Source organism: Aegilops tauschii, chromosome 2, assembly GCF_002575655.3.
Source record: "Aegilops tauschii subsp. strangulata cultivar AL8/78 chromosome 2, Aet v6.0, whole genome shotgun sequence".
In the NCBI taxonomy this organism is placed as follows: Eukaryota; Viridiplantae; Streptophyta; class Magnoliopsida; order Poales; family Poaceae; genus Aegilops; species Aegilops tauschii.
This window is the reverse complement of record NC_053036.3, coordinates 600,767,106-600,839,194: the sequence shown is the minus strand read 5'-3', so window position 1 is coordinate 600,839,194 and position 72,089 is coordinate 600,767,106. Positions and strand designations below refer to the sequence as shown.

Sequence of the window (72,089 nt, the reverse complement as noted above, 5' to 3'; positions counted from 1 at the left end):
CGTCACCTCGTCCTTCGCCAGTCTCCGCTTATTCCGCAGCTCCTGTTTTGAGTTACAAATATGAGCAACCGCATCGGTATCAAATACCCAGGAGCTACTACGAGTACTGGTAAGGTACACATCATTTACATGTATATCACATATACCTTTGGTGTTGCCGGCCTTCTTGTCCGCTAAGTATTTGGGGCAGTTCCGCTTCCAGTGACCACTTCCCTTGCAATAAAAGCACTCAGTCTCAGGCTTGGGTCCATTCTTTGACTTCTTCCCGGCAACTGGCTTACCGGGCGCGGCAACTCCCTTGCCGTCCTTCTTGAAGTTCTTCTTACCCTTGCCCTTCTTGAACTTAGTGGTTTTATTCACCATCAACACTTGATGTTCCTTTCTGATCTCCACCTCCGCTGATTTCAGCATTGAATGTACCTCAGGAATGGTCGTTTCCATCCCTTACATATTGAAGTTCATCACAAAGCTCTTGTGGCTCGGTGGAAGCGACTGAAGGATTCTGTCAATGACCGCGTCATCCGGGAGATTATGTCCCAGCTGAGACAAGCGGTTGTGTAACCCAGACATTCTGAGTATGTGCTCACTAACAGAACTGTTTTCCTCCATTTTACAGCTGAAGAACTTGTCGGAGACTTCATATCTCTCGACCCGGGCATGAGCTTGGAAAACCATTTTCAGCTCTTCGAACATCTCATATGCTCCATTTTCTCAAAACGCTTTTGGAGCCCCGGTTCTAAGCTGTAAAGCATGCCGCATTGAACGAGGGAGTAATCATCAGCACGTGATTGCCAAGCGTTCATAACGTCTTGGTTCTCTGGGATGGGTGCTTCACCTAGCGGTGCTTCTAGGACATAATCTTTCTTGGCAGCTATGAGGATGATCCTCAGGTTCCGGACCCAGTCCGTATAGTTGCTGCCATCATCTTTCAGCTTGGTTTTCTCTAGGAACGCGTTGAAGTTGAGGACAACGTGGGCCATTTGATCTACAAGACATATTGTAAAGATTTTAGACTAAGTTCATGATAATTAAGTTCATCTAATCAAATTATTCAATGAACTCCCACTCAGATAGACATCCCTCTAGTCATCTAAGTGAAACATGATCCGAGTTAACTAGGCCGTGTCTGATCATCACGTGAGACGGACTAGTCAAGATCGGTGAACATCTCCATGTTGATCGTATCTTCTATACGACTCATGCTCGACCTTTCGGTCTTCCGTGTTCCGAGGCCATGTCTGTACATGCTAGGCTCGTCAAGTCAACCTAAGTGTATTGCGTGTGTTCCGAGGCCATGTCTGTACATGCTAGGCTCGTCAACACCCGTTGTATGCGAACGTTAGAATCTATCACACCCGATCATCACGTGGTGCTTCAAAACAACGAACCTTCGCAACGGTGCACAGTTAGGGGGAACACTTTCTTGAAATTATTATAAGGGATCATCTTACTTACTACCGTCGTTCTAAGCAAATAAGATGCAAAACATGATAAACATCACATGCAATCAAATAGTGACATGATATGGCCAATATCATTTTGCTCCTTTGATCTCCATCTTCGGGGCGCCATGATCATCTTCGTCACCGGCATGACACCATGATCTCCATCATCCTGTCTTCATGAAGTTGTCACGCCAACGATTACTTCTACTTCTATGGCTAACGCGTTTAGCAATAAAGTAAAGTAATTTACATGGCGTTATTCAATGACACGCAGGTCATGCAAAATAATAAAGACAACTCCTATGGCTCCTGCCGGTTGTCATACTCATCGACATGCAAGTCGTGATTGCTATTACAAGAATATGATCAATCTCATACATCACATATATCATTCATCACATCTTCTAGCCATATCACATCACAAGGCACATGCTGCAAAAACAAGTTAGACGTCCTCTAATTGTTGTTGCAAGTTTTTTACGTGGCTTCTATAGGTTTCTAGCAAGAACGTTTCTTACCTACGTAAAACCACAACATGATATGCCATTTTCTATTTACCCTTCATAAGGACCCTTTTCATCGAATCCGTTCCGACTAAACTGGGAGAGACAGACACCCGCTAGCCACCTTATGCAACTAGTGCATGTCAGTCGGTGGAACCTGTCTCACGTAAGCGTACGTGTAAGGTCGGTCCGGGCCGCTTCATCCCACAATACCGCCGAAACAAGATAAGACTAGTAGTGGCAAGAAAAATTGACAACATCTACGCCCACAACTGCTTTGTGTTCTACTCGTGCATAGTAACTACGCATAGGCCTGGCTCATGATGCCACTGTTGGGGATCGTAGCAGAATTTTAAAATTTCCTACGCATCACCAAGATCCATCTATGGAGTATACTAGCAACGAGGGGAAAGGACTGCATCTACATACCCTTGTAGATCGCGAGCGGAAGCGTTCAAATGAACGGGGTTGATGGAGTCGTACTCGCCGTGATCCAAATCACCGATGACCGAGTGCCGAACGGACGGCACCTCCGCGTTCAACACACGTACGGAGCAGCGACGTCTCCTCCTTCTTGATCCAGCAAGGGGGAAGGAGAGGTTGATGGAGATCCAGCAGCACGACGGCGTGGTGGTGGAAGTAGCGGGGATCTCGGCAGGGCTTCGCCAAGCTTCTGCGAGCGGGAGAGGTGTTGCAGGGGGAGAGGGAGGTGCCAGGGGCTGTTGTGCTGCTGCCCTCCCTCCCCCCCACTATATATAGGCCCCCTGGGAGGGGGGCGCCGGCCCTGGATCCCATCTACAAGGGGGGGGGCAGCGGCCAGGGGGAAGCTTGCCCCCCAAGGCAAGTGGGGCGCCCCCCACCCCTAGGGTTTCCAACCCTAGGCGCAGGGGGAGGCCCAAGGGGGGCGCCCCAGCCCACTAAGGGCTGGTTGCCTTCCCACTTCAGCCCATGGGGCCCTCCGGGATAGGTGGCCCCATCCGGTGGACCCCCGGGACCCTTCCGGTGGTCCCGGTACAATACCGATAACCCCCGAAACTTTCCCGGTGGCCGAAACTGGACTTCCTATATATAATTCTTCACCTCCGGACCATTCCAGAACTCCTCATGACGTCCGGGATCTCATCCGGGACTCCAAACAACTTTCGGGTTTCCGCATACTAATATCTCTACAACCCTAGCGTCACCGAACCTTAAGTGTGTAGACCCTACGGGTTCGGGAGACATGCAGACATGACCGAGACGCCTCTCCGGTCAATAACCAACAGCGGGATCTGGATACCCATGTTGGCTCCCACATGTTCCACGATGATCTCATCGGATGAACCACGATGTCGAGGATTCAATCAATCCCGTATACAATTCCCTTTGTCAATCGGTATGTTACTTGCCCGAGATTCGATCGTCGGTATCCCAATACCTTGTTCAATCTCGTTACCGGCAAGTCTCTTTACTCGTACCGTAATGCATGATCCCGTGGCTAACTCCTTAGTCACACTGAGCTCATTATGATGATGCATTACCGAGTGGGCCCAGAGATACCTCTCCGTCACACGGAGTGACAAATCCCAGTCTCGATCCGTGCCAACCCAACAGACACTTTCGGAGATACCCGTAGTGCACCTTTATAGTCACCCAGTTACGTTGTGACGTTTGGCACACCCAAAGCACTCCTACGGCATCCGGGAGTTGCACGATCTCATGGTCTAAGGAAATGATACTTGACATTGGAAAAGCTCTAGCAAACGAACTACACGATCTTTTGTGTTATGCTTTGGATTGGGTCTTGTCCATCACATCATTCTCCTAATGATGTGATCCCGTTATCAATGACATCCAATGTCCATAGTCAGGAAACCATGACTATCTGTTGATCAACGAGCTAGTCAACTAGAGGCTTACTAGGGACACGTTATGGTCTATGTATTCACACATGTATTACGATTTCCGGATAATACAATTATAGCATGAACAATAGACAATTATCATGAACAAAGAAATATAATAATAACCATTTATTATTGCCTCTAGGGCATATTTCCAACATCATAATCATTGGTAAACTCCACATCAACGCCGATGATGTGGGGGTACGAGCCGCGGGCGCTCCTCCTGATCCTAAAGATCATCTCGTCGGCCTTGTCTGGTTCGCTGGTGCAGATGACCTCCAGCGTCTCCTTACTGTGGAGCTCAGCCGCTTTGGTTACGGTGTACTCATGCTTCTGACCGGGAACGTGAACGACGTCGAGGTTGCCGCTCTGGTCGGACGTCTGGCCACAATGATGCTTGGCAGGCGCTTCCTCCGCCATTGCCCTCCTCCTGCGACTGCGGGCTTCGAAGAGAGATGTTTGTGGGTTGTTTGTAGAAGAGATGGAAGCGGCAATGGAGGTTCTTGGAATGAGGCAGTGATGTAGTCGATTTGGGGCTTTTCCACGCCTGGGATGGGGACGTGGGGGAGGCGGTTCGTCTAGGACGTGGGGGTAGTGGTGGTGGGGCGCAGTTGCAGTCCGTCGTGGCAACCGCGCTTTGTGCACTGTTGGGTGCGCGTGCGTCTGAGTTTAGTCCCACCACGGGCCTGCATCCTGGCCCATATCACTGGGTTTGTAGTCGTATGCGAGCTGTGGTGTGTGAAATATCATGTTAGGTAGGTGGGCATTTTTTTCTATAAAATCTTTTTTTGCTTATATGAAATGTTGACTTATACTAAAATAACACTTCCTTTTTTAGGTACACGTGTCTTATGTGACAAGTTTAAGTTTGATAACAATGAAAAACATGTAAAACCTTGCCACATTGCCTTTCTTGGACATGTGTAAAAAGTTTAAGTTTGAAAACAATTGAAAAACATGTAAAACCTTGCATCATTGAATTTTAATTATAAAATAAATTTGAAATATTGCAGTGAAATTGTAGACCATCTCCAAATCAACCATCTTCAACAAATTTTGGAAGTTTCGTCACATGCGTGATTTTTTCGGTCATTAGTACAATGTGGACCATTTTCAACATGTATTGCAAGTTTTGTCACGTATGGCATTTTTCGGGCATATGCGACACAAAGAAACCATTGTTAATACTTAAAAAGCAAGGACAATATTTTCTAGATCTTTTGGGATATCATTGTGATATTATTCAAATCTCACATAACTCACGCGGCCCACCCCTCCCTGAATCCCGCGATTACAGCGCCTCATTCTAACCACCCGGTCGTGCCATCCACAGCTCCCACGACCGCTGCAAGATCAGATCGGAGACGCCGGGCTCACACGGATTACAGGAGTTGCCGGCCACCGCCCACCGCCATGAGGGGTCGGACTTCAGTGTTCTTCTCGCCGCCCCCTCCTCGCGTGGACGCGCCGTTTATCCTTGCTGCCGTCTACCGCGCTATAGAGTCACTTGTAGTTTGCCATGCACTATCCGCGGCCATCAACTCGGCGCCACTGTCTCCGAGAGAAGGTATTTCCTGATCATAGCTTTTTTTAATCGTTGTCGGCCGCTCTTTTAGTAGTTGAACCCTCGTAGGGTTTGCACAACTTCACGTGGTTAAGCAATTGGATACCCTTGTTAAACTGCGCTTATTTTATGCACGACCAAATAGGTTGTGTGCTTAAAGTCATAAGTGGATCATATGTTAGATGATCCACTTAATTTTTTAATATTAGTTGACTGCTAATTTTGTTATACATCTTTGAATTGTTGTCTTCAGATTAATTGACCCGGTTTGCATCATTGCATACGAGCTAGCAATGTCAGTTTCAGATAAAAGTCTTCGTAACGGAGAAAAGCCTCGTAGAACTCAAACTTAAATTTGACAGCAAGACCATAGCCAAACAAATGTTGAGCCCATTCAAACACAAATAGGTGGCATCAATTGATACATGATCTTGCTCATGCTCTACTTTTAGCATCATTTGATACATGTTCAGTTCTTATCATAAAGTGGATATATGTACTTTTGGCAATCATGAGCATCCTCTACCTACTGCTATAACTAATGCATCCTCAGTACAAAAATTGAATTGGCAATACGGTTGTATTGGCAATCATTTGCATGCTTTACTTTTGGCAAGAACTAATGCATAGTTGAGTTATAACTGGTCATAGATATGGCTGGAACATCTTGAGTTATCATCACGGTCATGTAGAGACCCTAAACCATCACCAGATATGTTGAGGCCATTCAAACACAAATAGGAAGCAGCAATTGATACATGTTCATGCCCATGGTCTACTTTTAGCATAATTTGATACATGTTCAGTTCTTACCAGAAAGTGGAAACAGGCACTTCTGGGAAACATGAGCATCCTCTACTTATTGCAATAACTAATGCATCCTCAGTACAAAGCTTCAATTGGCAATAGGTAGAATTGGCAATCATTTGCATGCTTTACTTTTGGAAAAAATTAATGCATAGTTCAGTTGTAACTGGTCATAGATATGGCTGGAACATCCCGAGTTATAAACTAAACATAATCATGCCAAGCTATAACTACCATAGTCATAGTAGTAGAGTTCCTAGCATGCATCACCGTACGATTCTAGAACGGAAGAATAACACAGCAAACATAACATAGACCACCGTACGATACTTGAGTTGCTATGGCCTTGTACAATGCAAGGTGATTAGGCGAGGTGTTTAGAGAGATAAACCAGGCTTTTCTTAAGCACCGGTGCTTATTGGTACAAGGTAGACGCTTAACTAGGCGTCTGTCCTGTAGAAATAGGCAATGGTGCTTCAGAAAAACCCGGTTTATTTTTCTAAGCACCACCCTTAGCATCTACCATTGTACAATGCCTAACATGCATCAGCAAAATAGTACTAATAACAACTTAGACCACTTAAGCAGATTAGCAGCAAACACTTAGTTAAACGGCAGACCGCACACCATAAGTTCACACCCACCATAGACCATAGGACATAAGTTCTTACACACCATAGACCATAAGTTTTGGAGTCGACCAGCGAATACCAATAACATAAAAGGACACGGCGGTCCTGGGGCAGCAGCAGCAGTCTAGCAGCACATCACTTGTCTCCCTTGTTTAGCAGCGGCGCGGCGGGATGTAGTAGGGCTCATTGACTTTGACAATCTTGAGGAAGCGCCCGTAGGCCGTATGTTTTGCCAGAGTACTGGCCTTTTGCTTCCTACTGTAGGAGTTGCCAGTGGAGACGGCATGCTGCATCAAGCCATCTATGCCTCCCTTGATCGCCTTGCCACAGAAGGGGCAGCCAAGCTTTCCATAGAAACGGTACTTGAATTTTCCAGCAATCAGCTGCCTCATGATGTAGCGGCTCTTGTTGTGCCTGCTGTCCATGTCATACCCCACATCATCATCATCCTCCTGTGAATTAGTACACAAAGAAGAACTCAGTTAATCTATTCTGCTACATTGCTCTTAATTAGAATGTTTGAAAAGTACAGATGTGTAACATGACAACTATCTATTTGCTTGAAATAAGGCGTATATGCACATACATAATTGACCCAAATAATTTGACATGCATAAATATGGACGGTGGAATAGTTGCATTGATAGATTAGTGCACAAGAAGTACATAATTAACACATGAAAGAATTCATGCTGTGGCTTGGTTTAATGATACTTGATACTTGTTACAGGTATAATTCTGATTGGAATCAGAAAAAAAGGCTTCATTATACTCCTCCATGTTACACACAAGGGGGCTTTCTTCTATCTACTGGAATCAAGAAACCATTATTCTTTCTGAGTACTAATTCTCCAACACTGTTAGCCCCTGATAAGTTTTAGAAGGAAATTGATAAAGGAGCTATGGGCTACTATCTTTATCCCTTATCTTGTGACTCTGATGATACCGGTGAGGAAAATACTTTGGAGCAACTTAACTTGGAAAAGGAAATGTTGTCATGCAAAACAAAGTGTTTTTTGTCTATTTATTGGAATCAGAAATTGAATTCTAGTTTTACAAATATATGCAAAAAAAAGATTCATTCCAGTGCTCTAAAAAAGATTCAGAAATTGAATTCTAGTTTTACAAATACAAGTTGAGTATTTAGGGTATGTTGTCTAAAAAAAGATTCATTCCAGTGGTCAGATGCTCAAATTGAGGCCTTCACAACATTGAAGAATTGTCTGATCACTTCTCTTGTTATGGCTTTGCCATATTTGACCCTACCATTTACTTTCTAAACAGATGCATCAGGTCAAGGTATTGGTTCTGTCCTCATGCAACAAGGCAGACCAATTGCCAAAACAGGAAATGGTGTCAAAGAAATAATCAAGTGGTCAGAACAGGATTCTTACCAATTAAAACTGAATGTAGATGCATCATATGATAGTTAAGAAGGAGAGAGTTGACGGGTGGTGTTTTAAGAGATCAGTATGGCAACTCTGTGTCAATTCAGTAAATTGCCATTATATTGCAAATGCATCATCTGCCTGCTTGATGGAGTTTTAGCTACACTAGTGGTTTTTTTTCTTCTATCTATTCGAAACAGAAAATGAATCAGATTCTAAAATCACCATCCAACAAGAAAATCTATGCTAGATCCCTACAATCCTACATGTACGCAAACATTATGGCTGGGCCAGTACATGAGTAGAAATACCTCATCAATACTTTAAGAAAATGATTCAGATTCAAAAACCACCATTCATTATGTAAGAAAATCTATGCTATATCCTTTCAACTAGCACGCCCATATGAATTTGATGCTCATGTACTTAACAAGAAAAACCCCAATGCCATGAAAAAACAGAGTACTTGAAGGAAAAATAAATCTGAAAAAACCAGTGTAGTACCTCCGAGAGCTCGTCGATGACATCCTCGTCGAAGTCGCTGCCCTTCCTGGGATCCACACCCATCTCGAACTCTATCTCGTCCACGTCGCCCCTCCCCTCCCCCCCCCCCCCCCCGTAGAACTCCTCCTCGATTCTCTCATGGAGCCTCGCCATCTCCTCGTCCAGATCTTCCCCCACCTTCTCATGCACACGCTCTCCGACTGGTAGCTCGACGGCTGGGATGGCAGCGGGAGGGGGCACAACAGTTGCTGCACCACCAGTCGTCGCCGCTACGGCGGACTCAGCCGCTGCAACCGCAGCGGCAGGCACGGCAGCAGACTGCTCTCCACCGATGGTTGCCTCCGGCTCGTCCGCCGCATCTTCACGGCCGCGCTTCATCGGCGGTCGACGAGAGGAGGAGGGACGTGTTGGAAGGGAGGAGAGGAGTGGAGTGGTGAGGAACGGAGGAGGGTTTGGGAGAGGATGAGGTGGTATGGCTGGAGTGGGAGAGGACGAGGGTTTTCTACCCGATTTGGGGAAGAAAATGAATGCGGCTGCCTCTTGGAGTTACCGAGGGGTCGAGGGGGGTGATTTGTCTCACCTACCAGGGCCTTCCACAGTGAGGACGCGTGGGGTTTGCCCCACGTCGTGTACCTCACGTGCGGTTTGCCCCGCGCCGCCCTTCAAACTGCTGACACGTGCACACCAGCAGTGGTTACACATGATAGATATGGTAAATGAATTTCTTAAATCTGAGGGCACGTAATTTGTATGAAAATGCATCATCAGCCCAGCGGTAACACCCTCCCGATCACAAACTAATGCCCTTGGTTCGAAACTCCGTCGGGCAGTTTGGTTGGGCCTCTTTTTTGCCTATGGGGTTTTTACATGTGGATCCCACATGTCATTCACACACACGGAGAACACGTACAAACAAACTTGCCGGACATGATGTAAATGGACCCAAAAAAATTCTACTTCTTTGCATCAACATGAGAAGGAAGCATGACTAGTTTGGTAAGGTTGTCGGCATTTGTATGATTTTCTAATACGATTAAACTTAAAATACTTCTCAGAGGTGACGCGAGAAGCGCACGTTGTCGATCCACTGGGGTGGCCATGCCCACAACAAGGAAAAATTATTCTTAACATGGCCAAAAATTCACCTCCTTCACCAGCGGCCGTTTGGGTTGGAGGTAAGGGTCCGTGTGGAAGGACGGGTTTTTCTCGACTTGCTTCAAATGGACCTATATTCTTTCTACACCCTTGTACCAACATGAGAAGCATCCATGACTAGTTCCATTGATTTTTGAGTAAGGAAGACCAACGCTTGTAATAATCAAATAGATCAAGGGATTTAAGCAGGTCTATACCTCTAGACTGACTGATCAAAACATCGGTCTATACCTCTAGGGGGCATTGTAAAATATATATTTTCCAAATTTTCTTTTCATAGACATGTTTGGCACATGTGGGTGGCCGTGTAAAAGAAAATGTGGGTGATTTGGAGGTGGTGGAAAAAATCACCTTTGTTCAAAAAATTGCTCAATTTAGAAGACCAAATGGTCCCTCCGGAATGCGGTGATTTTTTCAACCACCTCCAAATCACCCAAATTTTGGCACACATGATCTCTTGCACAAACATAGCTAGGTTTCCAAGGTTTTATATTTTTTTTTGAATTTTTTGAATTTATACTGCCCTCTAGACTGACTGATCAAAACATCGGTCTATACCTCTAGGGGGCATTGTAAAATATATATTTTCCAAATTTTCTTTCATAGACATGTTTGGCACATGTGGGTCACCGTGTAAAATAAAATGTGGGTGATTTGGAGGTGGTGGAAAAAATCACCTTTGTTCAAAAAATGACTTAAGTTAGACCAAATGGTCCCTCCGGAATGCGGTTCCATTGATTTTCGGCGTTTTTATTAATTTTCTAGGGTTATCACGACGATAAAACCCTAAAATATTTCCCACCAGCGCCACCCTTCCCTCCAATCACTCTGACCAGCATGTACTTAACTTAGCATCAAGGCCATGAAAACAGGAATCAGAACCGTATTAGATTTTGATCCCACACATACAAAACAGATAACACATAGACTGGAGGTACTACGATTATCAGATTGAACTTGTCATGCATAACAACTTCTGGTATTCAAATACATCACATGAAATACTGAGACAACTAGAAATGCAAAACAGCTTCTGATGTTGAGGTTGAGCAAGGGACTTTTATTGTGAGGCGCAGCATCTTCAGCAACCTATCCATGATTCCACATGTAGCATATAAGTAACTGAAAGTTTTAGATTGAATACAGTTGGTATTGGAAAAATGACAGTACGGTAATTTGAAGATGCCAAGGAAATCTGTCACAACAACTGTAGGAGGATACGAATTTGAATACAAAGTTCATAGAAGTCAATGTTTAATTAATAAGACCTTTGCAAGATGCAAAATCACTGCTGTGATGAGAGTAAACAGCATGTAGGCCATAGCACATACAAGAAGCGCTTACAGGAAGTGAAGCAAAAGGTTGTACAGCACGGCAACATGAGTAAGCCAACATCCCTACTAAAATTATTTCACTGCTTATGTCTATTTTTTTGTTGAATCATTAGCAAGCCTTAAATATTTTTATGCAAGATCACCGATAGGGCACTACTGAAATATTTCAGTGTCTACATCTCTCTACTGAAAGTGCATTACTGAAATATTTCAGTGGCTACGTGTGTGTGTACTGAAACAGCACCACTGAAATATTTCAGTTGCTACATGCGTGTACTGAAACAGCACCACTGAAATATTTCAGTTGGTACGTGCGTGTACTGAAAGTGAACCACTGAAATATTTCAGTGGGTACGTGTGTGTACTGAAAGTGCACCACCAAAATATTTCAGCGGCTACGTGCTTGTACTGAAACAACACCCCAGAAATATTTCAGTGGCTACGCGCGTGTACTTAAACTGCTACACCAAAATATTTCAGGGGTTGCGTGCGTGTACCGAAACTGCAATACTGAAATATTTTAGGGGTTGCGTGCGTGTACTGAAACTGCAGTACTGAAATATTTCAGTGTCTACCCGTGTGTACTGAAATTGCATTGCACTACTGAAATATTTCAGTGTGTACCCGTGTGTACTGCAATTGCACTACTCAAATATTTCAATGTGAACCGGTCAGTACTGAAATATTTCAATGCCTACAACTATCTACTGAACTTGCAGTATTGAAATATTTCAGTGTCAACCAAGAGTCTATCACTCTAAAACTGTGTACTGAACTTGTCTCGAGGCACTTCTTGCAGCCAAAATATTGCAAGTTCAATTTACACAGATTGCATCACGTAATTTGAACACAACTCTTGAGGTGACGGACAAAATTTCCTATCATGGATACCACTCCAGCACATCAAAACATAGCAATGCTATATGCCTAGACTCATTCCAGCCTCATCGATCAAACTAAGCTGCCATCCAGAGGCTACGGATTCAAGTACACAGGCAGCAAGAACATATTGCAGAGAATCAAATTAAGCAAGTGGCAAGTAATGATGAATGAAATTCAGCAATCTTACCCTAAACATAGCTACGGCCGCCGTTCAGACGAGGAGAGCGGCGAGGGAAGCGTGGAGAACGGCGGGGAAGCGATGTCACGACCACTGTCCTCCTCCTCTTGCGCTTCGGAGTCATCTCCGACTCGGTTGGAGGCTCCACAATCTGCAACGGCACCTCGTGCACCGTGGGTTCCTGATCCAGTGGATGCTCTACCCTGGATCTGAACGCCCACCACCTCCGCCTGGTCCACGGGCTGGACGAATCGGCCTGCTCCATCGCCCAGAGGAGGATCTCGACCTTGTGCATCGGTTGTGCGGGTGGGGGGGGAAGCTTTGCCCTCTCCCTCCTCGTCATTTGCTTCAAAGTGGCCATTGCCGTCCAGTTCATCTGCAATATGTTGTGAAACCAAGAACGGATCTCCGTTAACCTGGCCATCTTGACCTGGACGCCGCCGGCGATCTCCATGAAGTCGGCGTTCTCGCCGCCGCCGATGTGCTCGATCAGCTGCTCCATCGAGCATCTTGCGTGGATGGAAGAGGGGGTGGATGTGGAAGATGAGAAGAGCAAAGTTGCGGCCGCGAGAAGGAGGAGAAGGCTAGGATATGGCCGCGGTTGTAATGGTGATGGAAGAGGGGAAGGACCACGGCGGCGGCTTTGCATTGGACGAGAGGGGCGGCGGTTTTGCATTGGAGGAGAGGGGCGGCGGTTTTGCATTGGACGAGAGGGCCCCACCTTGTCATATATTTCCCTGGACTAAAATGCCCCTAGATTAAAAGACGTCCCCACCTTGTCATTAGTACTTTCGAGTACTTTCATCCGCGTACTTTCGAGTACTACGTATGTATGCGCCGTTAGATCGAGACAAACGAACGGCTTCAAAAAATGCCAACTACTGTAAAAGTTGTATTAATTGTTATAGAAAGAAATATGTTCACCACTTCAACGTTTATTTCGTTCTCTAGGTTTACTATATGCTGAAAATGATGGTAATTTGGACTCCCCTAATTCAATCCCCATGGCGGGTATGTGAGAATGTTGCCGGTGACAGTGAGACTTGGAGGTTCAGGATGACAAGCATCCAGGCACGGGCAAAGGTTCCTTTTGAGAAGGGCTTAAGCTGACTCGTACACATCCAGATGTAGCAGGTAGATTATGAAAGACATTAGCTGGGATTGTTTTTTTAAGGAGGTTAAAATAACCCAACTCAGCATCAATCGATGCATACAACCATCTTTATTAATTATTCAATAAAGGTCTGACAAGAACATACATCAAGCCACCAGAAACTACTACTCACACATACAAAATCGATAATGTGCAATGCTCTCACTCCCCATATCTAAAACCGGTGTTGTCACCGATCCATCAGCATAATGTATCAAAACCTACAACTGGTGCAGCAAACCTAAGGCGTACACCACATGCACACGTTTTAGAAGCCGCCATCATCATCGAAGTGCTGACACATCTTCAAAAAAGAGATCCGCATCATTTTTGCCAGTCTGACCATCCGTCGACGCCACCACGACGCCCAAGGGCACCACCTCCCTGCGCGCAAACTGCTAAGCACGCGCGGTCACCATCGGTACAACGCAGCACCATGCCGCCAAGTACCACCAGCCGACGCAGCTTGAAGTCTCTGGAAGATTGTCATGCGTAGCACCTGCCGAATAGACATGACACAGCGTAGTACCTGTCGGCTAGGCATGACTTGACATCTCCACTGAAACTCCGTGCAAGGCGAAGCCGCTCCACCTCCTGCCGCTGTCTTCTAGCCCTGCTCCACAAAATGATACTCCCAAGAGAGAAACGGCACCGCAGTGTCGCCATCATCCGGTCTGGAAGACCAGATCCTAGGGTTTCCCCTAGAGCAACATGAGTGGGTCGACAGTAGTTACATGACGAAGCCTTCATCAAGGAAACGGCGCCGAGACTAGATGACGGATCTCGAGATCCGACCACCCAGCCTAGGACGACCACCTCCGACAGAGGAGATGACGAGCACAGCCAAGCCCAAGGTCACCGCCCCGGGTGCCCACGTGATGCAGATCAAGACCAGGAGTGGCACTGCGATCTGAAGCCGAACCGGAGGTTGAGCGGCTGCAAAATGGAGGTCGAGATCGGAACCGCCGCAACGATCTTAAGCAGCTGACACGAGAGAAGAAGGCCTTTGCCGCCGAGCCGCTCGGGCTTTTCCCTGGCGTCGTCGCCGGCGGCGGCGGAGAGGAGAGCGGTGGCGAGGGGACCGGAGGAGGGAGGCGGGGACACCCCGGTGGCGCGGCGGCGCCGTACGGGAGCGGAGTAGGGTCGGATGAGATGGCAGCGGAGAAAGGATGAGATGGCTGGGATTGTTTGATGATGATTGATGTCTTATATTTTTATTGGGAGGTTTGATGCTACTCATGACTAATGATTAATAAAGTTGAGAAGCAGACTGAGACTGTAGTTGCCTGATATAATCACCATTTCCTATGTGCCAGCTGAGACTTGTTTTGGGTTCCTTGCCAGTAGCTGTCCTGTGTGGCATTGTCACCGTGCGATATATGTTGTAAGTTAGATCGTTGCAAACTTTGAATTTCACTGCTCAATGTAGCTTTATTCAAGCAAGTTGAGACGTGCCTCTAACACGGTGGTAATGACTTCCTGGATTGGGGCTAGCTTGAGTAAAAAAGGGTCCCTTACTGCGTATACTTGTGTCATGCAAGCCAGAGTGTGTTCGCTGCGTATACCTGTGTTGCGCAAGCTGGCGTTCGGAGCCTTTTATCGACCTTACAATGCAATGCCTTCGGGACTAAAGGGGCACCCGCATCGTGTAGATGAAGTGATGCTTTTGGGGACTACGTCCACAGGAAGGGACCCTGCACGCGGAATTCTGAGCATATGGCATCAGTGTGCGATTACGAGCATAGAGCATTTATCGACGATTTGGTTTGAACGGTTGCCTAAGGTTGGCAGCTGGGCATGCGGTCCTCACGGAACGAAAGGGCAACAGAATGTGTCCCTTTATGTTCGAAAGAGAATGGGGCATTTCATTCCTCTTGGACCATTAGCAAGAGCTAAAAGCCTAACGATTAAGAAATGGCCGCGTAGCAGAGAAGATGGTCGATCAGGAGGCTGGTAACATTAATCTTGTAGTGGAGAACAACAGATATACCGATCAAGAGGCTGGAATTGCGGAGCTACAATATCTGTTGTGACTTTATTAATCTTGTAGCTCCGGGTCCAAGCATACATAAAAATTATCTTGATTATCCAAGTGCCAAAATCACTCTTCCGGAGATTTCGTTCTCTCATTAAACACGTTCACCACTACAATAGCGAATCTTAATTAACATTGCTTCTAGAAATGTTCTCTCACACATTCAAAGGTGCACATTCCACTGGTCGATGACAGTACGTATCATATGCAAGCATCCTTACAGTAGTCATGCATTTAAGAAACCAAGTAGTGATTTCCCTCTTGAGCAGTAATCATCATAGGCCTACACCAATAATCTTAGACATACGGGCTTGTCACACGCAGTTTACGGGGCCCTTCGTTAAATTTCTTTGCCCCCCCCCCCCCCCCCCCCCCCCCCCCCCATTTCTCACCGGGGCGGCCCGCCTCACTCCCTTCTTTCCGATCCCACTTTGCCATGTCAGCGTGTGACTAAATTCAGCCTGTATGCCTGTACGTCTAGCATTACTGGGCCTACACACGATCCACCATGCGCATGCATGTGCATCCTGAAGCGACGCCCAAATTAGCCTGTTGGAGATGATCTTAGAGCAACTCTACCAGACCCCGCAAAAATACGACCCGCAAAACGCGTTTGCGGGTTGATGAAAATCGTTTTTGCGGGTTAAAATCATACGCGGCCGAGCAGAACCCGTATCTAAACCTGCATAATTTGGAAAAAATGTTTCGCGGCAGAAATTGCACGAACATAGTTCATCACATACTACATTGTTCATGACATACTACATAGTTCATCACAACTAGAAGCATAGTTATACTACATACTACGTTAAACTAGTACTAGGGGCTCGGATCTGACGGCGGCGAGGTCGCGGCAACTGGACGACGCCGGAGAGAAGCCGGACGCTCAATCCTCCTCGCCGGAGCTGCAGAGATCGACGTACTTCTCCGACTGCTCCTTGCGGATGCGGCGCCACTCGTCCACCTTCTCGTTGGCGGCGACGTTGTCGGCGACCGCCTGCCGCCACTCGAGGGCTTCGAGCTCCTCGGCGTGGCGCCGGCGCTCCTCCTCCTCGCGCACGCTCCGCTCGGCGATGGCGGCGGCGACGGCGTCGAAGTCCGCGACGTAGTCCTCGGCCCCGATGACTCCGCGGCGGCCGGGCGGAGCGGGCTCCTCGGGCTCCTCCTTCACCGGGACGAAGGCGAACGGCCCCGGCGGCTCGTCCTCCTCGTCCGACAACTCCCTCTTCACGGGGAGGAAGCCCGCGGAGGAGGAGGAGGATCAGGCGTACGAAGAACGCGCGGAGGAGAACGACGCGCGCCGGCGGTCGTACTCCACCGTCTCGCGGCGGTTGAAGCTCGCCGGCGGCGAAAGCCCACGGTTGGTCCACTTCAGCGCGCCTCGCTTCCGCGCGCCGTCGGACCGGACGCGCCGCTCGCGCTCCGGGTCCCTCTCCCGGCCGGATCTGCTGCCGGAGCCGCGTCCGGAGCTCCACATTCGCCCCCACATGGCGGCTGGAGGCGGGGCGGAGGGTCGCCGGCGGCGAGAAATTGGGAGAGGAGAAAGGGGAATCGGGTGGCTCGCGGCGGCGGGGGATCGGGTTTGGACCCGCAAAAGGGTCGCGGAACCGCACTTATAGCGGTCGGGGTGGGCGGTTTGCGGGCTGCGGCAAAAGTTTTTGCGGGCCGGGCGAGTATGCGGGGTTTGGTCTGGCCGCAAAATTGGCCCGAGCCCGCATACTCGCCGGGATTTTTGCGGACCGGGCGTTTTGCGGGGTCTGCTAGAGTTGCTCTTAGCTGCCTAGCAAAATCCACTACCCATGTGCGCTGACCCAAAGATCGCAAAATATATACAGTGTTCTTATTCGAAAAGGAAAAAGATCACAAAATAAGCTGGTGAGTGCAAAAGAGATCGCTAAGGAGAGGCCAACAAGACGTTCGAATCTAGGACGGTTGCTCCTCGGTTGTACTTCGACGGCAGCCATCTTTTCCATAGGCAGGCACAAAGTGCATGACCTTCCTTTATATCTGCGGACAAAAATGGGCGACCAAGTTGCAACGGCTCACATTGCATTCGGCACACCACTTGCATGCAATCGACCGCACTCGTGGCGTCACGTGAGGCAAAATATTACCACCATTTTTTTGGCGGGAAGGCAAAATATTACTCCCTCCGTTCCTAAATATTTATTTTTTTAAAGATTTTAACAAATGACTACATACGAAGCAAAATGAGTTAAACCAAATCTCTAAAAAGCCAAATATTTAGCAACAGAGAGGATACCATGAATGCATGTCGTTCTGCAAAGTGAAGCATGAAGACTTTGGTGACCAGCCGGCCGGAGACACTGACCCTTCCAGCCAACGGCGAATCTATGTGTAAGCTGTGGCGTCAGCCGACCGCACAGCTTTCTTGAAAATAGCCTAAAATTACTGCTCATTTACTATTCGTCGTGAAGAAAAAAAATCTAAAAAATTCCATTGACCCCACATATTTCTAAGGCTGGCACCGCCACTGCTTCCAGCCTGTTGACCACACGGGAAGAGACGAGCGCCACACATTGAGCTGCATTTGTTGACACACTCGGTTAATTTCAATCATGTTGCTCTCAGTCGCATGCACTATCCGGCGAGTGGACAAATCACAAATGCTATAGTAGCACCTCACAGCTGAGCAGCTTGGTCATTTTTTTTATTTTTTTGGTGGAGCAGAAATGCAATGGCCGTGTTCACACCCGGTTGCTGTAACGACTAGGTTTAGCATCGTGTGGCAAAGCTGGACATCGATCTGCCCCGTTGATGGAGAGGTTCTTCCCCAACCAAGCTGGACAATAAGTAGTATAGTATGCTAATGAAGTTGTCATTCAGCAATGCGTCGTATAATATCAGTATATGGTACGTCTACAGCTAGAGCTCAATGCAGCGATCGAGTAGCTTGCTATCCTCCCCAACCAATACTTTCGCCTCGGCTCACTTTGGAACAAGAACCCGAAAGGTGATGGCAACTGGAGCGGTCGCCCGCCGTTTAGGACCCGAAACGAAGCGCTTCCCACGGGTTTGCCGTTTGCTGTTTCCTCTTCCGCCGCGCTCACAGTGTCGACACTCTATCGACATTCGACCAGAGGCCGGCTGGGACTTTTCTTTTTTCCTTTTTCCTTTTGAGCCCGGTTTGTGTGCATTTGAGTACAGGAAAACAATGACCCGTAACGTTTATTTATTTATTTTCCCGAAAAAAAACACATGTAACTACCTTGTAGTCTTTTTTTATGAAAAGGATTTAGATCTATTATATTAGTGTAAAACAATTCACTGGAAGTACAAGTCGCCACAACCATAATGAAAATTATATTGAGATTCTGGACCACAGGACAACTACTATCACCGTCAGAACGAGTCGCAAACGCACTGCTGTTGCCGCTTCCCTACCGCAGCGGCTTGAATTTGTCGATGAAAGCTCTTCGTGCATGTGCCCCTAAGAAAAAGTGCATTGGGGTGCAGTTGTCACTATTGAACCCTTGAGTTTCAAGATTTGAAACACCTGACATCAAATCTCGTCATCATGCACGCATGGTGAGAAACTATAATCTCGATGCCTCATTGGGTGCTTCGTCGACTACTCCAGACGAACGAACTTGAGGAGGATCAGAGTGCGAAAGACAAACTTGAATAAGAAAAACCGCCATCCGCAGGAACATCACACCTATGCTGGCTGAAAAAACCTAACCTAAACTACTGGTCAGAGCGAATGCACCGGAAAATAAATAACACTTGCAACAACAATGTTTTTAAATTATTATTTTTAGTAGAAGGCTACCATCATATATTTAAATTGCCTAATTCTTCTAAAACCTCTTTACAAAAGCACTCATGCACCCGCGACGACACGCAATGAGCAACGATGCCACTTCCAGCATTTTCGGAACCCCTCGGGCCATTGTAATGTTGATGATGCATCGACCAGGAAGTCGTCGGTCGGAGCCAGAAGAAACTGGCAACAACGAACTGAGGATCAGATCGTCGTCGTGAAGAAAAAGACACGATGGGGCTGAAGAACCATCCCTAATCCAACTAACAAGAACCGAAGAGACCCGACCGCATTAGCTTGTTGAGGAGGCCAAACCTGGTCACACATCGTCGAACGAAGAAGTAGTCAGAAGTACCAAGGTATGAATTGGCACCATCCACTCCATTGAGCTATGCAGCCCAGACTCACCAAACGTAAGATAGAAAAAAGGGCCCGACTTGGCTTTGGTCGAAGCTCTAGACAGCCTTCACTTATGTGAATAAGCATCGCTGAAACGACGATAACGGGGATAATATTACTCCACATCATTGATGAAGCCATCTTCTCACCAACGTCAACTGAAAACCTAGACTGAACCCTAGTAAGAGCTAAGGCGACACACACCACACGCAGAAAGCCCAACCCGAGTTGCCCTCACCTCGCCGGCACCGGAAGGCACCCGAAAACAAGGGGAACCAGCGCCGGCAATCCTTACGTGGAAAACTTATGCGAGGACAACTTAAGTTAAGTGTTATAACTTCATTATACAATGCGCACCCTCACGAGCGTTGTTATGGTAATGGGCCGCCTCATTTAAGCGCATTATTTCTCAGGACCTTCCACCCGGTTTTGGGAAGGTTTAAGACGGCCCCATGTCAGATTTTCATTTTTCCTCCCTTTTCTATTTTTGTATCGGGTTTTCCATTTTTTATTTCCTTTATTTATCTTCTTTTTTATATACAATTTTTTCCCTTTTCCATTTTTCAACTAATGAATAGTAAAAAAACCATGAACACTTTTTTAAAATTCATGAACATGTACAAAAATCATGAACAGTTTGAAATACACAAATATATTTAAATTCACAAGCATATTTTAAAATTCATGTATATTTTTTCCAATTTGCAAACAATTTTGAATTTTATGGACTTTTTTAAAATTTATATTTTTTTAAAGGGTATGTATAGGGCACATCTAGATGTGGCCTAATTATTACACATATAAGTGACTCAATCAAGTATAAAAAAAGGAAAGGAAAAGAACGAAAAAAATTGCCACACGGATCTCCGACTAATATCAATGACATAGGAATTAGATGTGCAATACTTAGAGCACATCTATATATGTTGTAGCAAAAACGTTTTTTAGATCGTGAACACTTTTTTGAGAGTCTTCCCTCGCGCACGTACGGCAGACAACTACATACCGCGCTTGTATGCCAGCAATTATTATTTTTGTGTGGGAAAGGAACTTTCATTAATCAATCACGGTGATTACATTTAGTTTCAACTATGCTAGCTATCTCCATATATAGGAGAATTACGAGGCCAGCAGGCAGTACGTTGTTGCGTGCCAGCAAAATTGCCTCCTCATTGGACGATAAAGTGTCGTCATTGTGAGTAATTTCCCCCTAAACACCGAAATAAATCAGGAAGACAATCTGATTCGCTAATTAACACATCATCCGTTGGTTATGTCGAGCGCGCTTACAACGCTGCTGATAACCTGTGCTACGCCGTGTATTCTCATGCATGTCGTCACCTTGCGACACATAGTCGTTTTCAACTGAAGGGATCGCCTAATTCCGCAGGTAATTGACTCTATAAACCCTAATTAACAGCGACATGATGTCTGCAGCAGAGCTGTTTCCTCCATCCATCTATATATAAACCCGGCAGCCAGCGTCGCTAAGCTGCCAAGAAGCTCTCCCAGTTCCTGATCTCCCTCGCGTCGTCGCCCTCTCAAGTGCATCACGATAGTCTAAGTCTAGACATGAAACCGATATCGAGCGCCGCCATCCTCCTCGCCGCCGTCGTGGCGCTGCTCTTGGTGGCCGCCGTGCGGGGCGATGACGACTGCGGGTCGCCGGAGTCGGCGGCGCAGGACCGCGCGCGGGCAAAGCCTCTCAAAATCGCGGCCTTCTTCTCCATCCTGGTCTGCGGGGCGCTGGGCTGCTCCCTGCCCGTGCTGGGGCGGCGGGTGCCCGCGCTCCGGCCCGAGGGCGACGTCTTCTTCCTGGTCAAGGCGTTCGCGGCGGGGGTCATCCTGGCGACGGGGTTCATCCACATCCTTCCCGACGCGTTCGAGAACCTCACGTCGGACTGCCTGCCTTCCGACGGGCCGTGGAAGGACTTCCCGTTCGCCGGGTTAGGAGCCATGGTCGGCGCCATCGGCACGCTCGTCGTCGACACTGTCGCCACGGGGTACTTCACGCGCGCCCACCTGAACAAGGACAGAGCGCACGGCCACGGGGCGATAAGCAGCAGCGCCGCCGTTGTGGACGAGGAGAAACAGGCCGCTGCCGCCGCCATCGAAGGAGCGCGCCGTCACGACGGTGGGGAGCACGACGTACACGTGCACACGCACGCCACCCATGGCCACGCCCACGGGTCGGCGGCGCTCGTTGCGGCTGTTGGCGGCGCCGAGGACGAAAAAGACACGATCCGGCATCGCGTAATCTCTCAGGTTGGTACGACTCGAACTTGACAGTTTATAGTTAAAGTTCGTTGCAGTTTGATTGGCAAAAAAACCTATAAATGGTGATCTATTTGCTGACAAAATATTATCCACGGACTTTGTTTTCCGATGGAAGCACGAACTAGTTTGTGAGAAATATGAGTGTGGCTAGATTTCAGTCAAAGTAGAGCTTAACAAAGTCTCAATTGGGTGACATGACATATGAGAATGAATAAGTTTTTTTTAAATGCATGAGTCTTCATGCATGATCTCACGAATATATCATCGACAGAGACAATCTACTGAGATTTAACAACACTTATAATGATAATTAGTTCTAGGAAAAAGAGGAAGAGGAAATATTTGCCGTCAGTTTGATTGGTGTGAGAAATATTGTTTTCCTCTATAGGAAGAGGATAATGATTTGGCCGTCCGTTTTCAATCTAACGGCTAGAGCTAATCGACTAACACTAATCGGTTTTTCAGTCAGTAGGTGCTCCCTAAATTTAACCGGACCAATCCCGTCATCTTTTTTTAACCTTGCCCACATCTGCCATGGACGCCCAGAAAGTTTTGTTTGAAAGAATAAATATCCGGTTTTCAATCTTTTATAACAATAATGATGGTCTATAGGTACTCGAGTTGGGTATTGTGGTGCACTCGGTGATCATCGGCATCTCCCTCGGCGCCTCTCAGGACCCGGATACAATCAAACCTCTCGTGGTCGCCTTGAGCTTCCACCAGATGTTCGAGGGAATGGGCCTTGGTGGCTGCATAGTTCAGGTATAACCATAGACGTTATGGGCTTTGTCACAATTTTTCAAAAGTTATTATTACAAGTACAACAGGAGCATTCATGCATAGAGATTTTTTTGCTGGTAATACCAAATTATATATGTTGATCAAAACCAAGCATGTTTGACCAGTCACTTGTGGAGTGCATGTTATGCAAACCACTACTTGACTTGCCTGTCATTTTTCCGGAAAAAACAAAACAATACGAGTCTTTCCATGTAGGAACTTTTTGAAATGAAATGATGGATATACATGCCTAACTGGAACTTTGTATGTGTGGTCTCCATCAGAAGTGGTAACGCCCATCTAAATAAACAAGAGGACTTCTGCTTCGGAAAGGGGAGAATTCTATGATACTTCTCCGTGTAAAGTTCTAAAGAACCACATATACATATCTAGAGAATATATGTGTGCTAGTCTTTCTTTTCGACAACGATGTCTAGCAATAACGAGAGAGAAGAAAGTGCAGCAGAGCACTTCGGGTGGCCTGGAGAATAAAGCAAATGAATCAGTAACTACGTAACTACAGTCTACATATAACACGAGATGTTCGAGAACAAAAAAAAAGTGATCCACTTTAACAAATCCAAGGGAATCTCCTCCTAGTTTTTCTTTTCTTTCTTTTTTTGCGGGCGAATCTCCTCCTAGTTTTGACCCACTCTTTTTAACCAAGAATATCCTCACAAGACCATGACTATTAGCACCATTCTGCATATAACCCCATACAACTGAATTTAGTCCTGATTAGTTTGTGACAATGATGCAGGCAAAGTTCAAGGCTAGGTCCATCGTGACAATGATCCTCTTCTTCTGCCTGACAACGCCGGTGGGCATCGCCGTCGGCTTTGGCATATCGCGGGTGTACAACGAGAACAGCCCAACGGCGCTGGTGGTGGAGGGCAGCCTCAACTCCGTGGCAGCGGGGATCCTCGTCTACATGGCCCTCGTCGACCTCCTCGCCGAGGACTTCATGAACCCCAAGGTGCAGAGTAGGGGGAAGCTGCAACTCGGCATCAACGTCTCCATGCTGGTCGGTGCTGGCCTCATGTCCATGCTCGCCAAATGGGCCTAGCCGGAAGCCTACAACATGAAACAGTTTTGTTCCATGACATATGAGTTCAGGATATACGCAGATATATTTGATCGTCGATGTTGAAACGACATAATCTTCGTGCATATGCTTTATCTCCCAAACTGGTAATGGCAACCGTAGCGTAGGCATCTAAAGAAAACCAATAGTGTAGGTTTTGCACCGAGAGTTTGGAAGGTGTGGAAAGTGTGAGTGCTTCTCACAAGGAATGTCGACATTATCTCGTCAACTTTGACAAGGCTCTCAAATTAAAGTATTGAAAAGAAATTCTTCATATAAATGATACCAGATCCGCCAAATGTTGGTTCGGGTGCAATTGGAATCAATGTGAGGGTCAATTGAAGGGGACCAGATGAGCAAGCGGGCGACTCCGCGGGCGAGCGGGTCGGCGGCCGCCGGGGTCCTGCCCTCGGCATCGGCGACACGTCCGCGCATCGGTAGCCGCTTTTGGGCGTTGGCCGGATCAGATGAGGAGGACGCGGACGGCGACGGTGATGACCCGGCGGCCTCGCCGCCAACGCCGACCCCGTCCGACCTGGTTTGTGAGTTTTTCAATTCTGGCTATGACGACGACGAAGTTGCCTTGACGGTGGACAAGATCCTGCCTGTGGACGATCCGGCGAGGGTTGGGCTGCACGCGGGCGAGAGGAAGGAGATGGTCCGTCGCGTCGTTCACCGGAGATCGGCGGCGACGACAATCAGACCATGGAAGGGACCTCTTCCGAAGGTTTGTCTACCTAATCTTACTCTTTTCGATTTGATTAAACCAGATTCTTGGATTACGGTTCAGAGGAAGAAGAGAACGGGGCGCCGTGCAAATGTTTCTCGGATGCCGGTGATGGCCGCGGCGGCATCGCCGGCTGGGCGAGCGCCCGAGATCTCGCTGGTGCGGGAGCTGCGTTTGAACTCGCTCCTGGGCCGCGAGCTGGGTGCGTCTGGGGATGGGCCGGCTCTGGGTGAGCCGGGACTGCGCGTTGTTGGGCCGGAGTTAGATGGGTATGAGGCCCAGTCAAACCCGACCAATACCTCGTTACCTCCTGTCGCCCCATGCACGTCCGAAGAACGAGTTCTATCGTCACGATCTAGGGTTTTCCGACGAGGGCGGTCGAGTTTCTGTGATCGTGGAGCGGGGCGGGCGCGGCGCATTCCCCCACTACGGGCCATGGCTGCTCGTGGAGCTCCGGCGACAACTGGCTTGACCTCCGCCTCTGGTGGTGCAGGCCGCGGCGGAAACAGCCGCCCGCAGGGGACCGGCCGCGGTGGGAACGGCCCGCCGCTGGGGTCTGGCCGCGGCGGGAATGGACCGCCGCCGGGTATTGGCCGCGGTGGGGATGCTCCGTTGCCGGGCACTGGAGCCAGTGGCGCTGTTTCTGCGGTGATTGGCTCTAGGCCGCCGGCACCGGCCGGGACTACTGGTGCTGCCGCTGCTCGACCGCCTTCTCCGGCACTTGCCGCCGTGGGTAGGGGTGGTGCCATCCGTCCGCCTCGACCTGCTACTTTGGCGCCCGTGAGCCGGGGGGTGGTCCTAGTGCCCAGCGTCCGCCGGCGCCGACTGGACCCTTGTCAACTGCTGGGCGTGGTGGTTTTCGGCCTCCCAAGCCGGGCTTTGCGGGGATCGATGTCCCTCCTCCAAGACCTCCGGCTCCCGTGGGGCGGGGTGTTGCGCCGGCTGTGCCCAACGCTGCGCCACCACCTCACTATGTGGCGAGACCGGCGCTGAAACGCTCGGGTCCTTCGCCGACTAGTACTGGGCCGCCTAGAGGACAGTGGGGAGATGATGGTGTTGATGCTTACGGGGTTGGCCAGCACCGTGGATCGTCGTCTACGGGAGGTGGACGCGGATATGCTTGGCAGAGTGATGGCTCTGCTGAAAGGCCTTTCCTCGGTCCGGCAGGTGGTTTTGTCGAGGGGGCGACTGGCCCGAATAACCGGCATAGAGGTGGATTCCGTGGCTATCGTGGTGGCCGTGGTGGTGGACGTGGTCGGGCCCGCAAGCCGCCTCCGGTGACGGCCGTGGTTGACCAGCAGGTTTCGAACATGGCGGTGGATCCCGTGCGGTCGACTGAGTTGGCTAGCCAGGCTTTGGAAGTTGTGACGGCTCTGGCTAACGTGGATGTTCCTGCACCTGGAGCCACTGTGGAGGCTAGAGACAGGGATGAGGCTGAGAGGGCGTCCAAATGGGCGCGTAAGAAAGAAAAGATGCTTTGTTATCGATGTGCTGAGAAGGGCCACTTTATTGCTGAGTGCATGGCGGAACTCTGTAACTCCTGTGGTAAGATGGCTCATATCACGGGGGAATGCCCAGCTGTGCGTGATCAGGCTCCTGCTCTCATGATGTACGGAGTGTACTGTGCTGAGCTGACTTTCTTTGAGTCTCCGGTGGCGAGGGAGAATCTAGCTGAGACTCAGAGCTTGACGACGGGGCTTGTGAAAGCAACCCGCGAGTTGGTGTCTGAGGATCAAATAGTGCAGAGACTTCAGCAATTGGTTCCAGGTGATTTTCAGTGGGAGCTCATCCCGATTGAGGACAATGTGTTTAGGGTTGAGTTTCCGACGGTGGAAGACTTGCAGAGGTTGTTGAGTTTTGGGTTGTGCAAGGTGCCGGGTACTCAGTGCGTCCTGGAGTTTCACGAGTGGAGGAAGGTAGAGCCTAAGGGCAAACCGCTCACTCAGGTGTGGTTGCGGTTTTCAGGGGCCCCATCTGAGGCCTTGACAGATGCTCGAGTCGTGGCGAGTTTGGGTATGATGGTTGGTAAGACTGAGGATGTGGACATGGCTTTTACTCGCTCTCATGGGGTGGCCCGTCTTTTAGTGGGTGTTTTGGACATCGACTTTGTCCCCGATATGGTTAACTGGTTTTACCGGGGAGAGGTGTTTCCGCTTCAGATTGAGTTCGAGGACTCGACGCTGTTTGCCGATGTGGTTTCCGGGGATGCTATGGATATGCACGAGGGGGATGATGATGCCGGGGCTCGTGGGGACCCGCATAATGAGGCGGGACAAGAGAGGGCTAATGGATCGAGTCCTGATGCTCAGTTGCCCGGTGATGGTTCTGGAGTAGAATCTCCCTCGACCCCGGCGGTACCTATGAACACATTGCGGTTTGGTTCTTTCGAGCCAGCCTCGGCTCCTCCCCGCCTATGGAGTGACAGGGTGGAGTCTGAGGATAGCTGTGAGTGTCTGCTTCCGCCGTTGGAGTTTGGTGATGTGGCTAGCTCTTTGGAGGGTGGTTTGGTGGGGCCGCTCTCGGTGACGTCCGTGGGAGAGGTTAGGGAGGTGGAGCCTCAAGTAGGCCAGCTCTCTCCTTCTACTTCCGTGGAGGTTCGGTATGGGGAAGGGACCTTGGGGCGGGAGGCCTCGACTTTTCCTTCTTGTTGTCTGGTGTCGGCGACAACGGTGACGCAGGCAATGGTAGACTGTGGGGGAGGCTGCACGGGTCAGGAGGACCTGGCCGTCTCTCCTGTGGTGACGTCGATCTTGGTGGGGTCGGCCAGCGCTGGGGAAGGGAGCCCGAGGCAGGCGGCCTCGGCTCGTGCGTCCCTGGCCGTGGCTGGGACTCCCGAGCCAGCAGCGTTGGGGGGAGGGGGGCTGGGGCAGGTGGCCCTGGCTACCCCTTCTTCACCGGCGGTCAGGAGGACCGCCACCCCTGCGTCGGCTGGGGGGGAGGGAGGAGGGCACGGGCAGGCGGCCCCCGCCTACTCCTTCCCGTCCGTCCCTGTGGATGCGGTGCTAGGGAACCCGCAGCTTCCTCCTCCGGTATCCTCGGTGGATCCTCTGAGGGATTCAGCACGAGGTTTTACCAGGGAGGAGGTCGTTGCTTTTGGCGGGATCCCAGACCCCGTCTCGACGGGTAGACGGTTCAGCGCTCGCGTCCACGAGCTTCCGGAGGTGGATGATATGCAGCAGCGGTGCGCTATGAGGGCCGCCAAGCTTCAGGATGCTGCAAATGCTTCTGGTATGTCCGTCAACATATCTAACTCTTTATTGCATTTTTCTCATGAAGAGATTATTAATAATGCAAACCAATTAGGAGTTTAACTCGGAGTTACAGATAGTGAGATTTCTACTTTGGTGAACGACTTGTTAGATTTGGAGGCGGAGCGTGCCTTAGAAACTATTCGTAATATTGCAGCGGTTAAACCCATGAGTGATAATGAGATTGATGCTTTAGGGGTTAGAGTGCTCAATAATCTGTGTGTCGACTTAGCACCATCCAATATTGAGTCTGAGGACGAAGATATGCCCTTAGAGAATGCAGTTGTTGGTTCCGTTGAATCCGGTTATGAGGACCCGGAGCTTGGACCTAGTAGACCCAAGCGTAAGTGGAAGCGGAAAATTTACCCCGACTCTGCTGTTCGTCGGAGTGCTAGAATTCGGACTTCTAAAAAATTTTATGATGAGTGATGAAAGGAATCTTTTGGAATAGCAGAGGTCTGAGAGACTTGGCTAAAAGAAGGTTCCTTGCAGAGGCATCTCTGGAGCATCGCTTAGATTTTATTGCGCTATCGGAAACCGGTAGAGACAATTTTGCGCCACAGTTTCTTTCCTCTCTCGTGGGTGGTGTTGACTTTGATTGGCATTGCCTTCCTCCGCGTGGAAGATCGGGTGGTATCTTGCTGGGAGTGCGATGTGATTCGCTTGAAGTCCGGAGCGTAGTCATGGGTGACTTTGCGGTTAAGTTTTGAGTCAGGTCTAAGGTTGACGCTTTCGACTGGACGCTGGTGGCGGTTTATGGTGCCGCCCAGCCCGAGCTTAAACCGGATTTTTTGGCGGATCTTGTTCGGATTTGTGGGTCTGAACAGCCGCCACTCTTAGTTGGGGGAGATTTCAACATCATTAGGAGGAGAGAGGAGAAGAATAATGATAATTTTGACGGCAGGTGGTCGTTCATGTTCAATACTATTATTGAAAGCTTGGATCTGAGGGAGATAGAGCTTTCTGGTAGAAAGTTTACCTGGGCCAACTCACTACCCAACCCGACATACGAAAAGCTTGATCGCGTGCTAGCGAGTGTTGAGTGGGAACAGAAATTCCCGCTAGTGACGGTTCAGGCTCTTTCTAGGGGTTTCTCCGATCACACTCCACTGTTCGTTGACTCAGGGGAGCCGAACCACGTGGGAAACAAAAACACCTTTTCTTTCGAGATGGCCTGGTTCGAACGCGAAGGGTTCCTAGACCTGATCGCTAGGGAATGGGCGAAAGGTGTAGGCGGTAGGACTGCGGTCGAGCGTTGGCAAAATAAGATCAGGAGCTTGAGAAGCTTTTTGCGGGGTTGGCCTAAGCATCTTAGTGGGGTATATAAGATTGAGAAGAAAAGACTCCTCTCTCTTATACAGAATCTGGACGTCAAGGCCGAATCCACGATCTTGATGCCTGCTGAGCTCCAGGTTAAAACTGAAGCGGAGAAGAGGTTGAAAGAACTTCTCCGCGAAGAAGAGTTGAAGTGGGCTTTGCGAGCTAAGGTTCGCAAAGTGGTCCAAGGGGACGCGAATACTCAATTCTTCCATCTGATTGCTAATGGTAAGCACAGAAAGAAGAGAATATTCCAACTTGAACAAGATGAGGGCACTATTTTAGGACAGGATAACCTAAAGACGTATATAACCGAGTATTACAGGCAGTTATTTGGACCTCCGGAGGATAATTGTGTCTCTCTTGAGGAGTCCAGAACTGAGGATGTGCCTCAACTTTCGGCTGCTGAAAATGATATTCTGGTTGCCCCATTTTCGGAGAAGGAGGTGTTTGATGCCATAACACAGCTGAAAAATAATAAAGCTCCTGGACCGGATGGATTTCCGGTGGAGTTCTACAAGAAGTGTTGGCATATTATTAAGGGGGACTTGTTACCTATGTTTCATGATCTGTTCTCTGGACAGCTTCAATTATTTCACTTGAATTTTGAAACTATCACATTGCTTCCTAAGAAGACGGATGCTGTGAGAATTGAGCAGTTCAGGCCGATCTGCCTTCTCAATGTTAGTTTTAAAATTTTCACCAAGGTCGGGACTAATAGGCTCACACAGATTGCGCATTCTGTGGTGCAGCACTCCCAAACTGCTTTCATGCCGGACAGAAACATCCTCGAAGGGGTGGTAGTCCTTCATGAAACGCTCCATGAAATCCATTCCAAGAAGCTAGATGGCGTCATTTTTAAGGTGGATTTCGAGAAAGCGTATGATAAGGTTAAATGGCCATTTCTCCAACAGGCATTGCGTATGAAAGGCTTTGATGAAGCCTGGCGACGCCAGGTTGAATCATTTACGCAGAAAGGGAGTGTGGGAATTAAAGTGAATGACGATATTGGTCATTACTTCCAGACACATAAAGGCCTAAGACAAGGAGATCCGATGTCCCCTATCTTATTTAACATTGTGGTCGATATGTTAGCCATCTTGATAGGGAGGGCTAAGGAGAATGGTCAAGTGGGTGGTTTGGTACCTCATCTGGTTGATGGAGGTGTATCCATCCTTCAGTACGCTGATGATACAATCATTTTTATGGAGCATGACCTGACCAAGGCGAGAAATATGAAGCTGGTGTTATGCCTTTTCGAACAATTGACCGGATTAAAGATTAACTTTCATAAGAGCAAGCTGTTTTGCTTTGGTAGAGCCAAAGACGAACAGGAGGCTTATAGGCAATTGTTTGGGTGCGATTTGGGGGAGTTACCTTTCTCTTACCTAGGTATTCCAATCCACCATAGAAAGCTGACCAATAGAGAATGGAAATGCATCGAAGACCGTTTCGAGAAGAAACTGAGTTGCTGGAAGGGCAAGCTCATGTCATATGGAGGCCGATTAATTCTGATTAATTCGGTGCTCACGAGTATGCCTATGTTTCTCTTATCGTTCTTTCAAGTCCCAGTTGGTGTTAGGAAAAGACTGGACTTTTATCGATCGCGTTTCTTTTGGCAGGGTGATGAGCTAAAAAGAAAATACAGACTTGCAAAATGGGATAACATCTGTAGATCAAAGACCAAGGGGGTCTTGGTATTGAGAATCTCGAAGTTAAGAACAGATGCCTTCTTAGCAAGTGGCTGTGGAAGCTCTCCTCTGAGACTGAGGCCATGTGGGCCCAAATCCTTCGCAGCAAGTACCTTCAGACAAAGTCCTTGTCCCAGGTCACAGTCAGGCCGACTGACTCGCCTTTCTGGAAAGGCCTGATGAAAGTCAAACAATCTCTACTTAATAGGACAAAGGTTGTTATTGGCAACGGTGTCAGTACACACTTCTGGGAGGATACTTGGCTCGGCGACACACCCCTGGCCATTCAATATCCGTCTTTGTATCGCATTGTTCAACGACGGGAGGTGGTCGTTGCTACGGTGTTTCAATCCATCCCCCTTAATATTCAGTTCAGACGGTCGTTAGTGGGCAATCGTTGGGAAGCTTGGCTCCATCTTGTTCGGAGACTAATGGATGTCCATCTTACTCAACAACCCGATGAATTATGCTGGAAGCTGACTAGGTCTGGAGTATTCACGGTTAAATCAATGTATATTGATGTAATTAACTCGAGCTATATTCCTACCTCCAAACATGTTTGGACTGTCAAAGTTCCTTTGAAAATAAAAGTGTTTATGTGGTTTGTCCATAAACAGGTTATTTTAACCAAGGATAACTTGATTAAGCGTAATTGGACAGGACCTACGAGGTGTAGCTTCTGTGATCGGGATGAGACGATTAAGCATCTCTTTTTTGATTGCCCTTTTGCCAGAGTACTTTGGCGGACGGTTCACATTGCTTTTAATATTATTCCACCGAATTCCGTCACCACGTTATTTGGGACATGGCTAACTGGGATTGAGCCTGAATTAGCGAGACATATTCGTGTTGGAGTTTGTGCTCTATTGTGGACTATCTGGACTTGCAGAAATGATTTGGTTTTTAACAGAACATCATGTATTCACTTTTTGCAGGTTATTTTCCGAGCCACGGCTGTGATCCGTTCATGGTCGCTACTCACTCCGACGGAGGCCAGGGAGCATTTGGTTACTGGATCTATCCGCTGGGAGATGGTAGCTCGGGATATCTTCAACCGGTTTGGATGGCGGTCATGTAATAGGATAGGCAATTAGTTTACCTATCTATCTTTAGCCAGCCGGTTGTGGCATATTATCTTGGCTAGTCTGTGTGTCTAGCCTCTTTAGCTCTGTGTGAGCTGTCCTCTGATTATTTTTTCAGTTGGAGATTTTGGAACCTTGTGAGACCTTTTATTTTGTTAATAATATGGCCGTATGCATCACTCTTGATGCAGAGGCCGGGGAGAACCCCCTTTTCGAAAAAAAAAGAAAAAAAAAGATCCGCCAAATGAAACGATTATATTATTGACTTTGACCGAAGAACCAAGACCAAGATCCAAATCCAAGCTAACATGGGAATGAGTTTTCTATCTACAAAAAAGGATGAAACCAAATCCAAACCACAAGTATAGACCAGTAGTGATGATCCCCTGACAAGACGTATAAAAGGCAATATAGATTTTTGACAAATTATACGTATTACATATGTATATGTATGAGGGGTCATCCGACGTATACGGATTAATATGTGTATGTAATATAGTCCAGTTTTTGCTAAAGGTGACGAGCGAACGGCCCGACCCAATTCGCCGCATTCATGAAAAATATATAAAAGCCCATGCGATGGGAGTCGTACTCCAACCTCCCGCATGCATTGCTAGGGACGCTAGCCAGCCAAGCTAGCGGGTGTGAACGGCATGAAGGCAGTGCTAAACTTAAAGTACTAATTAAAGCGGTAGTTTCGTGTTTTTAGTTTTTCAATATTAAACAAATATGAACAAATTTTCTTGAGAATGCGAACAATGTTTCGAAATTGTAAACAAATTTTTAATATTCTTTTCTTAAATGTGAACATTTTTTAAAATGTGAACAAATTTCAAAATCTGAACATTTTTAAAAAAAGTAATTTAAAATACACACTGAACATTTTCTTAATATATGGTGAACTAGGTCAGCCTATTATCGCACACGAAAACAGAGAAATTTTTATTAAAATAGAAATGACACTGCAATGGATCGAACCATGTAACTCACACTGCTCACCGCTCATCGCTAGGCACATGAGCTGATAAGTTTCAATGTCTAACTATAAAAGAGCAGACTACAAGAACTATCCCTCAACGACTGACTTACTGTAGCAAACCGGTCTTTTTCCAAATATTTATTTTTCATTTTATTATTTTTCTATTTCTTTTTCATTATTTTGTTTTCCTTTTTTCTCTTTTCTTTTAAAAAATGATCGCCGTTATAAAAAGTTTGTCCAAATTTTTAAAAATGTTTGCATTTTTAAATTTTATTCATAAAAAACAAATATTTGCATTTTAAAAGAATGTACAACAATTTTAGAAAAATGTTTGTTCCTTTCAAAATTGACTAGATGTCAAAACACGAACATTTAAAAAAAATAAGATACAAAATTTTGAACATCTTTAAAAAAAACACTAACAAATTTGGAGTTAAAAAAGGAAAATATGAAAAGAAAATTGAAACCATTTTTTAACTTCCCTGAATATTTTTTGTATTTGTGTAGAAAAGAAACACCATGTTCAAGGCCAGAAGGCTCCGTCTGAGAGCACATTATTTTTTGAAATTCTTGAAATGGCCTCAATTTTTTTCTAGAGGCTTGTATGACGAATTTAAGGTACCATGACAAGTTGCTTTGGTTTACGACAAATTTTGTATTTTCTGTAGTTTTCTCGGTAAAAAAATGATGATAAATGGTCGGCGTCTCACAACTTGTATATGGTGTAGGAAATCATTCAAACCTGACATGTATGACTACCACGGGCAAGTCCACCTGCTTGCAAAAGTTTGGACCAGTCCTAAGATTTCCAAAAATAATACCATGTTCAACCGAGACTGTTCGGGTAAGCCAGAAGGGTCTGTTTGGGAGCACCTTGTTTCTTGACATGCCTTAAGTGACCACAATTTGTTTTCATGGCTTGTATGACCAATTCAAAACACTGTGCCAAGTTGTTTCGGTTTTCGACAAGTTTTGCATTTTCTGGAGTTTTCTCGGTTATAAAAGGCCGATAAATGGCCGGACGTGTGGTAACTTGCATACGATGTCAAAAGTCGTTCAAACCAAGCATGGATACCTACCTTGGGCTTGCCCACCTTTTTGAAGAAGTTGCCGTCATTTCAAGAATGTCCAAAACTAGACCATGCTCAACGGAGAGTAATCTGTGTAGGCTAGAAGGCTTCGTCTGAGAGCACGTTGTTTCTCGGCATCCTTTAAATGTCCCCAATTTTTTCATGGCTCTGTATCACTAATTCAAGGCATCATGCCAAGTTGTTTGGCTTTTTGACAAGTTTTGCATTTTCTGAAGTTTTCTCGGTGAAAAAACCCAATAAATGGCCGAACGTGACACAACTTGCATATAGTGTCGGAATTCGCTCAAAGCTTGCATGGATGCCTACCATGAACATGCCCACATATTTGCAAAAATTGGGATCATTTTAAGCATGCCCAAAAAAATCATGTTCAACCTAGAACTAATGAGTTCAAACGAAATTAATTCCACAAAAGGAAATGAAATAGAGAAAGAAGATGATGAAAGTGTGCTGGAACCTGAGAGTGAAATAGAACTGGTCCCAAGGAAGACGAAGGTGAACAGTGAAGTGGACTAGTCGAACAGAACGGAGGATGCAGGATACACACGGGTAGAAAGATGAACAACAATGGTTCACTGAAATATTTGTACAAAATAAACATGTATAATGCCTCGTATTGAGATGTTAAAGTATTTGCATCCATTTTACAACCAATTTCCGCCGGAACATATGTTCGAATCACGGAGCAGATCAACGGTTGGCAAAGCATCTGCAGGTGTGTGCCCCCGCACCCACGCTCCCCTTCGAATTTTTGTATATATGGCTCCGTTTTATGTTCTTTTTCATTTTGAGTGGTTAACCCTCATGTGATGGAAGACCCACGGTGGACTCGCCTTTAGAGATATTAGCATACCCCCTACGTCTAGGTTTATTAGACCCCTCTTATTTTCAGCTAAATTTTAACCACAAATTTAACTAAAAAGATATAAGTTATAGATCACAAAATTATACCATGGAAAACTCTCTTTCAAATATAAATCCAACAACATACTTTATACATTTTTTTACTCAAATAGATGGCCAAAGTTTACCCAAAATATAAGGAGGCCTAATAAATCAGGACGAATGGCGTAGTTGGATAAACCACATCAGAGAAGGAAAGAAACCCATTCCCTTAAGGGGATAACCTCTCGAAACAGCCTTTTGCCCCGCTATATTATTATAGCAACCACCCGATACAACCAACAAGAGTCTCGAAATGAAAGAAATGCTGGGGCAGCAGCAAACACACACCCAAAAGAAAGAAAATGGAGACAGAGGCAGATTGACTAAGCGACGGTGACCCGCAACTGTTGCGCCCTCCAAAGAAGTACCACCACGCTCCTAGCACTGAAACATCGAGTACCAAGCAGCACCTTCAAGAAGGAAGGCAAACATTGCTATCCGAACCAGCACACTGGTCCTAGGGTTTTCCCCGGCACAAAGAGGGAAGTAGATGAAGGGTAGCCACAATGCCCTACAGGAAGGAATGATGCCACCCGAAGGCGGCACCCTGTCGGTGTTGGGTGAGCCGACAAGGATTTCTCCCGAAAGAACCATATCCACAACCCCTAGTCGATCCATTGCATAGGGAGCCCCGCGAGGATGATGCCTCGATATCACCAGACTCGCCACTCAACAACATGCGCCACTACGGTCACGCAGCCGCCATCGTTATCTCACCGAAGCTACCATCACGAGGTCTGCAAGACGGAGGCAAGGAGTAGCTTGAATCAGGGTGAGCAGTACCGCAGCCTCGCGGGAGGGAACTGCCGCCACCACCAAAGGCGGTAGTTGACCGGCTGCGGCTGCAGGGCACACCACTTGCAGTTAGGTTCGGTCGGGCACAACAGGCCCGTAAATCCCCCCTCTCGCGGAGGCACACCAGTCCCAAGCGGGTACGACCAGGCCCAGATCGGGCCCGTAATATCCGCCGCCAAGCAGTGACAAGCAGGCCGCCGTCGTCGCTGCACTCCTCCATGAGCTACACCACTGCCATCTGCAGAATGTGTCGCACAGGGCAGGCCCGCTCGTCATGATCATAGATGGGCCCCATGGAGCCTATATATGTGTCAAGGTGCGCAACCGGCGCCGCCCCACAGCAAACCGAGCGCGCCACCACAACTCCACCACCAGACCTCCGCCGAGCTGCTGCCACCCTGGGAGCACCGCCGCCAGGAGGGAGAGAGCCCCGACTCCGTCTCCAAACGTGCGGGGAAGAGAAGTCTACCACCGCCGGCTCCACCTGGGCTTTCGTCCGACGGTGGCGATGGGAGAGGGAGGGACCAAGACGAGGGAGAGGGGTGGCAGCGCTCTGTCGCCTCAGGGGGCGACGGGAGTGCAGGGGCTCCACTCGGGGAGCGCCCTTTGTGAATCTAGCCTTCGGATCAAGTATACTCTCAAGGGGATACCCTCTACCTGTCGGCAGACACGTTCGAATGTGTATGCGGACTGCGAGGATATCCAACGGTGTCTCGCAATCCCCCCCTACTTGTTCGTCCCTTCTACTCTTTTTTTCTTCTGCAGCTCAAGTCTGCACTTGACATTAAATAATTCAAAGGTAAATGTTACAGTGCAACAACAATTCAAATGTAAATACTACAATTCAAATATAAAACACAAAGTAGGTCATATGCAAGAATCCCATTGGTCTGTGGCTATACCATATGCAAGCATCCCCGAAGTCGTGCATTTCCGCAAGAAGATGCCCTTGGCTGCCGAGCAAAATCCACTACCCATGTGTGCTGACCCAAAGATCGCAAAAGATGCTGCGTGGAGCTGGTGAGTTCAAAAGAGATAACTAAAGAGAGGCCAGCAAAACGTTCGAATCTGGGACAGTTGCTGGCTAGTTGTACTTCGGCGGCGGCCATCTTTTCCAAAGACAGACATAAAGTGCACGACCTTTCTTCATATATATTGCGGATAAAAATGGGCAATTAAATTGCAACGGCTCATATTGCATTCGTACACACCACTTGCATGCAATCGCACTCGTGCTGTCAGGGCGACGCAGAGAATACCATACATGTCGTTCTCCAAAGCGAAGTGAAGACTTTGGAGGCCTCGGAGAACATTGACCAGCCGGCCGGAGACATTGACCTGCATACTTAGCGCCACACACACTGAGCTGGTCTTGTCGACCACACGGAAGAGACGAGCGCCACATATATACTGAGCTGCATTTGTTGACACACGGTAAATTTCAATCCTGTCGCTCGCACCTTCCGGCGAGAGTAGACAAATATCTTGACTGCAATACAAAAGACTAGTTGGCGGAAATGAATCCAACTCTTGGGAGCATATGCATTTGCGCACCAACAATGTTTTTGCAAATGTCAAAACAAATTGAAAAAGAATAAATAGATTTGTTAATGTTTTCGTTTTTTGGACGACGATAGCTGCCACACGTGTGGCATCTAGAGGGTATGTGCCGCACGCCCCGTGTGGCATCGACACAGGCCCGCCCGCACGAGCACGTCCGGGCGCACCCCGCCACAGCCAGCACGTTTGGCGTGCGGCGCGATCGCCCGCGCGTCCGGGCGAGCGACCACGCGGCCCACACGACCCGTCTCGGCCGTCGCCCCTCCCCGCCTGCGAGCCACACGCCCCGCGTGGCAGTCACCACGGGTCCCCCGCGATTGCCATGGTCCGGACCCTCTTCCATGTTCGTTTAACTCAGTTGCTATGTTGCTGAACTACAGTTGCCATGTTGCTGAACTACAGTTGCCATGTTGCTGAACTACAGTTGCCATGTCTGACAATTACAGTTGCCATGGTTGCTCAACTGTAGTTGCCATCTCAGGTCAAGTGCTAGATGTCATTTTTGGACAACTGCAGCTGTTGCCATGTATGGTCTGGTCTAGTACAGTTGTCATGATTTGAAAACTTTAGGAGTTGCCACCTACTAACACTACACAGTTGCCATGTAGCACTACAAAAAGACATGGCAAAAAAACATGTTCGGATAAAAAGAGAGTTGCCATCTACTTACAAGCACACTAGAGCAGTTGCCATGTACCCTGCAAAAACACATGACAACTGATAGCTTTTGGTGTGTGGGAGAGGAGACGGGCATGTGCGCGCCGGTGGTATCTTTAGGAGTTGCCACCTACTAACACTAGACAGTTGCCATGTAGCGCTACAAAATAGATGTGGCAACAATAACATGTTCGGGTAAAAAGAGAGAGTTGTCATCTACTTACAGTCACAAATAGGGTAGTTGCCATGCACCCTGCAAAAAACATGACAAATGACAACTTGGGTGTGGAAGAGTGGGAAAATGGGCAGCCGTGGAAGACGGGGAACAGAAGCCGTGCGCGGCGTGCGGGCGCGACGGCAGTTCCACCGCCCGCCCGGACTCGCAACCGGTCTCGTCGAGGGAGAAACAGCGTGTGGGCGAACTGGCAAATACTCCACACACCGGCCTTTTGTCTTACGTGCCACACAAAAACTGCCTCACCGTGTCAGGATTGGTGCGAAATTATATGAACGGCGATTCATGCGTGTGGGCGAGATGCAAACGCCCACACATGTGGGCGTTAGTGTTTCTTTTTTAGGAAGAAAGCTTAAGTATTATGACCTGTGCAAAAAAGAAAGCCGAATGCCAAATGTTCCACTTATTTTGTTTTCATCAACGGAGAACTGCTATCCCGTTTTGCATGTAATTTTGTTAAGCACGCTTTTTAAACTAACAAGAACATCTGCACAAAAAAAGTCATAATTTCTAAATTTCATTTATTATTTTTTTGAATTTACTGTGCATTCAAGAGCATATGCAACGCAAAGCCAAAATGGCCACCCCCTAGTTGATGACTATGATGTGTCCGTGATTTGATGTTTCTAATCATCCGATCGACATACACCACATACAAGGTATGTTATGGTATTTTGCCAAAAGACCCCCTGCCACTTTCACATATGCACAAAACCCCTTAGTCTCTCCAAACCAGCTCCATCCATCCCCCACTTCATCTAATATAAATAAATAAGAGAAATAGATTTTGGATACAACCAAATATATTTTCTAAAGAAGTATATATATATATATATATATATATATATATATATATATATATATATATATATATATATCACATCTGTTCTTAATTATAAGGTATTTTAGATATTTTAATATAGACTACATAAAACTAAAATGAGTGAACAAACACACTAAATGTGTCCATATACATGCGATTTAGAAAATTGTTAAGACATCTTATATTTCAGAATGTAAAGAGTTTTTTTTCATTTTGGATCCATTGCAATGGACGTTCAATTTGCTAGTACTATAGTAGTACTTGACAGCCAGGTGCAGCATTTTTGCACCCAGACTCCGTTGCACCTGTCAATGAACAGTAAAATCAGAAAATAGCAAAAAGAAAAAAATATTCTGAAATTCTTACACATCAAAGTTGAGAGAATCTTCTAGGTGTGTGTGCCAAATTTCAAGGTGGTTGGGCATTCGAAGAGCTCGTGGCAAAAGTAACAAAGTTGACTTGTCAAAGAAAAAACATTAAAACAGTGCAGTGTGCAGACCAGATTTTTTTGCCACGACCATCTCAAATGTCCAAACACTTTAAAATTTGGCATGCATCTAGACAATTCTCTGAACTTTCATGTGTAAAAATTCAGATTTGTTTAATTTTTTTACTATTTATTTTAAATTTACTGTTCACCAGGAACAGATGAGCCTGGGCACGGTTTTTGAATTATGGTTCACAGCCATGCTACTAGCTTGGTCATTCTTTTTTGTAGAAACAGAAATGCCATGGCCGTGCCCATACCTGACTGCTACGTTACTAGGGGCGCGTTTGGTAGGCAGCCAGGCCTGTGAGGGAAGAAAATGGCCCGTTTGGTTACCCGCGTTCACTGTTGGCCCTGCATAGTACGAAGATTAAAGCACCCCTGGGCATGCATCAAGAGGAACGCTCAAAGCGGCCGTTTTTATGAGCCAGGCCCGCGCGGTGCAACGCTAGGCACATGGGCGTGGGCGATTGCACGTGTGGGTGCGGCCCCGAGATCATCGCGTTGTTTCCAGATGCGTCGTCATAAATTACCCTCACCTTCCTTCCTCACCGCTCTCTCCCCTCTTCCCCACTCACACTGGCGGCGGACGGCAGTGACCACCTGAGCTCCAGTGCGAATCGATCCAAGACGGCGGCAGCAACCACCGGAGCGACTGCATACCTCCATTGGAGTGCATCGGCCATGGCGGTAAGACCTTGTCCTCTCTGTTTATTCACTGCTTTCAACTCGGGTTAGATTAGATTAGAGCACGTGATTGAAGAGTTATGGAGGGGACTGAACACATCGGGGGTGGAGGATTGCCATCAATCGATTCTGCGTCGACGGCTATTATGGTTCATAGGTTATTTTTCGATTACATTGGGGGTGGGGATTGGGGTAAAACTTTCTTGTCTAGCCGCGGCGACCCTGAAGTCGCGTTGAGCGGCGGGGGGGGGGGGGGGTAGCCATCTTCTTTTCTTCCTCACCGTCTTCGTCAAGAACGATGGGTCTTGCCCTACCGCCGGCGCCCTGGACAGCATCTGCACCTCGTCGTTGTCGGCCTCCGGCGACCCGAACATGCTACTCCAGTACGCCATGTCACGCTAGTCATGAGGCGCCTTGTACTGACTATACTTGGCCCATCTTGCCAGCTGTCTAGCGTCGTTGGGGTCTGCCAGATCCATGGCCCAACGCAGGATGTCCACTGACATCGCCCCTGGCTGGGTCCGAAATGAGCGTCTTCAACTCGTCCGGCGTTGCCTTCTTCATCACAGCATCGGCCTCCTGGTGCATGTCATCGATGTTGCTGAACTTCGAGCACACTTCCATGGTGTGCTCGGACTTCTTGCGGTCATCGAGCGAGCACTCAAGGAAGAAAGGCCTCCATCCAATGCCCCAGGGGAAAGGGTTGGGGTTGGAGTTCATGGCGAGGGGGAGGTGGTGAAACAGAGGGGGTTTGAGTGCGGTGCTGGGTTAGTGGGGTGGGTTAATAACTTAATATAGGAGCCTTAGGCTGATATGAATGAATGCTGACCATTGAACTGCATGTTGTTCATAATGCAGATGGACAAGGGCAAGGAGGTGGTCCCACCATTGGAGAAGGGCAAGGAGGTGGTGCCTCCATTGGTCGAAGTGCAAGTGCAGGAGCAGCCAAGCCCCAAGTGAAGGAACTATGGCCGCTACCATCGGGAGTCAGGACCAAACCATTTATGCAAGGTTATCCTTGTTCCAAAGCTGGAGAGTCTGCCATTGCCGCTGGACTTCACAAAGTACTTCCCCGCCATCCCTACAGAATTCAAGCTGAAGATGAACATCGACTGCGCATGGAGGGTGACGGTGACGGTGATCAACGGCAGGGTCACCCTTGATCAGGGTTGGGCCACCTTCGTCGCCGTTCACCAGATCATGATCGGGTACATGCTGATATTCAAGCTGCTGACCCCCGACATGATGAAGGTGATCGTCTTCGACGACGAGGGCATGGAGGTGGTCACCAAGTGCAAAGAGCACAGCAACGCCTTCACCGCGACCGCCTGAGCTCCTGTTGCCTCCTGCTGCCCGTTCCTTGTTGGTTCTTGCTTTAAGACTTGGTTTCGTTTAGAACTTATCGTACTATGTTGGTTTAAAACTTGTTCTGCGTGGTTAAGATCTGTTTTTGTGCCTAAGATTGTTCGGTTGCTACGAGTTCAGTCGTTAGTAGTTCATGTGTGCCTTTGATAACCTCACCACATTGAGGAGGAGGTTACCACACAACTGTCCTGGATGTAACCAAATAACCGAACTTGTGTTTACCCTCGAACAAGTCCGCAACCAAACAACAGGCTTTCCGTTTTAGCACATGCAGGTAGAGGGGATGCATGTAACTAATCAACATGCAGATGTTGGTTTTTTGCGTGCATATGCTCAGTCAGGCCCAACTGGGACAAATATGCAAAGTGGCAAAAACCTGTGTAGGTAACCAAACGCGCCCTAGGGCAACCTGGACATCAATCTGCCCCGACTAGATTGACGGAGAGGTTCTTCGAAAGGTGTTATTAAAGTCCAAAGGTCAAGCTTAATAATAATATCACAATTACTTCCTCTATAAACTTGTATTTATAAGACGTTTTATGTCACTTTTACGAGACGTTTAAAAAAACGTTATAGGTTAGTGACATAAAACGTCTTATAAAAGGTTTTAGAGGGAGTACTTCATTGTGCATCTGAGTGAACAGTTGCACAACTTAGCTGGATTGGTTGTTTTGTTTTCGGAGCAGCCTAGCCCGTGTGATGTGGTGTCGATATCAGTATATGGAGTAGTACATAGTACAGCTAGAACACAATGCGACGACCGACTAGCTAGCTACCTTCCGGTCTTCCCCAACCAACACTATCGCCTCGGCTTTATTACTTTGAAGAAGAATCGGAAAGGCGATGCGCTGATGGGAACCTGAGAGGGCGACTCCCGTGTAGCCGTGTAGGACCCGAACGATGCTTCCTCTCGGCTTTCACGCGTTTGATGTTTCCTCTACCGCCCCGCGCGCCCGGTGTCGACACCCTATCCACATGCGCCCAGTGGAAGATTGGGATTAGAATTGTCCAACTAAGCACGTAAAACAATGAATCAGAAAAGTTTTTATTCCGAAAAAAATAAAATAACACTTGCAACAACATTATTTTTTAATTATTATTTTCACTAGAAGGCCAAGGCAATATATACTAAAATTGTGTACCTCCTAGCATCTTGGGAGTCCCTCAGAGCTAGCGTAACGTTCTTGACGCATTAGTGAGGAAGTCCAATCGGGTCTGAAGAAGCTGACCACAAAGAACCGCGGATCAAAGCGTCGTCACCAAGAAAAAAGCGATGAAGGGTGCTGGAGATCCATCCTAGAGCCGACCAAACCAGAACCGGAGAGACCCTTACCTCATTAGCACGCCAACGAGGCCGAACCTGGTCACGCATCCTCGGACGGGGAAGGAGTTTGAAGACCAAAATACAAACCGTCGTCATCCACTCGGCCGAATGACAACCAAGTTCACAATCACCTAAGGGAGCGTAGAAAAGAGGGGCCAAGATTTGGCTGTATCCAAAATTCCACACCGTCTCGGCCGATGCCAGTCAACATCGCCGAAACATGGAGAAGACGGGAAGATATCACTCCACGCCGTCCATGACGCCATCTTCTTGCAAGCGCCAACCAGAAAACTAGGCCAAACCCTAGCAAGAGCTAGGTTGGCACACACCACACAACCAAAACCAAACAGGGGTTCCCAAACCTCGGCAGCAGGTTTTTCCCACTTTTTCATTCTTTTCCGTGTTCACTCTGCTGGTTTTTAGTTTTTCTTCTTCTTATTTTATCCCTTTTTCTTGTTCTGTTTGGTTATTCTTTATCTTTTTTTCCTTTTCCCATTATTTTCATGAACAATCTAAAAATGCATGACTTTTAAAGAAAATCATGAACATTTTTAAGAGTAATGAACACTTTTCTAAATGCAGAAACATTTTTTCAAATTCACAAAAAAATTAAAATATTTATGAACACTTTTTAGAATTTCATGAAAATTAAAATTGATGTATATTTTTAGCCTAAGCATTCGAAATTCTTGAATATTTTTCATATTTATAAATAACATTTTAAAATTCATCAATATTTTTAAAATAAAGTAACATAAAATTTAAAATAATTTATGAATTCATGAATGTCTTTTAAAACGTGTGAACATTTTTAAATTTTGGTAACTTTTTCAAATCCATAAAAATCTCTAGTCGTTTTCTGAGCTATCAGCTGATGGTCTTTGGGAGGCCACGTTCCCAACAATAGCAACCGTCCGTAGTGATTTCGTCAATTTTCAAGCTTCAGCAACTTCAACCATACCTTCAGCTGACGATGGGTGAATGCGTGTGTGTGGTGTAGTGTCAGTGTGTGCGTGGGCGTGTTTGTATTGTAATTCTTGTTTTTTCAATAAAAGACGAAGCAACAGGGGCGTGCTAACATAGATATTTTTATTTATTACTTTGTAGAGTTATTTCGCATTGAGAAATGCTTATATAGTATGCATGTTAGGGCATCTCAAACGCCGACTCCTAAACCTATCGCAGCCATCTGGACCACAGAAGTCATCCAACGCCGACCTATATCGGTCCGCGGAGCTGTTCGGACGCGATTTCTCCCGCAAACCGGAGACAAACATGGGGAAGTTTGTGATACGTCTCAACGTATCTATAATTTATGATTGCTTCATGCTATATTATATTCTGTTTTGGATGTTTAACGGGCTTTATTATACACTTTTAAATTATTTTGGAACTAACCTATTAACCAGAGGCCCAGCCCAGAATTGCTGTTTTTTTGCCTATTTCAGTGTTTCGCAGAAAAAGAATATCAAACGGAGTCCAAACGGAATGAAACCTTCGGAAACGTGATTTTTGAAACGAACGTGATCCAGAGGACTTGGACCCTACGTCAAGAAAGCTACCAGGAGGGCACGAGGTAGGGAGGCGCGCCCTCCACCCTCGTGGGACCCACGTTGCTCCACCGACATACTTCTTCCTCCTATATATATCTACGTACCCCCAAACTACCAGATACGGAGCCAAAACTTAATTCCACCGCCGCAACCTTCTGTACCCGTGAGATCCCATCTTGGAGCCTCTTCTTGCGCTCCGCCGGAGGGGCATTGATCACGGAGGGCTTCTACATCAACATCATAGCCTCTCCGATGATGTGTGAGTAGTTTACCTCAGACCTTCAGGTCCATAGTTATTAGCTAGATGACTTCTTCTCTCTCTTTGGATCTCAATACGAAGTTCTCCACGATTCTCGTGGAGATCTATTCGATGTAATATTTTTTTGCGGTGTGTTTGTTGAGACCGATGAATTGTGGGTTTATGATCAAGAATATCTATGAACAATATTTGAATCTTCTCTGATTTTTTATGTATGATTGGTTATCTTTGCAAGTCTCTTCGAATGATCAGTTTGGTTTGGCCTACTAGATTGATCTTTCTTGCAATAGGAGAAGTGCTTAGTTTTGGGTTCAATCTTGCGGTGTCCTTTCCCAGTGACAGTAGGGGCAGCAAGGCACGTATTGTATTGTTGCCATCGAGGATAACAAGATGGGGTTTATATCATATTGCATGAGTTTATCCCTCTACATCATGTCATCTTACTTAAAGCGTTACTCTGTTCTTTTGAACTTAATACTCTAGATGCATGCTGGATAGCGGTCGATGTGTGGAGTAATAGTAGTAGATGCAGGCAGGAGTCGGTCTACTTGTCTCGGACATGATGCCTATATACATGATCATACCTAGATATTCTCATAACTATGCTGAATTCTATCAATTGCTCAACAGTAATTTGTTCACCCACCGTAATACTTATGCTCTTGAGAGAAGCCACTAGTAAAACCTATGGCCCCCGGGTCTATTTTCCATCATATTAATCTTCAACACTTAGCTATTTTTATTGCCTTTTATTTTACTTTGCATCTTTATCATAAAAATACCAAAAATATTATCTTATCTTATCTATCAGATCTCATTCTCGTAAGTGACCGCTGAGGGATTGACAACCCCTTTATCGCGTTGGTTGCGAGGTTCTTGTTTGTTTGTGTAGGTGCGAGGGACTCGTGCGTGGTCTCCTACTGGATTGATACCTTGGTTCTCAAAAACTGAGGGAAATACTTACGCTACTTTACTGCATCACCCTTTCCTCTTCAAGGGAAAACCAACGCAGTGCTCAAGAGGTAGCAAGAAGGATTTCTGGCGCCGTTGCTGGGGAGATCTACGCCAAGTCAAGTCAAGTCAAGACATACCAAGTACCCATCACAAACTCATCTCCCTCGCATTACATTATTTGCCATTTGCCTCTCGTTTTCCTCTCCCCCACTTCACCCTTGCCGTTTTATTCGCCCTCTCTTTTTCGTTCGCCTTTTTTTTTGCTTGCTTCTTGTTTGCTCGTGTGTTGGATTGTTTGCTTGTCACGATGGCTTTACCTAGATTTGGTGATCTTCACCTTAAAAGGTTAGAAGAGATCGAAAGCAACGTCAGGAGTTTTATGACTTTACAATTTGAGCATAATAATTTCTTTAGGAACAAGCTTAAGGAACAAAAAAAAACTTCATGGGTTATATGAATAAAGAGCTCGATGATATGTCTAAAGAATTTTATGGTTTGAAACCTCAGATTTCTCATCTCGCAAAATTAGTAGCTGAAGTCTCTGATAAGCAGGCCACCTTAGTTAATAAGATGGCCGCTAAACCGGAAAATTTTGAAAATCAAGATGAAGATCTAAAAGTTATTGATGTGTCCCTTATTAAATCTTTGTTTTGCAATATGAATCTTGATAATGATGGGACTGAATATGATCCACCTTTACCTAGAAGGCGTTCCAAAAATTCGGAGTTTTTTAGATCTTGATGCTAAAATTGATAAAAGTGGGATTGAAGAGATCAAAACTCTAGATATTAATGAACCCACTATTTTGGATTTCAAGGAATTTAATTATGATAATTCCTTTTTGATAGATTGTATTTACTTGTTGCAATCCGTGCTAAATTCTCCTCATGCTTATAGCCAAAATAAAGTTTTTACTAAACATATCGTTGATGCTTTGATGCAATCTTATGAAAAAAAAAACTTGAGTTGGAAGTTTCTATTCCTAGAAAACTTTATGATGAGTGGGAACCTACTATTAAAATTAAAATTAAAGATCATGAATGCTATGCTTTGTGTGATTTGGGTGCTAGTGTTTCCACGACCCCAAAAACTTTATGTGATTTGCTAGGTTTCCGTGATTTTGATGATTGTTCTTTAAACTTACACCTTGCAGATTCCACTATTAAAAAACCTATGGGAAGAATTAATGATGTTCTTATTGTTGCAAATAGGAACTATGTGCCCGTAGATTTTATTGTTCTTGATATAGATTGCAATCATTCATGTCCTATTATTCTTGGTAGACCTTTCCTTAGAACGATTGGTGCAATTATTGATATGAAGGAAGGGAATATTAGATTCCAATTTCCGTTAAGGAAAGGCATGGAACACTTCCCTAGAAAGAAAATAAAATTACCTTATGAATCTATTATGAGAGCCACTTATGGATTGCCTACCAAAGATAGCAATACCTAGATCTATCCTTGCTTTTATGCCTAGCTAGGAGCGTTAAACGATAGCGCTTGTTGGGAGGCAACCCAATTTTATTTTTAGTTTTTTTTGCTTTTTGCTTCTGTTTAGGGATAAATCTTTGATCTAGCCTCTGGTTAGGTTTGTTTTTAGGTTTTAATTAGTGTTTGTGCCAAGTTAAACCTATAGGATCTTCTTGGATGATAGTTATTTGATCTTGCTGAAAATTCCAGAAATTTTCTGTTCACGAAAACAATTGTTAAAAATCACCAGAACGTGATAAAATATTGATTCCAATTGCTGCTGATCAATAAACAAATTTTCTAGGTCTTTATATTTTTTCTGAATTTTTTGAGTTCCATAAGTTTGCGTTAGTTACAGATTACTACAGACTGTTCTGTTTTTGACAGATTCTGTTTTTCGTGTGTTGTTTGCTTATTTTGATGAATCTATGGCTAATAAAATAGTTTATAAACCATAGATAAGTTGGAATACAGTAGGTTTAAAACCAAAATAAATAAAGAATGAGTTCATTACAGTACCTTGAAGTAGTGTTTTGTTTTCTTTCGCTAACGGAGCTCACAAGATTTTCTGTTAAGTTTTGTGTTGTGAAGTTTCAAGTTTTGGGTAAAAGATTTGATGGATTATGGAACAAGGAGTGGCAAGAGCCTAAACTTGGGGATGCCCATGGCACCCCAAGATAATCTAAGGACACCAAAAAGCCAAAGCTTGGGGATGCCCCGGAAGGCATCCCCTCTTCCGTCTACTTCCATCGGTAACTTTACTTGGAGCTATATTTTTATTCACCACATGATATGTGTTTTGCTTGGAGCGTCTTGTATTATTTGAGTCTTTATTTGTTAGTTTGCCACAATCATCATTGCTGTACACACCTTTTGAGAGAGACACACTTGATTCGGAATTTGTTAGAATACTCTATGTGTTTCACTTATATCTTTTGAGCTATATAGTTTTTGCTCTAGTGCTTCACTTATATCTTTTAGAGCACATTGGTGGATTTGTTTTATAGAAACTATTGTTCTCTCATGCTTCACTTCTATTATTTTGAGAGTCCTATAAAACAGCATGGTAATTTGCTTAAATTGAGAAATTAGTCCTAAAGTAATAGGCATTCAAGATTAGTGAAAATTATCTTATGAGTGTGTTGAATACTATGAGAAGTTTGATACTTGATAATTGTTTTGAGATATAAAGATGGTGATATTAGAGTCATGCTAGTTGAGTAGTTGTGGATTTGAGGAATACTTGTGTTAAAGTTTGTGATTCCCGTAGCATGCACGTATGGTGAACCGTTATGTGATGAAGTCGGAGAACGATTTATTTATTGATTGTCTTCCTTACGAGTGGAGGTCGGGGACGAGCGATGGTATTTTCCTACCAATCTATCCCCCTAGGAGCATGCGCGTAATACTTTGCGTTGATAACTTGTAGATTTTAGCAATAAATATATGAGTTCTTTATGACTAATGTTGAGTCCATGGATTATACACATTTTGCTTCCTTCCACCATTGCTAGCCTATCTCATACCGCGCACTTTTTGCCGGTATCATACACCCACCATATATCTTCCTCAAAACAGCCACCATACCTACCTATCATGGCATTTCCATAGCCATTTCGAGATATATTGCCATGCAACTTACCAGCGTTTCATTTACTATGACACGCTCCATCATTGTCATATTGCTTCGCATGATCATGTAGTTGACATCGTATTTGTGGCAAAGCCACCGTTCATAATTCTTTCATACATGTCACTCTTGATTCATTGCATATCCCGGTACACCGCCGGAGGCATTCACATAGAGTCATATTTTGTTCTAAGTATTGAGTTGTAATTGTTGAGTTGTAAGTAAATAAAAGTGTGATGATCATCATTTTTAGAGCATTGTCCCAAGTGAGGAAAGGATGATGGAGACTATGATTCCCCCATAAGTCGGGATGAGACTCCTGACTAAAAAAAGGAGGCCATAAAAAAAGAGAAAATGCCCAAAAAATGAGAGAAAAAGAGAGAAGGTACAATGTTACTATCCTGTTACCGCACTTGTGCTTCAAAGTAGCACCATGATCTTCATGATAGAGTATCACTTTCATATACTAGTGGGAATTTTTCATTATAGAACTTGGTTTGTATATTCCAATGATAGGCTTCCTCAAAATGCCCTAGGTCTTCGTGAGCAAGCGAGTTGGATGCACACCCACTTAGTTTCTTTTGTTGAGCTTTCATAAACTTATAGCTCTAATGCATCCGTTGCATGGCAATCCCTACTCACTCACATTGATATCTATTAATGGGCATCTTCATAGCCCGTTGATACGCCTAGTTGATGTGAGACTATCTTCTCCCTCTTTTTGTCTTCTCCACAACCACCATTCTATTCCACATATAGTGCTATGTCCATGGCTCACGCTCATGTATTGCGTGAAGATTGAAAAAATTTGAGAACACCAAAAGTATGAAACAATTGCTTGGCTCGTCATCGGGGTTGTGCATGATTTAAATACTTTGTGTGGTGAAGATAGAGCATAGCCAGACTATATGATTTTGTAGGGACAACTTTCTTTGGCCATGTTATTTTGAGAAGACATGATTGCTTAGTTAGTATGCTTGAAGTATTATTATTTTTATGTCAATATTAAACTTTTGTCTTGAATCTTTCGGATCTGAATATTCATACCACAAATAAGAGAATTACATTGAAAATTATGCCAAGTAGCATTCCGCATCAAAAATTCTGTTTTTATCATTTACCTACTCGAGGACGAGCAGGAATTAAGCTTGGGGATGCTTGATACGTCTCCAACGTATCTATAATTTTTGATTGTTTCATGCTATATTATATTCTGTTTTGGATGTTTAACGGGCTTTATTATACACTTTTATATTATTTTGGGGACTAACCTATTAACCGGAGGCCCAGCCCAGAATTGCTGCTTTTTTGCCTATTTCAGTGTTTCGCAGAAAAAGAATATCAAACGGAGTCCAAACGGAATGATACCTTCGGGAACGTGATTTTTGGAACGAATGTCATCCAGAGGACTTGGACCCTCCCCCCCAGGCGCGCCCTCCACCCTCGTGGGCCCCACGTTGCTCCACCTACGTACTTCTTCCTCCTATATATATCTACGTACCCTCAAACTACCAGATATGGAGCCAAAAACCTAATTCCACCGCCGCAACCTTCTGTACCCGTGAGATCCCATCTTGGGGCCTTTTCCGGCGCTCCGCCGGAGGGGGTATTGATCACGGAAGGCTTCTACATCAACACCATAGCCTCTCCGATGATGTGTGAGTAGTTTACCTCAGACCTTCGGGTCCATAGTTATTAGCTAGATGGCTTCTTCTCTCTCTTTGGATCTCAATACAAAGTTCTCCACGATTCTCGTGGAGACCTATTCGATGTGATCTTCTTTTGCGGTGTGTTTGTTGAGACCGATGAATTGTGGGTTTATGATCAAGATTATCTATGAACAATATTTGAATCTTCTCTAAATTCTTTTATGTATGATTGGTTATCTTTGCAAGTCTCTTCGAATTATCAGTTTGGTTTGGCCTACTAGATTGATCTTTCTTGCAATGGGAGAAGTGCTTAGCTTTGGGTTCAATCTTGCGGTGTCCTTTTCCAGTGACAGTAGGGGCAGCAAGGCACGTATTGTATTGTTGCCATCGAGGATAACAAGATGGGGTTTATATCATTTTGCATGAGTTTATCCCTCTACATCATGTCATCTTACTTAAAGCGTTACTCTGTTCTTTTGAAATTAATACTCTAGATGCATGCTGGATAGCGGTCGATGTGTGGAGTAATAGTACTAGATGGAGGCAGGAGTCGGTCTACTTGTCTCGGACGTGATGCCTATATACATGATCATACCTAGATATTCTCATAACTATGCTCAATTCTATCAATTGCTCAACAGTAATTTGTTCACCCACCGTAATACTTATGCTCTCGAGAGAAGCCACTAGTGAAACCTATGGCCCCCGGGTCTATTTTCCATCATATTAATCTTCCAACACTTAGTTATTTTTATTGCCTTTTATTTTACTTTGCATCTTTATCATAAAAATACCAAAAATATTATCTTATCATATCTATCAGATCTCATTCTCGTAAGTGGCCGTTGAGGGATTGACAACCCCTTTATCGCGTTGGTTGCGAGGTTCTTGTTTGTTTGTGTAGGTGCGAGGGACTCGTGCGTGGTCTCCTACTGGATTGATACCTTGGTTCTCAAAAACTGAGGGAAATACTTACGCTAATTTACTACATCGCCCTTTCCTCTTCAAGGGAAAACCAACGCAGTGTTCAAGAGGTAGCAGTTTGCAGGAGTCCGGACACGCGAAACATCGCTCTCCGCCCCCGGCCCGCCCAAAAGGAAGGTCGAGCCCGCACTTTTGTAGCATCCCACACTGTTTCCACGCCAAAATCCCCAACTCTCTTCTTCCACTCCCCACCGCTCTCCGCCCAATTCCCGCTCTTTTCTCCCACCCTCTCCTTCCCTCCGTCGCAACGCATGGGACCGTCGGAGAATCTGTCAGAGATGGAGGCGGGGGAGGTGCCGGAGGATCCGAGCATCATGATCGCCCAGAAGATCCTCTTGGAAACGCGACAAAATCGCCGCGTCAAAACGAAGGCCGCAAAGGAGGAGAAGATGAGGAAGCATCTGGCCGCCGGTGGGCCTGGTGATGGCGATGGGCGTGGCGACGCGGCGGTCGGCGAGGCCGCGGCGGACGTCGGCAGACGGGCGCGCCCACAGTACAGACGGCGTCATTGCTGGAGCCTTACAAGCCTCCGTACCACTACGCCGCCAAGCAGCTCGCAAGCCCCGCCAGTACGGTTCCTTACATCGTCGATGTTAATGCGGCGTCACTCTTCTCTGAGTATTCTTCCTCATTGCTCGTCCAGGCGAGGACGGTGGGCGGAATGGGTGCCCACACACTGTTTGCAGCAATGCCGAGAGCGGCGGAGCCGATGTACGACACGGACAGGGAGATGCTCGATATCATCCACGACGGAGGCGAGGGAGGGGGAGTGGACTACGAGGACGGGCAGGTGGAAGACTCGGATCCCACCCAGTCCGGCAACTACCAGCAGTAGCAGTCCTACACCTAGACGGCCACGCAGCAGTCCTACACCCAAACCAGCGATGGCACACATCAACAACAACATTGGGCCACCGGAGAGCAGCATCCGTAGGGGGGAGGAAGGGAAGGAGGAGGAGGAGGAGGATGGCGATGGCGATGATACAGCCGGCGATCCGAAAAAGAAGGGTAGAGGAGAAAGCTTTAACATGCGGGAGGACGAGCTGCTGTGCTACGCATGGTTGGCCACTAGCCTCGATCCTGTCCACGGCAAGGAGCAAAAGGGCACAACCTTTTGGAAGAACATTCACATATGGTTCCATGAGCACAAGCATTTCGCTCCTACTCCGACGCGTTGATCCGTAACCGTGAGTGGAAGTCCGTCAACCATCGATGATACACCATCCAAGTGGCCGTCTCCAAGTATTGCAGACGCACTTGAAGCATCTCATTGCACGGTGGCTAGCGGTGCACAAATCACTGAGCAAGTAAGTTGATCACTAACCGGATATGCTCTAGTTTTGTTGATCAGTAGCCGGATATACTCTAGTTCTGTTGATCACTAGCTGGACATGTATTGTTTTGTTGCTTACTAGACGGATATGCACTGTTTCACTTTTGTAGCCTACTCGTGCTTGTGTGGTGTCCAAGAAATTGGGAAGATGTCCTTCACCGTCATGCATTGTTGGTTGAAGTTGAAAGGGCAGCCGAAATGGAACATTCATTGCTAGGACCACCACCCTAGCCAACGAGGAAGAAACCAGTGACCCTACCGACCTAGCCAAGAACCGCCGAAGAAGGTTAGAAGAAATCCGTGGGGCCAGAAGTGGGAGGAGGAGAGGGCGAAGCGGGAAGGTGCGGTGGCCAAGCTGACGGAGAGGTTCGAGGAGATCTTGGCCAAGAAGGAAGAGGGATGCGTGAGGCGCTTGGACATCATGGAGGAGCGTACGACGGAAAGGTTCAAGCAGTTGATGGATGCGACAGAGAAGAAGATCAAGCTCGAAGAGAGGAGGACCGTGATCGAGGAGAGAAAGGAGGCGCTCGAGGAGAAGAAGGCCGCGCTCAAGGAAACGAGGGTGAAGATCGCCGCCAATGCGGTCAACACCAAGATGTTAACCTTGAATATCGACTCTTTGGATGCCGGCGCTAGAATTATTGTGCAATCTGTTCGCTATCAGATGCTAGAGCGGCAGAAAGATTAGTTGGCAGCGGCGCAAGATGAGGACGCGGCGGAGGCGGAGGTGGACGTGGACGCGGAGGCTGCCTACGCGGCGGCGACGTCACCTCCTTGATCGGGAAGCATCTTGCTGGCCAGTCCGGCAGGGCAGAAATGCATGGACTGCCGAACTGATATTCGTTTGAATTCGGGCATGTAAAACTAAGCATATTTGCCTCTTTTTGATTGTGACCGGGGATGCGATCCGACGCGGGTGTGATCCGGCGTGTTGTGTGGATTAACATAGACTTGAATTTGAATTTGCTGACGGACAGAATGCGGCTAGCATTTGATGGTTGCCTCCCGCATCCGTATCCGCGGACTGCTCCCTGTCCGTAGACGGATGCGGCAAGTTTTTTACGGGTTGCCGTAACACCCAAGAGTAAAGCAGGAAAAAAATATCCTTCGATAATTAACACATCATCCATCGCTTGTATCGAGCTCAACGCGGGACCCCCTGTGCCACGCCGTGTATTCTCATGCATGTCGTCACCTTGTAGCAGACAGTCGTCGTTCATCTGAACAGATCGTCTGATTCCTCGGGTAATTGGTCCCATAAACCCTAATTAACCCTGACACTGACATAACGTCGCTGGCTCCGGCAGAGCTGTGCCTCCGTCTATATAAACCCCGGCAACAAACGTGGCTAGCTGCGAAGAAGCTCTTCTGTTACCTGATCTCGCTCGCTTCATCGCTCACCCAGTCGCGTGCATCACGACAGCCTAGCCATGAACGCCGCCGTCCTCCTGGCCGCCATCGTGGCGCTGCTCTTGGTCTCCGCCGTGCGGGGCGATGACGCCTGCGGGTCGCCGGAGTCGGCGGCGCAGGACCGCGCGCGGGCAAACCCTCTAAAAATCGCGGCCTTCTTCTCCATCCTGGTCTGCGGGGCGATGGGCTGCTCCCTGCCCGTGCTGGGGCGGCGGGTGCCCGCGCTCCGGCCCGAAGGCGACGTCTTCTTCCTGGTCAAGGCTTTCGCGGCGGGGGTCATCCTCGCGACGGGGTTCATCCACATCCTCCCCGACGCGTTTGAGAACCTCAAGTCGCCCTGCCTGCAGCCTTGCGACGGGCCGTGGCAGGACTTCCCGTTCGCCGGGTTAGGAGCCATGGTTGGCGCCATCGGCACGCTCGTCGTCGACACCGTCGCCACGGGGTACTTCACGCGCGCCCACTTGAACAAGGACGGAGCCAACGCGGCGATAAGTAGCAACGCCGCCGGCGTGGACGAGGAGAAACAGGCTGCTGCCGAGGAAGCGCGCCATCACGACGGCGAGGAGCACGACGTACACGTGCACACGCACGCGACGCACGGACACGCCCACGGGTCGGCGGCGCTCGTGGCAGCCGTTGGCGGGGCAGATGACGAAAAGGACACGATCCGGCATCGCGTAATCTCTCAGGTTGGTACGAATCCAAATGGGAATTTATAATTAAGTCCATTGCAGTTTGATTCTAACCACAAAGTGACCTTTTTTTTAACGGGAAGTGATCTAAATTGTTGATAAAATATTAAGTAACCACAGACTAGTTTGTGAGAAATAATTAGTGGCCGGAAAAAGAGAAAGAGGACAGTTGACACCATGGTGACAACGGCGAGGCATCAACCAGGAGTAACCCGGAGCAGGTGACAACGCCGTACGTAGCGGCGTCACCCGTGGAGGGAGTTAGAGCTTAGCAGGTTTGGGTGGTGGGTACAGGCTCGCCAGACATAGTTTGCCACGAAGGTTTAGAGGAATAGACGGGGCGACGGCAACACGGCAGAGGCGGCGGAGAGGGGTGGACGGGGCGGTGCGCCATGCACGACAGTGCGACCCACCACGGGTGGTGGGGGCAGACCGTTGAACCGGCGGTTGTGGGCGGCACAGGGGGTCGTGGGGAGGAAAACATTTGAAGGAAGAAATAATGATCTGGCCGTCCATTTTCAATCCAACGGCTCGGAGCCAATCGATCATCTACAATAGATGCACCATGAAAGTTTTGTTTCCAAAATTTAATGTGGCTATGAGAAGCAGATGAAGTTCTTAAGATTCTTGTATCGTTTTTGTGTGTGAAAATAACGTTGTTGTATGTAGGTACTTGAGTTGGGTATTGTGGTGCACTCGGTGATCATCGGCATCTCCCTCGGCGCGTCTCAGAACCCTGAAACAATCAAACCTCTTGTGGCCGCCTTGAGCTTCCACCAGATGTTCGAGGGAATGGGCCTTGGTGGCTGCATAGTTCAGGTATAACCATAGACGTTATGAGGTTTGTCACAGTTTTTGAGAATTTATCAGTATCTCTACTTCTCTATCCCTATCTTCTCTATCTTTATCTCTATCTATATCTATCTCTATCTCTACTAATTATCTCCATTTTTACTAATCTCTATTTATTAAAACTAACGTATGGTTGCCGTTTCACCCTCTCCTTCGTCCAACGCGGAGTTGCACTGTTATTGTTGCGATGCACATGCATGGTTTGTATAGTTAGGATTATGGGAATTGTCACATTTTTTTTAGAACTTGTTACAAAAAGACCATGCATGCATGTAGACAAAATATCTGCTGGTAATACCAAATTATATATCTTGACCAAAACCAAGCATTGCTTGACCTGTGACTCGTGGAGTGCATGTTATGCAAAGGTGCTACTACTTGACTTGCTTGCCTATTTTTCCAGGAAATAAATAAAAAATGATGGCTATACATGCCTAACGGGAACTTTGCATGTATGGTCTCCATCAGAAGTGGCCCATCTAAATAAACACTAGCTAGTACTTCTGCTTCGGAAAGGGGAGAATTCTATGATGCTCCTCCGTGTATAAAGTTCTAGAGAACCATATATAAATATCTGGAGAATATATGTCTGGTAATTTGACAACGATGTCTAGTTATCATGGGAGAGAAGAAAGTACAGCTGAGCACTTCGGGTTGCCTGGAGAACAAAGCAAATTAATCCAAGGGAATCTCCTGCTAGTTTTCACCCGCTCTTTTAACCATTAATATCCTCACAATACCCACGGTTATTAGCATTATTTTGTCAGTAATCTGGTACGACGGAATTTAGTCCTGATTAGTTTCTGAGGATGATGCAGGCAAAGTTCAAGGCTAGGTCCATCGTGATCATGATCCTCTTCTTCTGCCTGACAACGCCGGTGGGAATCCTCATCGGCTTTGGCATATCACGGGTGTACAACGAGAACAGCCCGACGGCGCTGGTGGTGGAGGGCAGCCTCAACTCCGTGGCAGCGGGGATCCTCATCTACATGGCCCTCGTCGACCTCCTCGCCGCGGACTTCATGAACCCCAAGGTGCAGAGCAGGGGGAAGCTGCAGCTTGGCATCAACGTCTCCATGCTGGTTGGTGCAGGCCTCATGTCCATGCTCGCCAAATGGGCCTAGTCGCAAGCGTACAACATGAAACAGTTTTGCTCCATGTCATATGTACAGACGTACCTCTATTGGGTCGTCGAGTTTGAAACGATATAATCTCCCAAACTAGGTAATGCCAACCCAGTAGCGTGTCTAAAGAAAACCTGTTTTGGACCGAAAGTTTGGGAGGTGCAGAAAGCGTGAGTGTTTATCGCAAGGGATGTCGACGTTATGTCGCCAGCTTTGACAAGTCTTTCAACCAAAACTGATGGAAAGAAATTATTCACATAGATGATTCCATATCCGCCAAAACAAAATGAGTATATTATTGACTTTGACCGAGAACCAAGAACCAAGTGCAAACTAACCTGGGCGTGAGAGTTGAGAAACTAAATGATGCCCCGCGCGTTGCGGTGGGATTTTGTATGAAATAAAAACTGCGTTGAATTAACCATTTAGCTATTGTCTTTATAGCTTCTCCTGAAGCGAGACAATTTGTTTATCAGTATTTTACAAATAAATAAGTAAATAAATATTTCTATCTATAATTCAAAGTTAAACCAAAACAAAATAAAATATGCGTGCACGACTCACTTTTCTTTCATATAGAGCACTCACTATGAGGCTATGAGCTGCATGCATGTATGCATGCATGCGTCTGCATTTTTTCCTTGAGTAAAATTTTTATAGGCGGGAGTTACTGCATGCAACATGTGGTAGCCGCAGTAGCTCTTAGTATGTTGATCCGACGGATATTATTCATTGATCTAGTATATCCAAGGGCTAGAATAATTTGGGTGATGTGGCTCAAGGAGAAGCTAGATAATTCCTAGTAGTGGGGGCTAGCTATTTAGATATAGTAGATTCGTAAGGATACCCATCGGGAGGACGAATGCATGCGTCCGCCCATTTGCTTTAAGATTAGTGCACTAGTTTATGTCATAACCTTTAACCAATGCACTCGGGTTCATGCATGCCAACTTTTGGCAGAGTTGCATGAGTCGCCCACCTCACCTTCCATGCATTCTTCATTTTATCATAAAACTACATGCGTTGCTATGTCTGTTCATTTTTATAAATGAGATTACCAAATCTTAGTCGACTGAGACTTAACAAGTCTCAATCAATTCTATATTCACGTGATTTTACGTGAACATCTGTGCAAATTTCCTTTTAGATCTATTCTTGCTCTTTTTTATATGTTATGTCCTTGACTGAGACTTGGTCAAGTTTCAGCCCACCGAGATCTAACCACACTATTTTATAGTACAATTTACTAGTTACCATTAAGAAAACAAACATAAAAAAATTGTAAAACCAGCCGAGAAAATTCTAGAAGGTTCCCAAAACTGGTAAAAACAGAAAGAAGATTCCAAACCGAGATCCCTCCCGGGTAAATGGGCCGGCCCATAAAAGGAATCCTTCCATGAGCTCTCACTAGTAGAAAAAGGGTCAAATGTCAAGCACATTAGTGCCGGTTTGCTTTTGAGCCGGCACTAATGTGTGCATTAGTGCCGGTTCCAACGGCTAGCCGGCCGCTTTCATTAGTACCGGTTCGTGGCCGACCTTTAGCACCGGTTCGTGCCACGGATCGGTACTAAAGTGAGTGGTGGCAGGATGTTGTCAGTCCGGGGCCCCTCCAGCACCTTTAGTACCGTTCGTGGCACAAACCGGTGCTAAAGGTCGTCCTACATAAACCCTTCGTCCACCCGAGCTCGCTCTGTTCTTCCCCTTTCCCCTCTCCTCTCTGTTCTTCCCCTCTTTCTCTCGAGCTCATCACACATTTTGCCCAAAATTTGTCAAGATTTGAAGGCCCCCATCCATTCAAATGATCACAAAGGTTAGCAACTTTGTCCTTTCATCTCTCATTGCTAGATTAGCTCTTGCAATGCTTTGTATAGTGATTAATTTATGAGTTTAGTAATTTGGGAGGAAATATATGTGCTAGTATTTGATTTATATGCAATTTGAGGTCAAAAATAACACTTAGTTTGCATATGTAGGTGTGGTTTACTTAGTGCCTTCTAGATCTCCGTCGTAACCACAGTCGATCGCCCGCACCGTTCCGTTGCTGGCACCACCTTGTGTTGAGCCTCTTGTTCATGAATGTTTTACATTATCAAATTGATGTTTGTGTGATTTGGATATATAGTTACTCGTATAATTATCTTACCCGTACGTTGTTTGTTATACATAGTGCCATGGTTTTGATATCCGTCCCCGTCGGCCCTCGTCCTTGTTATGATTCGGATGTGGTATATTCTCTTTTAAAACTAGTTGTTGCACTCCGTGTTTATGACAAATTATGCCCATCAAGTTGACATAGATATTTTTGTCTAGGAGGTTTGTGAACCGGAAATTCCAACCGACCCTATTGTCGAGAGGTTAAATTTAGTTGAAAGAGAAAACGAGTATTTGAAAGAAAAATTGAAAATAATTGAGGGGGAGAAGATGGAATTGGAGTTGCATGTTGCCGATGTCGTCGATGATCACAAGATCAAGATGGAGAAAATGCGCTTGAAGATTAGAAAGATTAGAAAATATACCATTGATAGTGAGGCTTGGTATCATTATGCTCTTGGATCAATTGTTACCTTAGTTGCGATCTTGATCGCATTTGTTGTTGCATTTAAATGCTTTAGTTAGAGAGTTATTTGTTTGTTGCATTTAAGTCTTGTATGAACTTGTATTAATTTGGTCTTTTCGGTGTTGTGTAATGAAGATGAGCCGACAATGGATGTACGATGACCGATGCTCTCCCGAGTTAATTATTGGTGTGCAAACTTTTCTGCTTGCGGCTGAGGCAAACAAGCGGGCGGATGGTTTTATGCCTTGTCCATGTTTAGTCTGTAAGAATGATTACAATTACTCTATGTCAAGAACCATTCACGTCCACCTGTTTAAGTCCGGTTTCATGCCCCACTATAATGTTTGGACCAAGCACGGAGAAAGAGGGGTTATGATGGAAGACAATGAAGAAGATGAGGACGACGACAGCTATCCTGGCCATGGGTTCCCTGAATACGATGATACAACAATGGGGGAAGAAGCTGAGCCGGCAATGCGGGAAGAAGCTGAAGAAGAGGCATCATATGAGCCCGCTGATGATCTAGGTCGGGCCATTGCCGATGCAAAGAGAAACTGCGCAAGTGATTTGGAGAAGAAGAAGTTGCAGCGCATGTTAGAGGATCACAAGAAATTGTTGTACCCGAATTGCGAAGCTGACAAGAAAAATTTGGGCACCACACTGGAATTGCTGCAATGGAAGGCAGAGAATGGTGTATCTGACAAGGGATTTGGAAAGTTGCTGGTAATGATAAAGAATATGCTTCCAAAGGACAACGAATTTCCCGAGAGTACGTACGAAGCAAAGAAGGCTGTCTGCCCTCTAGGGTTAGAGGTGTAGAAGATACATGCATGCCCTAATGACTGCATCCTCTACTGCGGTGAGTACGAGGATTTGAACGCTTGCCCGGAATGCGGTGCATTGCGCTATAAGATTAGGCGCGATGACCCTGGTGATGTCGAGGGCGAGCGCCCCAGGAAGAAGATTCCTGCCAAGGTGATGTGGTATGCTCCTATAATACCACGGTTGAAACATTTGTTCCAAAACAAAGAGCATGCCAAGGCGATGCGATGGCATAGAGAAGACCGTAAGAAAGACGGAATGTTGAGAGTACCCGCTGACGGGTCGCAGTGGAGAAAAATCGAGAGAAAGTACGGGAAGGAGTTTGCAGATGACGCAAGGAACATATGGTTTGGTCTAAGCGCAGATGGCATTAATCCTTTTGGGGAGCAGAGCAGCAACCATAGCACCTGGCCTGTGACTCTATGTTTGTATAACCTTCCTCCTTGGTTGTGCATGAAGCGGAAGTTCATTATGATGCCAGTGCTCATCCAAGGCCCTAAGCAACCCGGCAACGACATTGATTTGTACCTAAGGCCATTAGTTGAAGAACTCTTACAGCTGTGGAATGGAACAGGTGTACGTGCGTGGGATGAGCACATGGGGGAAGAATTTGACCTAAAGGCCTTGCTGTTCATGACCATCAATGATTGGCCTGCTCTCAGTAACCTTTCAGGACAGACAAACAAGGAATACCGCGCATGCACGCACTGTTTGGATGATACCGACAGTATATATTTGGACAATTGTAAGAAGAATGTGTACCTGGGACAATTGCAAGAAGAATGTGTACCTGGGACAATTGTAAGAAGAATGTGTACCTGGGACAATTGTAAGAAGAATGTGTACCTGAGAAAAAACAAGGCCAATGCCACCAAAAAGACGCGGTTCCATAGGCTGGGTCCAGGTGGCTACGCGGTGGCAATGCCTAAGTGGGATAAGTCTGAGCAAGAGATGGAGGATGCAGGGGTTACTCCGGTTACTAGGAGCTGGCCCCCTAGGTGCAGAACTTGGTTCTATGCGCATGGGGGGCGTTGGACCCGAAGACAGGCCTGGTTTCGAAGAAGGCAAGTCTAAAAGGAGCAGAACAAAAGTTACTTGACGCAATAGAAGATGCTCGAAAGGGGGTGTTCACGCCCAACAGAGAGAACGACGAGCTTACGCGCGCCCTAGGAAATCCTGAACACCCGGGAAGAACACGAGGCAAGGGCGTTATTCCCTGGTATGAGGGCTTTTCGGAATGGAACGACGACTACAGGACCCGTGCAAGAAAGAAGATGGAGGAGGAGAAGAAGAGGAAGCTGGAGGAGGAGGAGCAGAGGAAGCAGGGCGCGGAACGCCTTCAAGGCCTAAAAGCAAGGCACGCGGACTTGGCACTCAAATTCTAGCAGCAGCAGCAGATCGACTCACTTAGCCAGGAAAAGGGGTCTCAGCAGCGGCAGCAGCAAGCGGATGATCATCCAGCATTGGATAGCACCGTCCCATCCATGCCGAGAAGCAGCGTTGGTTCCACCCCGGGCGACGCACTGCTGGATACATACCCTGTGAACGACATCATAGAGAACACTAACTGTGAGCTACACTTCAAAATGAAGAACATATCCATGAAGGTGGCGGACGCCGTTGCTTTTACAATTACCCCCGAAGCAACCTTCCATTGCGCCCTGATTCCAGCGGGCTATGCTCGTGTCTTGGTTGATGAGCTGGTGGACCCATATTCGGGGCTACAGCTTGACATTCCTGGAGGTGACGACGAGCACACACTGGGAGAGGCCATACATCGTATCATCCTATGGAGAAAGGATTGCATCATCTTGCGAAGTCCACCGACACCGCGTCTGCCGACTCCTCCTCGAAGTCTGCCACCGTGTCAGCAGACTCCCGCTCCTCCAAGTCCACGAACGCGTGAGTAGACTCCTGCTTCAAGTCCGGCACAGCGTCAGGCCACTCCTCCTGTTTCAAGTCCGACACCGTGTCAGGCCACACCTCCTGCTTCAAGTCCGGCACAGCGTCAGGCCACACCTCCTGCTTCAAGTCTGACACCGTGTCAGGCCACACCTCCTGCTTCAAGTCCGGCACAGCGTCAGGCTACTCCTCCTGCTCCAACTAAGCCACGTCAGCCGTCTCCGCCGCCTAAGCAATCGCAGAAGAGACACGCCGCAGCTATGGTGCGTAGCGGTACGAGTCGAGGTAGTACAGGAAGTACAGGCGGAGACAAGCGATATAAATATGGTCCAAGCAGCCTCACTCCTCTTCCTTAGAGGCCTTACGACATGACCGAGGAGCAAAACGATGCAATAGTGCGGGCCGAAGTGGACGCCCATTTTGGACCGAAACCGGCACCGCCGCCGAGGGAGAAAGTGCCTGAGGAAAAGATTGACCACTTCATTCGTATGGCTAGACCACCATCTCCCAACCCTGTTGACTCGGACTATGAGCGCCAAATCAGGAAGGCACATCGAGCACGACTATAGAAAGAAGCGAGCTCGAGCTCGAGCCAACAAGCAGCTGTCGAAAAATGCGGGAAAACCGTTCCCCAGCTGGGAGAACAGGCGGCACAATCGATCCCCCCGCTTGTTGTGCCAACAACACATGAGAGAACGCGTGTCCAATATTATTGTGGGCAAACCGTTTACGTTCCCGAGCTGGGCGATGTGGTAATAACCGAGGAGCATATAATGCAGGCTGAAATGCTCAAGATCACTGTTGGACAACTCCTCGATATCGAGCCCATGTCTCCGCTTAGAGAGGAGGAAATAAAACGGAAGTATGTCCGGGGCCAACCTTTGATCGAGCCCGAGGAGGTCAAGAACCTCCCAACAAGAATGTATGAATTGCATGATTGGTACATGAAAATTACCAAGATTTCCAATCGAGAGTCCCTCATGCTGCAAGTCGAGGAAGATCATTACTTCAATAAGAAAGCTCTGTCCGTTGAGTATTCAGAACTATTTCAGTTATTCAATCAAGATGCACTCAACAAATCTATCGTCAGTTGCTATTGTCTGTAAGTGATTTTATTTCTGTAATTTAAGTCTCAAGCTAGCTCTAGTGCTCACTGATTGATCATTAATTACCTGTAACTATATATCCTCACTATATATTATTTTCTGTGGTATTATGCAGGATGAAGATGTATGAAATGAAAAAAGCTGGACGCTATGGCATTGGGTTCATTGACCCAAATACCGTTAATGAATACACATGAAAATTGGAATGGTGTCGACAAGATGTAGAGAAAAACATGCTAGAGTTCTTGAAGCGTCTCAATAGCAATGAATATATACTACTTCCTTACAACTTTGAGTGAGTCGTACTGTCTTGTACTACAAATTCTGTTTTTGCTTACTAGCTAGATGTTAATAAGTGTATAGGGTTTAGGGTTATAGTTGATTAGTGTTATGCACATGCCCGCTTAATTTATACATGCAAACGTATGCGCATGCAGGTTCCACTGGATCTTGTTAGACATTAAAGTTGACGAAGGAAAAGTTGAAGTACTGGACTCACTACTTAAAAAAGATAGTGACTACAGCATCGTGAAGGGGATAGTCGACAGGTTATTTCAATCATTATTAACTACATCTCGGCCTATTTTGTTCGTCATTTCCTGATATGAACTATTTTTAATAACCCCTTTATTAATTTTCTTTGCCGGCGGGCAGGGCTTGGGCAAAGTACATCAAGGTGACTCCAGAAAAATGGCGACAAAAGCTATGTTGGTATCGACCCAAAGTAAGTAATTAAGTAGTACTAGCTAGCTAGCTACCATCTCTTTAATTCTTGTTTCAATACCATTAATTAATTAACATGCTTGATTAATTATTATCTGATTAAATTCTATTCTCGTAAAGGCCCCGAAGCAGGCGCCGGGGACTGAAGTATGTGCATACTACATTTGCGAGAACATTCGCATGATGGCGTCCGAAAGGAGCATATCTGATAGACAGGACTGGGTACATTTGCTAGAACACTATTCACAAATCTTACATGATTGTCGATATCTAGTCACACAACTAATACACATGCATATTGATCTCCTTCTTAATAGTTCAAAGAGGTGCAGGACCAGCTCCTACCGACAGAGCGCATACGAGCACTTCAAGAGGAAATAGCGGGATTTTAGCTCGACCAGGTCATAGATCCCAAAGGAGAATAGTATTACCCGCTACCGCCCCATGAACCACTTGTCATCGTGCTCCGAAGGCACCAAGGCAACATGTAGGAGAAATTGTATATATATATATATATACATGTGTATGTGTGAATAATTAATGGTGGTTGTGAGACATTCGATTATATATATATATATATATATATATATATATATATATATATATATATATATGATCGGTTCTACAAGAAAATCTATTTATATATATGCATAACGTGTACAATATGTAATATCGTAAAATACCAGCAAACAAAAAAGAATTAAATGGAAAACACAAAATTAATGGAAAAATAAAAATTGAACCAAAACCCCCCCAAACATTTAGTACCGGTTGATGCTACCAACCGGTACTAATGGTCTACCAGCACCTGGGCCTAGCTCGTGCCACGTGGTGGCACTTTAGCGCCGGTTCGTGCCGAACCGGTAGTAAAGGGGGGCCCTTTAGTCTCCACTCTTTAGTGCCGGTTGCAGAACCGGCACTAAAGGCCCTTATGAACCGGCGCTAAAGCCCGGTTCTGCACTAGTGTCTATGCGAAAGGGCAGAAATTTGACGCAATGCGTCCAATAGGAAATAATGGCTTTCAGAGTAGTCGCTCGGTAACGGTGAGCAGGCTGGGCCGATGCAGTGCATGGTTAAAAGGTTTCAATCATGCACGGTAGGGCGACAATATGATCTAGAAAGTTTAATGAGTAGATCAGATAGTCTAGAGTTTCAAACCAATGTGAGGATTCCTAGGCTAGTGTGACGCCCGGGTAATCAAGCTACAGTAACCCTGTGGTAATGATGCCATGTCACCTCGATTACTATTGATAATCACGCGTTAGTTCAGAACCGATCCAAATTCAAATTTGAATTAAAGTCAAAACAATTAAAGTTTTCAAAAGTCAAAACTAAATTGTTCCTAATGTGTCAAATAATCCATAATAAATGTTGGTAAAGAAATCATCTTTCAATAAAATACTTAAATGCATTAAATAAACTAAAACAACGATAAAACAATTATCTAAAATGCTTTTAAAGTAATGAGCAAATGCAAAATACTTTATTTAAAGTGCCAAAATATTTGGGGCTGTGACCTAATTAATAACACCAAATTAGTTGTCGCTTTTAAATTTTATAAAACTAAAATAAAAGAAAACAGAAAAGAAATAGAAAAAAATCAGAACAAACAAAAAAAGGAGAAGACCCCCCCCGCTGGGCCTCGGCCCAGCTGGCCATTGGGCTAGCCAGGCCGGCCTGGCCGGCGCCCCCATAATCCCCCTCCAAACCCTTACCCACGTCGCCCGTAACCCCCACTCCTCCCACGATCCACCTCATCCCCACCCTGCCCTGAGTGGATCTGGATCGGGGGCAACTGATGCCCCCGACCCCGCCCGTCGCCCGCCCTGCCGCGCCTCCGTCCTCCTCTACAGCGTCACCTCGCCGGCGCCGCTTCGCCGCCGGATCGCCCCGTCTTCCCCGCCTCTGCTTCGCCAGCGCCGCCGAACGTCCTCCCCAACCTACTCCCCGCGGGTCTTCACCACGCCTCGCCGCCGCCGCCTGGAGCGCCTCCGCCTCGACCCCGTCGCCGCCAGCTCGCCCCCGTCGACGATCTGCCTCGCCGGACCACCCCGAGCTCGCCGCCATCCTCGCCCGGCCCCTATGAGCCGCCGCCTCCCATCTTCCCTCTCTACTTCCGCACGCCGCCCGCAGCTCCTCGTGCCCGCTCGACCCCGTCGCTCGTGGCTGCCCTCGCCCAATCCCGCACCGGCCATGCCCGGCCGCCCTGGCATGCCCGCGCCTCGCCGGCGTTGCTCCTGTCCGGGGCCGCACCCTGCTCCCCCTCGGCGCGTCGTGCACCTCATGTAGGTGGCGCCCACCGCTCGTTTGGTCGCCGGAGAGCGTCTCCGGTGGGCCACCGTTGCCTCTGCTGGTCGCCGGCGTGCACCAGCACGCGCATGCATTAGAATCTGGCTAGTGTCTTATGACGCGTGGGCCCGGGTCAATAACTGTTTAGTTAAGCACTAATCCAGCCGCTAACTCCCACTGAAATCGAACCCCACCGTCCTAATTAACATCACTGGGGTTAACTAAAAGTTTGATAAATAGATCACTCAATGACAAATGGGGTCCGCTGCTTAGTGTAAATGTTAAATCAGTGTAAAATTACCAAAGAGAATGACATGCGGCCCCCCGTACACTGTTCGCGGTTTGACCAGTCAACGGTCCAGTCAAATGTTGACTGGACAGTTGACCAGGGCCCCACCGGTCAGCCTCTGTGTCGTTCTGCTGGGTACCTTTTCGAGTACACCTAGAAAATTACTTTTAAAATATTTTGAATTAAATAATTTAAACAACTTATAGAAAATTGATTAAATCTTTGAAAATTAATATTAAATAATCCATAACTCGGATGGGAAAACTTTGTACATGAAAGTTGCTCAGAACGACGAGACGAATCCGGATACGCAACCCGTTCGTCCGCCACACATCCCTAGCATAGCGAACACGCAACTTTCCTCCTCCGATTCACCTGTCCGAAAACGCAAAACACCGGGGATACTTTCCCGGTTGTTTTCCCCCTTCGCCGGTATCACCTCTTACCGCGTTAAGTCACCCCTAGCACCGCGTATCACCATGTTATTCTTTGTGTTGCTTTGATTGCTCTGTTATTTATTATGTTACTTCTTTCCGGTAGACCCTGAGACTGCCGGCGACCCCCAGTTCGACTACGGTGTTGACGACCCTTCCTTCTTGCCAGAGCAACCAGGCAAGCCCCCCCCCCTTGATCACCAGATATCGCCTATTCTTCTCTATACTGCTTGCATTAGAAGGGTGTAGCATGTTACTGCTTTCGGTTAATCCTATGCTGCTGCATAGCCTGTCATTGTTGCTACAGTTGTTACCCTTACCTGCTATCGTACTGCTTAGTATAGGATGCGAGTGTTCCATCAGTGGCCCTACACTCTTGTCCGTCTGCCATGCTATACTATTGGGGCCGTGATCACTTCGGGAGGTGATCACGGGTATATACTATATACTTTATATACATGACACATGTGGTGACTAAAGTCGAGTCAGCTCGTTGAGTACCCGCAAGTGATTCTGATGAGGGGGCTAAAAGGACAGGTGGCTCCATCCCGGTAGAGGTGGGCCTGGGTTCCTGACGGTCCCCGACTGTTACTTTGTGGCGGAGCGACAGGGCAGGTTGAGACCCCCTAGGAGAGAGGTGGGCCTGGCCCTGGTCGGCGTTCGCGGATACTTAACACGCTTAACGAGATCTTGGTATTTGATCTGAATCTGGCCATTTGTTCTATACGCACTAACCAACTACGCGGGAACAGTTATGGGCACTCGGCGTCGTGGTATCAGCAGAAGCTCTTTTTGACGTCAGTGACTGAGTGGCACGCGCCGCATTGGACCGTAAGCTCGCGCTTGTATTAAGGGGGCTAGGTCTACTTCCGGCCGCGTACGCAATGTGCAGGTGTGCAATGGGCGATGGGCCCAGACCCCCGCGTGCATAGGATTTAGACCGGCGTGCTGACCTCTCTGTTGAGCCTAGTTGGGGCTGCGACGTGTTGATCTTCCGAGACCGGGCATGACCCAGGAAAGTGTGTCCGTCCAAATGGGATCGAGCGTGTTGGGTTATGTGGTGCACCCCTGCAGGGAAGTTTATCTATTCGAATAGCCGTGTCCCTCGGTAAAAGGACGACCCGGAGTTGTACCTTGACCTTATGACAACTAGAACTGGATACTTAATAAAACACACCCTTCCAAGTGCCAGATATAACCCGGTGATCGCTCTCTAATAGGGCGACGAGGAGGGGATCGCCGGGTAGGATTATGCTATGCGATGCTACTTGGTGAACTTACCATCTATTCTCTTCTACATGCTGCAAGATGGAGGTGGCCTGAAGCGTAGTCTTCGACAGGATTAGCTATCCCCCTCTTATTCTGGCATTCTGCAGTTCAGTCCACCGATATGGCCCTTTACACATATACCCATGCATATGTAGTGTAGATCCTTGCTTGCGAGTACTTTGGATGAGTACTCACGGTTGCTTTTCTCCCTCTTTTCCCCCTTTCCCTTCTACCTGGTTGTCGCAACCAGATGCTGGAGCCCAGGAGCCAGATGCCACCGTCGACGACGACTCCTACTACACCGGAGGTGCCTACTACTACGTGCAGGCCGCTGACGATGACCAGGAGTAGTTAGGAGGATCCCAGGCAGGAGGCATGCGTCTCTTTCGATCTGTATCCCAGTTTGTGCTAGCCATCTTATGGCAACTTGTTTAACTTATGTCTGTACTCAGATATTGTTGCTTCCGCTGACTCGTCTATGATCGAGCACTTGTATTTGAGCCCTCGAGGCCCCTGGCTTGTATTATGATGCTTGTATGACTTGTTTTTATTTTTAGAGTTGTGTTGTGATATCTTCTCGTGAGTCCCTGATCTTGATCATACACGTTGCGTGTATGATTAGTGAACGATTGAATCGGGGGCGTCACAGCTAGGCTTGCAAGAAACTGTGGTTGTGGCCTCGTGGTACATATGGTGGGAAAGGAGAGAAGCAAGGAAAAGCGAGAGCGTCAAACGACCTCTTAGCTCAGCTTTCGCTATCCAAGCACTAATGGCAGACTATGCAGAGAACTCTCCTTAGGAGTGGGCGAGAAGAGTGGGCTGGGAGAAAGCACCTACCGACACTTACAAGTTGAACACTGATGCATCATTCTTTGAAGATGGTACAGGATCAATGGCTGCTATTGTGCGTAACACTCGTTGGGAAGCAGTTGCCGGTGCTGCAGAAACTTTCAGTTATGCCTCAGGTGTTGCGTCTGCAAAAGTAATGGCACTTTACCTTGCTCTTCAACTAGTACGTCATATTGGATGCTCAAAAATCTTCGTGGAGTCAGACTGCTTAGAGCTCGTTACCGCATGCAATGGAGGATCAGAGATACTGGCATCATATACTGCTATTTTATATGATACTTTCCAACTAGCACATGTGATATCGTCGATTCAGTTCCGTCATTGCCCCAGGGAAGCAAATAAGTTGGCACATGTTTTAGTGAGACATGCTTATGACTCAAAAGAAATGATTTGGTGGGATGATGTTCCGCCTAATTTTCTATTACCACATGTACTGAATGATATAACGCTCTCAAGCTTGCAATAAAGTGCCAAGAGGCTTCCTTTAAAAAAATTAAAAATGTGAGGACTCCTAGCTAGCTAAGTGAAAGATGAAACCAGAATCCCCGCAAAAGAAGAAGAAGATGAAACCAGAACACCATATCTCAACATGATCACTACCTAGCATTATTTGTACCAAAGCAATACGTCTAGTTTTTTAGCTTCACTTTGATTTTTTCTTGCTAAATTTTGTTCTTGATGGTCAAACACTGATGTCTACGACTGTTCTCCTTTAAATAAGGAAGATTTTCTGTTTTGAGAAGTCTACCGTTGCATCGTCCGGCCTGTCAAGAGTAAGCCCGAGTATCATTGCGAAATCACTAGTTGAGGAGTACTCGTTGCAAAGATTACTCCAATTCCCCTGGTGGCGACAAGTGCCGCACATGCAGTGCGCCACTTGTCGCAACCTGGGAGCTTTCCCTTTTTTCGTAGATCCTTTTATTCAAAACGTTTTATCTCTCAAACCGTGCGTCCAAAACCACTTTCACCGTTGGATTCCTCGCGTCGAGATTTTCAAAACTAGATACCATGTTGATAGGTTTTGACAAACTTTTTTTTCTCACGAGAAAAACCGGACGAAAAAAATCAAACCGGGAGCACGGGTTTTTTCCCTTTCCGAAAGAGGCACGCCCGTGCCTCTCTCGAAATCACAACTGTGCCTCTCGCGGAAGCAAAACCATGACTCTCGCGGAAGGAAAAAAAAGAGAAAAACATGATTTTTTTTCGTTTCCGAGGAGGCAGGGCCATGACTCTTGCGAAAGCACAACCGTGCCTCTCGCGGAGGCAAAACCATGACTCTCGCGAAAGGAGAAAAAACAGAAAACGCGTCTTTTTCTGTTCCGGAGAGGCACGGCCGTGACCCTCGCGAAAGCACAACCGTGCCTCTCGCGGAAGCAAAACCGTGACTCTTGCGAAAGGAAAAAAAACAAAAAATGTATTTTCTTTCCGTTTTCGAGAGGCATGGCCGTGGCTCTCGCGAAAGCACAACCGTGCCTCTCGCGGAAGCAAAACCGTGACTCTCGCGAAAGAAAAAAACCAGAAAACGTGTTTTTTCTTTCGTTCCGGAGAGGCACGGCCGTGACTCTTGCGAAAGCAAAACCGTGACTCTCGCGAAAGGAAAAAAACAGAAAACGCGTTTTTTCGTTTCCAAGAGGCACGGCCGTGACTGTCGCGAAAGAAAAACCGTGCCTCTCGTGGAAGTAAAACGGTGACTCTCGCGAAAGAAAAAAAAACGTGTTTTCTCGGGCAAATTTTTTTTGATCGAAAAGGTAGGTAAGACCGGTGGAAAACCAAAACGTCAAAAAAAAACCCGAAAAATAACGTTTAAAAAGCCGAAAACGCGTGCGAAAAAAAACAAAATCTGGAGGAAGCGCCTAGAGCGCGACACATGGCGAATGGCTGAGAGCGCGCCAAGTAGCGCTAATCGTTGCGAGGCTTCCGAAGATGCGCTCGTTAACTAGTGGCTCCCAACACTTTTTATCACTTATAAATGACATTGGTGGGTAGTACTTTGCAACTTTTGGTGAAATTTCGTGACCAGCATTAACTAGTTGCTCTCGTATCATTGATTTTGTTTACAAGTGGGCTATGGGTATTCAGCCTGGATCCCATCCTCTGGCCTTTATAAACAACAATCCACTATTCATTCACTGTCGTCTCGAGGCTCTCCAGAGCGCTATCACGCACACAGAGGTCATGAAACACAACCAGATCCTAAAAAAAAGTCATGAAAACTGTTGAGTATATGTGTTGTATATATTTGTGTATTGGGCCCATCTCCTAGTTACCTTCTATAATTGAGGTCGTGACCTACTCCTTTACATCATATATACGTGCGTTTGCACTTCAGAAATACAACATGTAATTCCCACATCATACATGGTATCAGTTTTTTAGGTTTTCTTCTCGCTTTCGCGGCCGTCGCCGCCGCCGCGCCTCCTCCGCGCTGCCGCCGCCACCGTCCGTGTGCCTCCCGCGCCGGTCGCGCCACCTCCCCGCTAGCCGCGCGCTTCTCCCGATCGCCACTGTGTCCGCTAGCGCCTATCGATCGCGCCCGCTATCCCGCCTGCTAGCCGCCTCCCGATCGCGCCCGCACGCCTCCCCGCTAGCCGCCAACACCGCCAGCCACCGATCGCGCCCGCACACCTCCCCGCTAGCCGCCAGCCACCGATCGCTACCCCGCTCCTCACCCGCGATCGCTAGCTGCCTACGCCGCCAGCCAACAGATCGCTAAACCAGCTCCGTAGCACACATCGCCGCAGCGCCACGCCGCCCGCGTTCGCTAGCTCCGAGCCGCTCCACCTAGCAGCCGCTGCCGCTACGCAATGCCGCCGCCGCCGCTTCGTGTCGTAGCCGTCCTCTTCCTCTCAGTTTTCGCCGCAACAACCGCGTCGTCCCGCTCTCGTCATGTCGTCCGTCACCTCCTCCGCGTCCACCAACTCCAACCCGTTCACCGACGCCAACCCTCCCAACGTGAACGACATCCGCAACCTGAACATCTTCGAGCGGGTGCCGGTTCGTCTCTCCCAGGCGGACTCCTCCTACTACACGTGGAAGACACATTTTTCCCTCATGTTCCAGGAGTATCACCTCATCGACCACGTGGACTGCACCGTCGATTCCAGCCTCGTCCCGAGTTCCATGACTGGTCTACC

At 47.0% G+C, this 72,089-nt stretch overlaps 2 protein-coding genes across 3 annotated transcripts; both read left to right on the top strand.

The window, feature by feature from the left end:
* The first annotated feature begins 21,042 nt into the window (after positions 1–21,042).
* On the top strand, positions 21,043–24,057 carry LOC109772245 (zinc transporter 8). Of its 2 annotated transcripts, XM_020330930.4 has the most exons (3): positions 21,043–21,914; positions 22,539–22,688; positions 23,467–24,057. In XM_020330930.4, the coding sequence occupies exons 1-3, from the start codon at positions 21,222–21,224 to the stop codon at positions 23,770–23,772; spliced, it is 1,149 nt and encodes a 382-aa protein (XP_020186519.1). In that variant the 5' UTR covers positions 21,043–21,221; the 3' UTR covers positions 23,773–24,057. The 2 variants fall into 2 exon arrangements, with proteins under 2 accessions (XP_020186519.1, XP_040255895.1); XM_040399961.3 differs by lacking the exon at positions 22,539–22,688 and having other exon boundaries at positions 21,128–21,914.
* Positions 24,058–53,950: 29,893 nt separating this feature from the next.
* Positions 53,951–57,002, top strand: LOC109772244 (zinc transporter 8). Its single transcript, XM_020330929.4, has 3 exons — positions 53,951–54,736; positions 55,409–55,558; positions 56,410–57,002. Exons 1-3 carry the CDS (start codon positions 54,068–54,070, stop codon positions 56,713–56,715), a joined length of 1,125 nt encoding a protein of 374 aa, XP_020186518.1. The 5' UTR covers positions 53,951–54,067; the 3' UTR covers positions 56,716–57,002.
* The last annotated feature ends 15,087 nt before the right edge of the window (positions 57,003–72,089 follow it).

Bases quoted from the DNA above. Each gene is read 5' to 3' on its own strand.
- LOC109772245 (XM_020330930.4), top strand. From the start codon at position 21,222: ATGAAACCGATATCGAGCGCCGCCATCCTCCTCGCCGCCGTCGTGGCG. The intron at 21,915-22,538 runs GTTGGTACGACT...GATGGTCTATAG, and splicing joins GGCATCGCGTAATCTCTCAG to GTACTCGAGTTGGGTATTGT. The intron at 22,689-23,466 runs GTATAACCATAG...ACAATGATGCAG, and splicing joins TTGGTGGCTGCATAGTTCAG to GCAAAGTTCAAGGCTAGGTC.
- LOC109772244 (XM_020330929.4), top strand. From the start codon at position 54,068: ATGAACGCCGCCGTCCTCCTGGCCGCCATCGTGGCGCTGCTCTTGGTC. The intron at 54,737-55,408 runs GTTGGTACGAAT...TGTTGTATGTAG, and splicing joins GGCATCGCGTAATCTCTCAG to GTACTTGAGTTGGGTATTGT. The intron at 55,559-56,409 runs GTATAACCATAG...AGGATGATGCAG, and splicing joins TTGGTGGCTGCATAGTTCAG to GCAAAGTTCAAGGCTAGGTC.